This window comes from Catharus ustulatus, chromosome W (genome assembly GCF_009819885.2).
Source record: "Catharus ustulatus isolate bCatUst1 chromosome W, bCatUst1.pri.v2, whole genome shotgun sequence".
Classification (NCBI taxonomy): domain Eukaryota; kingdom Metazoa; phylum Chordata; class Aves; order Passeriformes; family Turdidae; genus Catharus; species Catharus ustulatus.
This window is the reverse complement of record NC_046261.2, coordinates 11305024-11377112: the sequence shown is the minus strand read 5'-3', so window position 1 is coordinate 11377112 and position 72089 is coordinate 11305024. Positions and strand designations below refer to the sequence as shown.

The following is a 72089-nucleotide window of genomic DNA, read 5'->3' as shown; positions in this document are numbered from 1 at the left end:
ACCTTATATATGAAAAAAGTTTGGAAATTTGCAGACACCCAGAAGTGCGCCTTATAATCTGGTGCGCCTTATAGTCATGAAATTACTGTACTTTGAATTCCTCCGCACAACCAGGCACACAAGTTGTGCAACAGAAATGGAGAGAGCGGAATATGCCAGCTGCCTTAACAAATACAGGACAGACAAAGAACTATTTTGCCATTGCAAATGCTAACCCTTTGATCCCAACACAAAAGAATTCTGAAAAAAAAGAACTAACTCTATGCCCAAACAACTCCATAGCCCCCCTCGTGTTTGGGACTGATTTCTCAACCCCAAATGAGACACTAAACCCTGGAAATTCGCTAGCATTAATCACAAAATTAGAAAACACCCAAAACTGTTTTGATAATTTTCAGTTAACAGATTGGCATGAAGTCAGATGCCAGATTTGTAAAGAGGAAAGTCTAAATCCTTTAACTATGCTGGTGCTGTTCAACCAGCAAGCTGGTGGTCCTAGAACATGGACTCCTATCCCATTTCATGAAATTAAAGAATTAAGAAAAGCAATAAAGGACAGAGGTATCAGCTCCCTGTATTTTAAGCACCTGCTGAAAAGTACCCTAGAAGAACATTCACTCACACCCAATGACTGTAAAAATCTTGCTAGTATAACTCTTACAGATTCACAGTATATGCTATGGGAACTCAAATGGAAAAGAATGCTCACAGAAATATTAGCAACTTACAGACAAATTACTGATGCAGATCTTCGTACCCTTACTATATCCAAACTAACGCGTGAGCATCCTGATGACAGAAACGAAGATCAATTGACCTTACCCAGAATAGCATTGGATGATATTAAGAAAATGGTTCGTAGAGCTTTTTTGCAAGTTCAGCCTTCAGGGAACTTTGAAAAAGTCTATAATCTGATTAGCCAAGAGTTGTCTGAACTATTTACCACATTTGTAAACCGGGTAATCCAAGCAGCAGAAAGGCAATGTAGCAATGATATAGCTCACCCAATAATGATATGGGACATTATTGAAAATAATGCCAATGCAGAATGTAAAAGTGTTATCAAAGCCCTGGAAAAAGAAAAACCCACAGTGCCTGAAATGATTGATGCCTGTAACAAAATTGGGAGTCCACAGCAGGTGGCAACTATCCAAGCAAATGAACTTGGAAAAACTCTAGGAGAAAAAATTGAGAGGGCTCTTACAGCTCAAACAGCGCAAGTGGCTGCACAGGCAGCACAGGCAGAAGCACGAGACAAAAAATTTACTGAAATCCTATCTGCCTTGCATTTAAACTCCCAGCAACAAAGCAACACTATGGTTGTTATGCAAACTGCTGTAACTTTGGGACCTTGCTACTTCTGTAAAAAACCCGGTCATATCATGAGGAATTGCCCAGAAATCAAAAGGGGTGCACAAGCACCATATCGCTCCTCTACCTGCAAAAAAGGAAATCATTTTACTTGGCAGTGTAGATCTAGATATGATACGAGCAGAAAACACAATCCAAAAAACTCCACGGCGAATGCGCAGCGCCATCGTGTGACGAAAGAAATAGTGGGGCCCCAGACACCCAAAGTGGAATTTGTGAATACCCCGACTCAAAAACACTTCGCTCCATCGCCAACAGAATCCCAAGCAATGACCCAGGTCTACTACTCCCAGGGTTCTGGTGTACTTTGGTAACCTCCAAGCTAACAACCTTTTTAAAAGACAGTGGATATGACTGTATTTCAACAGGGATTACTGGAACTTCGCAAAATAGACAAGACTTTTTAGTTATTGGTAAAGAGAGGAATGGTATCCTGGGACTACTTGTTTTGCCTTGTGTAATATCTGTTAATTGCAATGAAGAATTACGAGTGTTAGCCAATGCCTGCTATCCCCCATTGCATATATCACCTAGAACTCCTATAGCTATCGCTATAGCAATGTCTGTGGGGACTGTGGATCATATGCCACTGCACTTCTTCTCAGTTGCACATGAAAATCCTGAAGTTCTATGGGTTCAACACATAAATTCACAACGACCAATGATAACTTGTGAATTGTCAATTGGTGGGGTTCAAGTTAAGATCAAGGGGATGATTGACACAGGAGAAGATGTCACTGTGATCTCTTATTATCATTGGTGAACAGACTGGAAATTAATAACTCCCCCAGGCTCTATCACAGGCATTGGAGGTGTTACTCCGTGTTTGCAAAGCGAATCTGTAATCAGTATTACAGGACCACACGGGAAAAAGGCTTTGGTCCGTCCCATTCCATCACATATCAAGGGTAGGCCATGCAGCTTGGGAAGGCTTACCATGCTAACACCCAACCTCACAATAATCCGTAACAGAAAGATTAGGCAAAAAAAAGATTCATTCACCAATTTGAAGCAGATTGCAAAAATGAAAATAATTTTTGGAATTTCAGACAAAGAGTAGCAGCATCTGCATTGGTTCCTTGGGGTCCTGTGGCAAAAGCTTTAAAAATGTTAGACAGTCTTGCATGTTGGCTAAGTAGGCAAACCAATGCTACATCTAAAGCACTGAGTGAGCTACTAACAGACATTGACAGCATCAGACACGCCACCCTACAGAATAGAACTGCTATAGACTTCTTTTGCTAGCTAAGGGACATGGTTGTGAAGACTTTGAGGGCATGCTCTGCATGAACCTCTCAGACCACAGTGAATCCATTCATCATAGTATTCAAGTTCTTAAAGAAGGGGTCAAGAAACTCCAAAAACAAGATGAGAAGAATTGGACTTTTTGACTATTTGGAGACTGGGTTCTACGAGGGTGGGTGGTTTTGCTATACAAGACAGGTTTATTAATTGTTATAATCATTGTTGTAGTGTTAATATTGTTTCCATGTTTGATAGAAGATATGTTTAAGGTTTTTAAGGGATATTTACAGAGGGTGTTTTTGGTACAAAAGGAAGGGAGAGATGTGGAAATTGAAGTGGACAGGGAGCTGGCTTTACCTGCAGATGCAGAGAGCTTCAGCTTCAAGCCCTGGGAGACACCTAACTAGGAGGAAGGACATCCTTTACATCGTGGTGAGACAATAGAAAGAAGAGTTGTCTCACGGGAGCTAATGTTAACCAATTTGTTACAAATAAGGTGTTGTTCTTGGTTTCGATATATGGATGGCTGGCGGCCAGTTACATACATGGTTTTGTTCCTTCTCCTCATTATTGATTGGATCCTATGCCCTCCACCCCATCTATATACCTCTGTGCTTTCTGGGTTTTAAGGTCTTTGGAGGTTGCCCTTGGACTACGTTAGTTATTTTTACATTAAAAGTTCTTTGTTTTTCGGCAACTCCATTGTTCCTGTTTCTCTCTATATTTATGCCACAGACTTCCCAGCTGGCCTGGTCCTGCCCGCAGCGGCCATACCTACCTATTAATAATTTAATGCAGAATGATAGCTACAAGTTCAAGACAGCAGAGGGATTGACACTTGTAGCTAACTGAGCTAATGTTATAGAACTCACTACTCACACACTACCTCCCAATGCCTTTGCTGTCAAAACTTCTGTTAAAAGCCAGGTTCCTACAAAGTCTTGACCGGCCACTGAAAATATCTCTTCTTTCTCTTTTTCCTTCCCCTCTCTGCAAAGGATCACTACATAAAAGGGAAAAAGGTAAAATGATTGAGAAAGGCAACACTGGAATTACGTGCCCTGCAGTCACTTCTTGGAAGACAATCAAAATAACAAGTGCTCCTTCAAATGTCTCTGGGGTCCCACCTTCCCTCCCCAGTACCAAGCACCCATCTTTCCCCTTGACATAAATTTCTTCTTATTAACACAGCTAAAAACCAAGAGATGAAAAGTAAGGCCTGAATATTAAATTATTCCTAAGCATGCAGTAAATAAATTGCAGTTCTCAATGTGTATTATACAATTGCTTGAGATAACATTTCTATAGCTGACAACAGTATAAAATGCTAGGCTTCAAGTACAAAGGGGTATCTGTAAAATAAAAAATATTAATAGCTCATATAGATTTAGAAAAAGCTTTAACACTGGGCAGCTTCTAGACAAAAGCATCTTGTCACTGAATGAGTAACTTGAATTTATGTCCAAACTAAATAAGTCACTCCATTCAACAGTTTCAGATTTAACTTCTGAGTGTAGACTATTAATCATCATGTTAAAAGAGAAACAGAGTTGTCATTCTGCCCATAATATTAAGCAACTAGAGACCTGGCTGAAGCATTTCACTGTTTCTGAAGTTAAAGTGTACACTAGGTTAAAATATTTCCATTATTTATGTATTTATTAATGGAAATTATGAGAAGTTTAGAGACAGTCAAGAAAACTAATAAAAAACTATGCCTTATTTTCTCCTGTTACAGTAGAGCAAGCAATTTCCCTTTAACAGCAAAAGTCAATCTAGCACTTGGGCAAAATGCCTATTAGGAAAACATGAGGTTGGTTCATTTTGTATTCTTGTAGTTTCTACTGACTTGTCTTGGAAATACACCTGATGCAGCTTTCTGGTGGCAATAAACCTATTCATATAGCATGTTGTAAACTGCCTGCCATCCTTGTTCCATCAAAGACCGTGAGCATACTGCAGTGCAAAGCACTCAAGAGATGCATTAATTCAATGAATGAAGATGCACTCCTGTTGGAGGTTAGGATTTTTCCCTTTTTTTATTTCTGTCATGAAATATTTCTCCCATTTGTTGCCTACGAGATGGGGAAAATGGACTGTCTTAGGTTGCAATACAGGATGTGACCAAAAGTATTTATTCTATTACCATCTCTTAAAAATAGGTGGGGCACTCATCTTTATATTTTCCATAACTCATCCTTCCTCCAGGAAGATATACAGTAATTTCATGACTATAAGGCACACCCTTTTGGCTAAAATTTTCCCCCGATCCCAGAAGTGTGCCTTATAGTCTGGTGCGCCTTATATGATGTACAAAGTTGCGACATTTGCCACCCCGGAAGTGCGAGCTGCGAGCCGAGCCAGGACCCGCAGGAGCCGCGGCTGCCACGCGGGGAGAGAGCCGGGATGTGTCTGGAGGGAGCCGCGAGACACAGTCGGAAGAGAGCCGGGACGCAGTCGGGACAAAGCCGGAAGATGCAGCCGCGGGGAGGGACCCGGACTGCCCGTGGTTCGGGATTGCCATGGTTCAGGGTTGCTCGCCTGAGACTGGGATCCTGTGTGGTCACCCTTCTCAGCATGTCCTCTGGTATTGTTCTGTCTCTGTAGTCTCCTGGGAACTGCTCTTTGTTTACTCAACAGGAGGACGTGCTAACGAGTATTGCACTCAGCGTCTGTAAGCACCTAATTACCAGGATTACATAACAAAGGGCATTTCATTACACGAAGGGACCCGGTTGTCCCCTCAGGCGTTGCAGCCACTGGAGCAGTGAAGCGAGATGGCACCACCAGGGCTGTCGTCCCAGGTTTGAGAAGAGTGAAGGGAAAAAAACTCCCCAAAAAAACTCCCTAACTGCATCTCTATTTCCATGTTGTTTTGCATGGTTGATTGCTTTTAATTTAAAATGTGCCTCATAAGCTAGTCTCCTTTGTGGAGCCATGCCGAACTCACGCTCGTTGTTAACACTCACCCTCAGTAACGCCTTCACCCCCCGTGTAGGCAAGAAGCTTTTCTCTGATTGGTTTATCGTGGTCAGAAATGCAGGATTTGTCTAAATCTCCATGCCCAAACAATCCCAGGGGGAAGCCGAGACCCGCGTTTCTGACCGCAATAAACCAATCAGAGAAAAGCTTTTTGCCTACCCATGGGTGAAGGCGTTACTGAGGGTGGTTGTTAACGGCGATAGTGAGTTCGACATGGACCACACCAGACGCCAGTCGCCGGCGAACAGTCCCTCCCCACGGGCAGTCCCTCTCCACGGGCAGTCCGGCTCCCTCCCCGTGGTTGCAGCTCCCGGTTGGTCCCGGCTGTGTCCCCGCTGTCTGCCGGCTGTCTGCCTCTGCTTTCTGCCCGCTCTGTCGGGGCTGTGTCCCCGCTGTCTGCCGGTTGTCTACCTCTGCTTTCTGCCCGCTCTGTCAGGGCTGTATCCCCGCTGCCTGCCAGTTGTCTGCCTCTGCTTTCTGCCCCCTCTGTCGGGGCTGTATCCCCGCTGTCTGCCGGCTGTCTGCCTCTGCTTTCTGCCTGCTCTGTCCCAGCTGTGTCCCCGCTGTCTGCCGGTTGCCTGTCTCCGCTCTCTCCCCGCTCTGTCCCGGCTGTGTCCCCGCTCTCTGTCGGCTCTCTTCCGGCTCTCTCCCGGCTCCCGCCCGGCAGCTGTGGGCAGTCCCCAGCCACCCTAAACAGCAGGCAGTCCCGAGCCGAGCCAGCCAGCGTCAGATGCATGCAGGAGTGCCGAGGCCTGCCCGCGCACGGGGAGGGAGCCTGGGGCTGCATTTAAAGGCTACACCAATCTGTTAAAATGTTTCCAATTTGAGCACATGCCAGTAAACCCGCGATAGTGCGATTCTATTACTAATTTGTTACTTTGTTGCTAGCCGTGCGGCTCCTCACTGCAAAAAAAAAGTGCACCTTATAGTCCGGTGTGCCTTATGTGATCTACAAAGTTGCGAAATTTGCCGCCTCCCGGGGGGTGCGCCTTATAATCCGGTGCGCCTTATGGTCGTGAAATTACTGTAGTCTGCTAATGGGCCATTGAGTCCCACTGTATGACTGATAAAATTACATCATCCCATTGGGAGATGTTCCAGCCAGAGGGAGAAGTCAAGCATTTCCTACCTAGATAAAAACTGAGATATGGAACATCAGGGCAGCCTTTTTCCACTGGATTCCAGAGGAAAACTGGACCTTTCCACATCATCACTGGACCTTCGGAGGAAAACAGTACCCTTCTACAGGACCACTGCTTCAAGTGAACCACATCTGTCACTCCAGGAGGACTGCAGCCACCATTTAATCGGACTGCTACCAACACTCTGACTGACGGGGTGTCAGGTTGTATTCTGACTCTGTCAGCGTTTTGTGTTTGTTCTTTGCCATACTGTATTTCTATTTTAATTTTCCTAGTAAATAAGTGTTATTCCTAATTCCTATATCTTTGCCTGAGAGCCCCTTAATTTCAAACTTATTATAATTTGGAGGGAGGGGGTTTACATTCTCCATTTCAAAGAGATGCTTCTGCCTTTCTTAGCAGAGACCTGTCCTCCAAACCAGGACATGGACACTCAAGAGAGACAAAAGATGTGGCCAGGGAATGGGTGCAGTTTGTTACCATCTCTTAGCTGAGGGGTTTTCTCTCAGGAAAGCCCAAGATACCACGAGATTTCGGCTGGAGGGTGAGGGACTGGGCTCAGCTCCTTGCTCTGTCTCTCAGGATCAGAATGGAGACAGGTGGGGTTTTGGTGCTGGACTGTTGCTGCCCAGAGGATTCGCTGCCACTGCAGACTTTTTTGTCCATCCACTGTTTCTCCTTATTGTGGGTGAGCCTTTGCTCATAAGAGCACCTTTTGAACTGGGAACTTTTAAATAAATAACCTCACTGAGAAGGGGACCCCAAGCCCCAAGCCCATCTGGAGGGCACATCTTCCAACTGCTTGCAGAAGCCCAGCTGCCACTGTCGAGCCCTGCTGTTCTCTACCACTGCTTCTGGCTTTTTTGCTGCATTTTAACCTGACACCCCATGTCCACCCCAGCCTTCCTGCGGTTCCTGCTATGGCTTCAGAGTTTTTGCTACACTTTGTTTGCTACCCCAGGTGTGCTCATCTCTGCTGTTCCAACCTGCGGCTCCAAGGTCCCTGCTACAGTCCATTTCGCCATTTGGATTGGCACCGAGACCAGCTGTACCTGTGGATTTGCAAATGAAGCCCCTTTTCTATCTCTTCCACTGGTTGAGCCGCCATTGACTGTGTGGAGAAGGCAGCTGAACTCACCCCACAGCATCCCCTGCAGCCTTGGGGGAACCATTGCACCTGCCCTGTCTGGTTGGGAGCCAACAGTGCCCCTGCTGGCTGGGACCATAACTACACCAAAGGGGAAAGTGCTTGACAGCCCAGAGTGGCTGTTATTTGGTCTCTGTTTTTTCCTGTTTCTTGTTGCTGTTGTTGTTGTTTTTTTGTTTTACATATATATATACATATATATGTATATGCATAATAGTAAAGAAGTGTTATTCCTTCTACCATATCTTTACCTGAAAACCCCGTAATTTCAAGTTGTTAGTAATTTGGAGGGAAGGGGGTCATATTTTCCATTCCAAGGGAGGTTTCTGCATTCCTTGGCAGGCACCTATCAAACCAAGACAACTCTCCAGAAAAAAAAAGACTCAACTGTATCAATCCTACTCAGCTCAGGAACCCCTGCTGTAGTTTTAAAGTTGCTTCATCCTCCAAGAGGATAAACTATTTTTGTATTTTTTTATTGCCTAAAATAAAGCAAAAAGCTATACACACAGCCAGAAACACTGGAGGGGAGGTGTTGGAGTCAGTGAGTCAGGGGTCTTTCTGAATTCTTCAGAGAGAAATCAGAGTTCAGGGATTGAATTAAAGTCTTTGGATGGATTGAAGTATGTTAAGCCACTCACACATAAAGTAGAGGTGTAAGTTTAAGTTTTGGGATGAGTAAGTGAGTCAGTAAGTTTTAGAATGAGCTTCAGTGCTTTTAGTAAGTGAAAGGTTCAGATGCCAGAGTAGAAGTGGGAGTTCTAGTGAAGGTTAAAAAACATACTGATGTTTTCAGTGGAGGCTCCAGGAACATGGTTTTAGACATGTGCTTAGACATAATAGAGCTCTAGTAAGAATATTGCTTACATTTTTCAGATAGAACAAGATAGATGGTATGCATAGTTTATACATATTCTAGCGTGTTAAGAAACTAGAATTCTAATAGGTTAAGAAGTGGTGGTCCGAGATTGCGTCCTAGCTTGTTGGAAAAATCCTATATAAGAGTATGTATTGGGGAGAGCTGGTGCTCTTGCTCTTGCTTTTGCCACTGCTTTTTTGCCATTTGTTTTTGCCATTGATTTTCTATTTTGCTTTGCTTTGCTTGCCGTCATCAACACCCAAGAAGATAGAAGCTGCCACAGCAACATCAGCTTCCCTGGGACCTTGACAGGAGCAGCTTCTACTTTTATTTGGGACGTTATACCAAAACTTAGCATGGACTTAAATGTCTGTGACTTAGCTTTTGAGACTGATGTGCTTTTGTAATAAACAGCCTTTTAGCAACAATTAGCTGCATTGCTCATTTAGAAGATAATCCGACAGAAGTTTGGTGCCTAAGAGCACCGGAGGTATAACCTGACAGGGAGGAGCATAAAAGCCTCCTGAAATTTATTTGTTCAAAGTACAGTAATTTCACGACCATAAGGCGCACCGGACTATAAGGCGCACCCCCCGGGAGCCGGCACATTTTGCAACTTTGTAGATCAGATAAGGCGCACCGGTCTATAAGGCGCACCGGGTTTTTTTTTGCAGCGAGGCTCCGCCCCCAGCTCCTCCCGCGCGCTTGCTGACCGAGGCCCCGCCTCAATCCGGCAGCCATTGGCTCCCGGGCCTGCCTGTACCCGGCAGGGCCAGGCTATACCCACCGCCGCTCCGTGCAGCATCCCCAGGACCCCGCTGTTCTGGGAGTTCCCTGGCGCTCCGGGTGACCCAATGCCGGCAGGCTTGCCCCGTGCCGCCGCTGCCCCGATTCCAGCTGCTTGCCCCCTCCCCGTGCGGCAGCCGCTCCGATTCCGGTGGCTTTCGGCCCCCCCGCGCGGCGGCCGCCGTGCTTCCGGCGGTTTTCGCCCCCCACCGCGCGGCGGCCGCCGTGCTTCCGGGGGCTTTCGCCCCCCACCGCGCGGCGGCCGCCGTGATTCCGGGGGCTTTCGCCCCCCCCGCGCGGCGGCCGCCGTGCTTCCGGGGGCTTTCGCCCCCCCCGCGCGGCGGCCGCCGTGCTTCCGGGGGCTTTCGCCCCCCCCGCGCGGCGGCCGCCGTGATTCCGGGGGCTTTCGCCCCCCCCGCGCGGCGGCCGCCGTGATTCCGGGGGCTTTCGCCCCCCCCGCGCGGCGGCCGCCGTGATTCCGGGGGCTTTCGCCCCCACCGCGCGGCGGCCGCCGTGATTCCGGGGGCTTTCGCCCCCACCGCGCGGCGGCCGCCGTGATTCCGGGGGCTTTCGCCCCCACCGCGCGGCGGTCGCCGTGATTCCGGGGGCTTTCGCCCCCACCGCGCGGCGGCCGCCGTGATTCCGGGGGTTTTCGCCCCCCCCCCCCCGCGGCGGCCGCCGTGATTCCGGGGGCTTTCGCCCCCCCCCCGCGCGGCGGCCGATCCGATTCCTGCGGCTTTCACACCCCCCGCAAGGGAGCCGTCCCAATGTCGGCGGGCCGACCCCGCGCGGGGGCGGCCCCGATGCCGGCGGGGAGGCCCCGATGCCGGCGGGTCCGCCCCGCGCGGGGGCGGCCCCGATGCCGGCGGGGAGGCCCCGATGCCGGCGGGTCCGCCCCGCGCGGGGGAGGCCCCGATGCCGGCGGGGACGGCCCGCCCCGCCCCGCGCGAGGGAGGCCCCGATGCTGGCGGGGACGGCCCGCCCCGCCCCGCGCGAGGGAGGCCCCGATGCCGGCGGGGACGGCCCGCCCCGCCCCGCGCGAGGGAGGCCCCGATGCCGGCGGGGACGGCCCGCCCCGCCCCGCGCGGGGGAAGCCCCGATGCCGGCGGGGACAGCCCGCCCCGCCCCGCGCGAGGGTGGCCCCGATGCCGACGGGGACGGCCCGCCCCGCGCGAGGGAGGCCCCGATGCCGGCGGGGACGGCCCGCCTCGCCCCGCGCGAGTGAGGCCTCGATGCCGGCGGGGACGGCCCGCCCCGCCCCGCGCGAGGGAGGCCCCGATGCCGGCGGGGACGGCCCGCCCCGCCCCGCGCGAGGGAGGCCCCGATGCCGGCGGGGACGGCCCGCCCCGCCCCGCGCGAGGGAGGCCCCGATGCCGGCGGGGACGGCCCGCCCCGCCCCACGCGGGGGAGGCCCTGATGCCGGCGGGCCCGTCCCGCGCGGGGGCGGCCCCGATGCCGGTGGGTCCGCCCCGCGCGGGGGCGGCCCCGATGCCGGCGGGGACGCCCCGATGCCGGCGGGCCCGCCCCGCGCGGGGGAGGCCCCGATGCCGGCGGGTCTGCCCCGCGCGGGCTCTCACTTCCGGGGTGGCAAATGTCGCAACTTTGTAGATCAGATAAGGCGCACCGGACTATAAGGCGCACTTCCGGTTTTGGGGGGAGATTTTAGTCAAAAGGGTGCGCCTTATAGTCGTGAAATTACTGTAATTTCAAAGCACCCATTTTCAAGTAAAATAATTTTAGTTATAACTAATGTAAATTTGACTATTTTATTTTCCTGTTAGGTCTTTATTAACTCAGTTCATATTTTGAGATGTCTTTTATAATCTCTTCTGTTACAACATGGCTAACAATAAAATCCCAGATTCCACATGTGAATCTGCCATCTTCCTTCAACACATTTTACAAATGAATATTACAACAGGAGGAAATAAGTAAATATAGTTTGCTGTTTTAACTTCAATTTTTGCTGTAATGAGTGCATCACCTGACATTTCATAGATAGAATAAGAAAAAACATAAAAGGTCTTTACTGTAGACTTACATTACTGTGCACCATCTTTACTAATATTTTCTGAGGAAAACTCGAAGGGATAGGAATAAACAAAAGGACAATTTCATATTAAAGTAAGCCCCTTTGACACTTCTACAAAGTACAGTAATTTCACTAATACAAGCCTCAGCAATTTGACAAAAATTTTGGTGGAAACCCGGAAGTGCGGCTAATACTCGGGGGCGGCTAATATGTGAATAATTTTCTGACATTTACAACCCCAGACGTGCCAACCAGGGCGCCGAGCCAAGCACCTGTCAGTAAAAGTTGGCATTTCGCGATTGTTACAAATTGTTACTCTGTTGCCCTGGCTCCCTGCAGGCAGCACGGGGGGTGGGGAGAGAGGCAGGAGAGCTCTCTTCTTCCCTCCTCTGCCGCAGCCCAGGTGAGAGATGGGGGGACTCCGCGCCGCCATTGCCGCGGCTCGGGGAGCCGGCGGGGGCCCCGCGCCACCATTGCCGCGGCTCGGGGAGGAGGGGGGGGCCCGCACCGCCATTGCCGCGGCCCGGGGAGGGGGGGGGCCTGCGCCGCCATTGCCGCGGCTCGGGGAGGAGGGGGGGGCTCTGCTCCCGCCCTCCGCTGCCGTGGCGGGAGCAGGGGGTGCTCCGTGCCCGACTGGCGCCGCGGCGTGAGCGGGGCGCGCTCTCCGTGCCCGGTCGGGGCCGGGGCGAGGGAATCCAGAGGCGGTGGCCAGCCCCGAGCGGCCCCACCGAGTTGGACCACCTGACCCCGTCAGCAACCCCTAGCGGGCCGAGCCTGCACAGCCTTAGTTGAGCCAGTAAACCCCCCACCATGCCACGGTTCTGTTAGTATTTGGTAACTCTTTTGCACGCGGGTCCTCGCAGCGAACGACAGAGCGGCTTATATTCAGGTGCGGCTTATTTATGGACAAAAAACAAAATATTTGCCAACACCCAGAGATGCGGCTTATACTCAGTGCGGCTTGTATTCGTGAATTTACTGTATATTAAATTAATTATTAGACTTGCTTACACTTCTAGCTGACTGATGAAGGGATTCAAGGAAACTGTGAAGTACTCTCTTCGTTTCTAATACATGTGAAAGATACGGCAAGTAGCACAAACTATGAAATACTAGTCTTGAATCAGACAATAAGACTCACTTGAGAGGGTATACTTGTTAACTCCATCTTTTCTTGGGATTTTTCCTTTGCTAGTCGTGCAGCATCTTTGAATTCCTGAAATTTTTCTGCAAACTGAAGGTAGAAGTTTAAAAAAAAGGGAAAAAGAGTAGGTGTGAAGTAGTTATACTACATGCAGAACAGAATGTTGTATTTAATGTTTTGCAAAGTCAAATTCTGTCAGTAGAATTTTAAAATTTTTTCTCCTTATTAGATACTTATTTAAGATAGCTACAGAGTGACATACCTTTCAGACATAATATACTCTGTTTATATGACAGGAAATTTATGATGCAACAAAGTTTAATTTGTTGCTGATAGTGTTTAAAAAACACCTCATATATGGCATATAATCATGATAAGATGGCTTGCGCAGCTACTTTCAGATTCAGATTTTACTGTTTTCTTGACAACAAATTATCTGGTTCTGAAATCCACTATGGTCACTATTAGCCTAGAGCCCATAATGGGTTTCATTCTTTCATGACTGAAACAATAGCAATTTCTTCCCAAATTTTAACAGCATTTATAATTTTAGTAGCTAATTTAGAAAGCAGCAGTAGGAATACTGAGTCAAGTTCATTTCTTGATCGTTCATTGACATGAATCAAGTTAACAAATTCATTGAATTAAACACTCAAATATACCAAACACTAAATTCAATAACTTCACACTGAACTGCCATATGAAGTTTGATTTCTCTGCTACATGTACAGTAATTTCATGACTATAAGGCGCACCCTTTTGACTAAAATTTTCCCCTGAACCTGGAAGTGCGTCTTATAGTCCTGTGCACCTTATCTGATGTACAAATTTGCAAAATTTGCAAACCCAGAAGTGTGAGCTGCAATGGGGGGGCGGTGCCGCGGGAGCGCGGAGTCGCGAAGGGGGGTGGGAGCGGGCGACCACGGCCCACAGGAGCTGCGCAGGGAGGGAGGGAGCTGCCCCCGGCCCCGGCTGCGGCACAGGGAGGGCACCTGAGGTTGCATTTAAAGGCTACGCCAGTCTGTGAAAAATGTTTGCAAACTGCCAGTAATTCATTACTTTGTTAGACGCAGTTCAGCTCCTCGCTGCAAAAAAAAAAGGGCGAGTCATGAACCCAGTCATGAGCGGGGAGTAGGAGCGGCCAGCCCCCAGACAGCGACGGTCGTGCGGGTTGAGCGGGACTGCCCAGCCCCCGCTCCCAGCCCCTGCCGGCCGTGCGGGCTGAGAGGTACCACCCAGCCCCCGGTCCCAGTCCCCAGCAGCCGCGCGGGCTGAGAGGTACCACCCAGCCCCCGGCCAGCGGCAGCCGTACAGGAAGAGAGGGAGCAGGCAGCCTCTGGCCAGCGGCAGCCGCACAGGGAGAGAGGGGGCGGGTAGTGCTGCGCCACCCCGAGCCGCGGACGGTCCCAAGTCGCCCTGAACTGCAGCAACCCCGAGGTGTGAGCCGTGGTCGCCCTGAACAGTGGTAGTTGCGAGCCCTGCCTCGTCAGCCGGGGGCGGGCGGGAGTGCCGGGCCCCGCCCATGGGGAGGGTGCTTGGGGCTGCGTTTAAAGGCTACATCAATCTGTTAAAATGTTTCCAATTTGAGCACATGCCAGTTAGCTCCACGATGGGGGATTCCGTTACTAATTCGCTACTTTGTTGCGCGCAGCACGGATCTTCACGGAAAAAAAAAAAAGGTGCGCCTTATAGTCCAGTGCGCCTTATGGTCGTGAAATTACTGTACATCTTACAGAAAATAGTTGTCCTGGTTTAGTTTAGGTTTGCCAATTCTAATATACTCGATTTCCGTTGTGGGATAGGATTAGGAGTAAAAACAAGGTAGGCATAAAACTTAAAAGGATAAAAAGAAGAACTTTATTAACAACACAGAGAAAAAGAAATTCAGAATAAGACTTTCAGACCACCTCCTCCCACATCTCTTAATGATCACATCCAGACACTTTAGTCAGTCCTGCATTTGAATAATCATTTCGGTTCATTTCAAGGAGAGGAGTTTCTTCTTGTTTTAGCTATAGGGATTTTTTCCAAGAGAAAAATAAAGTTCTTTTGTGTCTTCATTTCCACGATCCACATCCGCCCCGGAAAAATCTGCAAATCGTGAAACTCTTCCCATCTTCACAGTTTTCCAGAGCTGTGTTTGTGGACCATGTCAAACTCATGGGGTATTACTTTAAGGGCAAGTTGTTCAATAGCAAAAGTTCTCTTCAACTCTTTTTTCCATCAAATGTCTCTGTTCATCTTTCCATTCTCCAGAACAGAGATCCCCCTCTCCCTCGGGGCAAAGGATCTTTTTCTCAAACACTTCAACCCCCCCATGTTTTTCTCCATGATTTATAGGAATCTCCAATGAAGTACAGTCCACCCCATAGCTTACAAAAAGACTTTTTTTTAATCCAACTTTCAATCTCTTCCCATCTGGAAACTTGGTTCCTACTTCACTGACTTTAGTGTATTTCTTTCTGCTCTATTACTTCTTACTCGAAGGAGGATAGGAGTCTGGAAGTCTCATCCAAACATTGGAAGGGTTAAAATCTCACACAGAAGGTGCACGAGGCTGGATGAAACTGCAAAGTCCAGCAAGCAGATGTGTGGGGAGAGTCTGTTAAAACGGAGCCCAGTTGCATTCCCCAAAGCCGAGTAGGTGGCTGCGGGGCTTCACCTCCCCACGGCTGCTCTGAGATGGCAGCAGGGCCCCCGTGGAGCTGCGACCACGCTGGAGGGGAAAGCTAGGATCTTAGCAAAGACTTCTCTTTCTCCTGGCCATCAGGGCCCCTGGTTGGAAACGGGAGGGGTAGGGGCCCGGTGGGTCCTGAGTCCACCCCTGCCCGGTCAAGCCGCATGGGGGGGGGCGGGGCAGGGTGGGCCGGGCCAGAGCCAAGCCGGGCTGGCTTTACCTGCTCCACAGCTGGAAGAGAAAAGAGAGCTTCTTACTTTTACCAATGTGATAAATGGAGCCGAAGTTGTTTCTCTAATTGGTTTCCCAGGCTGTCAATTATTAAATCAGCCTCTAACTGGTTTCACCAACTCACAGAGGAAGTTGTCATAGAGAAAAACCCTTGTGTGTGTGTGTGTGTGTTTGTGCCCTCCTCCAAGGTGACTTCCATGCAAAACCAGCACAATAGCTAAAGCAGCAATTTAGAAATACATGCACTCTTAAACTCATAAATTAAATCAATTTATTAGGAACAGGGCCTAGATTCTCTGGCTAGAGAAAAATTTGGCTTCATAGATCTCAGCTTGACACTACACTAACTGCTATAGTAACTAAATATTCATTTTGGCTTCTAGTTCTTTTATACATAACATGATGCTATTATGATAAGCTCAAGACTGAAATTATTCTGCAAAAACATTGGAAATGTCACCAACACCTTCTAAATCTCTCGAGCAGTAGCATACAAAGAAATTGTTTTGCACTGCATATATTCAAAAGGGATGAAGGCTACTCAATCTCCTCAACTATTTTCAATCAGAACTTCACCTGCTATTCAAAATATTAAAAACCTTATTGTCTTTAAACTACTTCTCCTGGTAGGTGTTGGGGGTTGGGGTTTGTTCCCCTACTTTTTTCTCGCTGTGGAATTTTCCCCATTATTATGCTAAGAGAGCTTGTCAGCCTGCACCCTAGCTCGTGATTTCTAGGGACAACGAGTTGGGCAGGGTTGGGTTTTCTCTCACTTGCCGGTGGGGTCAGAAGAAGACATCCGGGGGGGAGCTGTTCACTTCCACCTCGCGCCATCTCAACTCCGGGAGCCAGGGGTCCTCTGCTGTGAGACACTGTATTACCGTCTCTCTGCTCCAGACTGCTACCTCCGAGCATGCAGCCAAGCGCTGAGAACCATACTGTGAGCGAGGAGTCCCTCCTCCATCCCTTCTGCCACCTGGGATGCTGCCGACATCATCCCAGCCCTCCACAGCTGCGTGGGACCAGCCCTGCCCCCACCATCACTGGTACTGAGCACAGGGAGGGAGTGTCTGGGGCCGAAAAGGACTGGAACTGAGTTACTGTTCTGTTTGTTGTCAATTTTCATAGCTGTTGTTGTTTCTGTTTATCTGGTTAAATATATTAGTAAAGAGCTGTTATTCCTTCCCCCCATATCTCAGACTGAGAGCCCCTGATTCCAAATTTATAATACAGTAATTTCATGACTATAAGGCGCACCCTTTTGACTAAAATTTTTGACCGAACTCGGAAGTGCGCCTTATAGTCCGGCGTGCCTTATATATGGGTAAAAGTTCGGAAATTTGCCAACCTGGAAGTGTGAGCCACGAGCCGCAGGGTCGCAGCTGCTGAGTGGAGGCGGGGCTGTGGGGCCGCAGCTGCTGGGTGGAGGAGGGGCCGTGGGGCCGCAGCTGCCAGGTGCAGGGAGGCCCGGGGGCCCATGGCGCCCCTCTTGCCGGGTACAGGCGGGCCCGGGGCCCCGTGGCTGCCGGGTACACACAGGCCTGGGGGCCCGCAGCGCCCCAGCAGGCATGCCCCGGCCCCGGGGAGGCGGCGCCGAGCAGTGGCAGGCATAGCCCGGCCACGAGGAGGCAGCACGGAGCGGCGGCAGGCATAGCCCAGCCCCGGGGAGGCGGCACGGAGCAGCGGCGGGCATGCCCCGGCCCCGGGGAGACAGCACCGAGCAGCGGCAGGCATAGCCCAGCCCTGGGGAGGCGGTGCTGAGCAGCAGCAGGCATGCCCCAGCCCCGCCGGGTACAGGCGGGCCCAGGGGCCCATGGCTGCTGGGTTGAGGCGGGGCCTCGGCCAGCAACCGTTCTGGGGGAGCTGGGGGCGGATCCTCGCTGCAAAGAAAAAGTGCGCCTTATAGTCTGGTGCGCCTTATGGTCGTGAAATTACTGCAATCAGGAGGGAGGGGGTTTACATTCTCCATCTCAGGAGGAGCTCCTGCCTTTTTTTGACGAGTACCTGTCCTCCAAACCAGAACAGTAGGCTATTAGTTTTTGAGGAAGTATCATTTCTAGCCACTGGTATCCTATACTTTATCTGTCAGGTTATTTAAAAGCATATATTTCCTAAATATAGAAGGAGACAAAATATACCATCCAGAAACTCTAAGTATCAAAAAAGGTCTCAAAACAGATAATAAAATTAGCAACAGATGACCAGAACTGGATGATACTTATTTAAGAGTTGTAGATAGACCACAAAATTTAACAAATAACCCATTATTTAAATCAGCTTTAGGACCAGATGATTGGTGGGTGAGCGAACATGATGCTAAGATTTAGAACACCTGAAGACATAGAAGGCAGTAAATAGAATCTTCTGTATCACAGTAGTAGAAACTGTTAAAAAAAATAATTAGTGTATTGGGTTTTCATGGCCAGGTTTTTAAAGCCAGTGCCTGATGATGGCTCCAGGACAGACCCAGAGCTGGCCAGAGCCAAGCCAATCAGAAATGGTGGTAATGCCTCTGTGATAACATATTTAAGAAGGTTAAAACGTAATTGTGTGGAGATAATTGCACTCAAGGAAGAGGGGACTGAGAGTATGTGAGATGAACATCTCTGCAGACACCAAGGTCAGTGGAGGAGGGGGAGGAGATGCTCTAGGTGCTAGAGCTGAGCTTCCCCTGCAGCCTGTGGTGAAGACCATGATGAAGCAGCTGTGCTGCTGCAGCCCATGGAAGACCATAGGGATGAAGAGATCCACCTGCAGCCTGTGGAAGAGACCCATCCTGGAGCAGGTGGATGCCTGAAAGAAGGCTGTGAACCAATGGGAAGCCTGCACTGGAGCAGGCTCCTGGACAGGGACCTGCAGACCCATAGAGAGAGGAGTCCACACTGGAGCAGGTTTCCTGGTAGGACTTGTGATGCAGTGGGGGACCCATGCTGGAGCAGCCTGTCCTTGAAGGACTGCACCTCATGGAAGAGGAGCCCACGTTGGAGCAGTTTGTGAAGAACTGAAGCCCATGAGAAAGACTCATGCTAGAGCAGTGGGATGGACTCACATTGGAGAAGTTCACAGAGAACTGTCTCCTATGGGATGGGCCCCCATGGTGCAGCAGGGGAAGGACTCCTCTCCCTGAGCAGTGGGAGAAACCACAGGTGATGAACTGACCATAACACCCATTCCCTGTCTCCCTGTGCTGCAGGCATAGGAGGTAGAGCTGGGAAGGGGGGAGGGGTAGGAGGAAGGTGTTTTCAAGGGTCTTTTTCTACTTTTCATTATCCTGCTCTTATTTTGTTAGTAATAAATTCAAGTAATATCTCTAAGTTTTGCCCGTGATGGTGTTTGATGAGTGATCTCTCCTGGTCCTTATTTCACTCAACTCATGAACCCTTGGTTATATTTTCTCTCCTCTAAATTACAAAGATGATATCTCATTATATGAAAAGAAGGGTTCTCTGGAGAATTAAAAATTTAAGGAAAAGATGGAAAAATTGTGGAGGGAGACTACAGGAGGATCTCACTAGTACCTGTGCTAGTCCTTTTGGCACTTAGCATACTCTAGTTATTTGGAATAAATCATGCCAATTAATTCAGAGGTATAAAACAGATAGCAGTCCTGACAAGGAATATTTATTTCCATACAGCGGGATACTATCCAAAGCACAGATTTATATTCTGTTTCAGAAATTAGCCTCGGATTTCTCCAAATATCATGGGGCATTCTGTTTCTCCTGCTACAGCAGCAAGAGGAACTCTGCTTGGAAATCCTGATGTTGTGAAAAGAATATCCTTCAACATAGGAATCATCTTTTAGGTATCACTGACTTCTGCCTGACCCCTGACAGAACAATCTTGAGGTGAATTTGTGGTCTGACATTGAGAAAAGGTCTAATGATGCTAAACAAATGTTTAATTAATTTTCTTCTATACTGTTTGCATATGAAGTTGATTAGAGTGACTATTTTTATACAGGATAGTCTTGATCCACTAATTCTCACAGTCCCAATACTCATCCAGAAAAAAGTTACCACTGTTTCACTCTACCCTAGTAATCAGTTTCGGGGGACAAAGGCTCATGAGCAAAAGAGGAATAGTCCAAAATTCAAACACTTGATATAGGCTTTGGAAATCATCTGCTTGTTTAGAGTGGCAGAGCTAAGCAGACAATGATCTGAGAATAACCAGCTGATGCCTTGGGTTTTAGCTTTTATATTTTCCAGATTCTCTGCTGCTTGGTGTATAACTCTGAAACTTCATATTAGGTGTTAGTAAGTTCTCTTCACAGGGTAGCTAGACAAAACAATCCCATCCTGGCTAGAGAATCAAGGACACCTCTAACCCAAAAAGCATAAACAGCATCAAAGGGAAGGGGGCAAGCCAGGGGGTTGAGACTTCATAACCTAGAGTTGTGATTGGACAATTGACCCCAATATGTAGATTAATCAAAACTTATAAAAGTGTAAAGACTCGTGACTGGGATCCATGTTGAATTTGACTTGGGTGTAGCCCCGGCCAGGCTTTTGCACTGCACAAGGTGTATCCTTTCACTAAATACCTATTTTATTCCTTTTGCTCTGTCTAGACTCTGTTCCAGGTCAGCCTTTCCAGGCATAAGCTTATTAGAAGACATGCCTTCTTATCTCTGCTCTGATTGTTTGCTTCATTAACCTGTTGATTTCAGACACAGACTAGACTACATTTTTTGTGGTTGCATGCTGTCTTTTGTTCCCTGGAACTTGAAATATTTAATTGGGGCCTAGAGACACTGCTGCAAAAGAAATTACATACAACACAGCTGTTTACTTAGGGACTTTGATAAACCAAGTACAGAAAAAAGTTCCAGAATCAACTTTTAAGGCAACTTCTAGAAGCAACCTGTTCCTGAACAAAACCAATAATATAGTTTTTTTGCTAGTACTATTCTAATATCCAGTAGTACCTTATTCGATTTCATGTCCTGCAATGCTAGGTGTACTAAGGAGCACTCTGGTAAACCTGACTGTAGTGCCAGTGCACATAAATGAGACTTAGTAATATGAGCAGAGACACAAGAGAATAAAGAGAAATAAGAGAAGACAGATGTGATTTCTCAGAAGCTACACAGCAGATCCAAGATTTCTAATTCAATTTTTCTGATTTGAAGATGAATATATCTACCAACTCCAGCAATTGAATAGATTGTTTATTTTCCCTCCATCAAATATGCTTGTTCATTTCATAATAACACAAAAAGTTATGCTTTATCAATTTTAGTAGCATTTATAATCAATTTTAATTCACATGAAAATCACAATTTTATAATTAAGATAAAATTCATATCCTATTAAATAATGTGATGGTTTGTATTAATTTCCTGCAATAATTCCCTGTGGGGACCTTGGCAGCTTCCTTTATGTCCGACAAAAACCAATCAGTATCTGGTTTTTAATATTGACACACTATTACACCAATGAAAAAGTTGTAAAACATGTAAAGACAAAAAGCCCCGGAAGTTTCTCTTTCTTTCTTCTGCCTGAGTAAGAGGCAACAAGGCTGGCCGGGTGGGAGGACTGGCCCACACCCGTGCAAGGTGAAGTGGGGGCCCTGCCTCTGCTGCAGCGCAGTCCGGGCCAGGTTTCTTTCCCCCTCCCTGGCGCGGCCAGGGTGCCCGCGGCTCGGCTGAACATCTAGTCGACATTAAAACCCCGCCCTGCCGCCAGACCAAGCCAAGCCAGGGGATCCACGGGGCCCCAGGAGCGGCTCCAGACCGGGCCTGCCTGCTGCCACCCCTGCAGCCCAGGGGAGACGAGCCAGGTCCCCCCTGGAATGGAATGCAGCCAGAGTAACCATCAACATTTCTGCCTGGGCTGCTGCTATCCTGCCCCAGCCCCAGCCCCAGCGTGGCTGCCAAGAACGCTCCATCATAAACAACTCCAGCTGCCACCCAGAAGAGATCACATTACCATCTGCAGGCCTGGGCAAGATAGTAACTCTTTCATTGCCAGATGAGACTTGCAGACACTTTATTCTCTCTCAAGTGAAAGAAAAGGACAGACATGAAGACATGCACAGAAAACAGCATAGAGACACCGAAGTCAGATAAGACGGAGGAGTCAGGTCCTAGATGAGGGAATGAGGAGAGTCGTTGGACTGAAATTCTTTTTTTAAGCTATGGAGAAGATTATGATTGATAAATCAGCTACTCTTGTTTCCTTATAACTTATGAAATGCTTATGGGTTGGATGAAATGTTCCAACTGTAGACATGAGCAGAGGCATTCATTCTAAAGTAAGCAGATGTTGAAGTAGATGTGATCCCATGAGAAGCTTGAACAGAGAGATGAAGATCCCTGTTGCCCCCCAGGGAAGGAGAAGAAAGACCTCTGTTTTCAAAAATGAAGAGAGCCTTTGTTTGAACTGCTATAATCCTTAAAGTGTGCTCCATAAGTTGACATGGCCCATAAATTCAACTGTGGGAAGGCAGAAGAAATGGGAGGGATTTCACGATTGCAGATTTCCTAGGTGGCTGCTATTTGTGGAAATTGAAGCCACAAGAGAACTGTTTCTTGTGGAGAAGTCTCTCCCTAAGTAAAAATGGAGAAAGACTATTTTTAGAGATGGTAAACTGACAGATTTTTTTCTGTATGTTGTCAGTGTAAAAGAAGTAGTTTAGGAGAAGGAGAAGTGTTCTGAAAGTTTTATTCTGATTCTTATTATTTTTTCTTGTAGTTTCTAGTAATAAAGTTTTTTTCTTTATACCCTTCAAAGTCTGAGCCTGTCTTGCCTTCCTCCTAATCCTATCTCCCAGCAGGAAATGAGTACATAATTATAGTGGGTGTATGTGGGTGCTGTTAAAGGCTCAGAGAAAAATCCAAACAGGATTTTCCCAGGCTGAGAGCTTTCTCAGTCCCACCTCGGGTTTTTTTCCCAGCCTTGCAGCTTTCTCAAAGGTAAACATAAAAAGAAAAAGAATTATAACAAAAGATAAACACCTGCTGGATGCATGAGAGGCCTGACAAGGGGTGTTGCTTTTCTCTGGACCAATGAGCTATTGTTCTTTCCCTGGATGTCAGCTGGGAACCAAGAAAGTAGCCAGGATTTTTCTCAGGCTGCTCGAGCTTTGCTCCCAGGCTTCTCAAGGACAAGAACCCAAAACAAAGATTACACACCTGCAGCATACATGACTTTAGTCACGGAGTATGTTTCTAAAGGGGTGTCCACACCTCTGCCCAATGAACTGTCTGTAAATTGTTTTGCACGATGTATACTATTTAAACCTATGATTTCCTCTAATAAATGCTCTTTTTTGCTCCTTGTCCTAGTTTAGGGCAAATTTAAAAAAAAAAAAAAAAAACAACAAACCAACCCCCCAAGACTACTCCCCCACCACCGGGTTCAGGAAGAATTTCTTCAGAGGAATAAAAGTGGAAAAAAACTGTTTATTAATTAAACAAAACACTCCCAACACAAGAGAAGAAAATTAACAACCCCGGATGACAAAAAAAACTTTTTCACCGGTGTAGGAGGGTGACAAACTCAGGAAAATCTCTCCTGTGGGTAGTGTCAGTCCCGGCGCTGGGATGACTGCTGCAGTTCTCAGTTTGCAGGGTCCCGGTGTTCCTCGGTGATCCAAGTCCGGTCCAAACAGGTTCAGAAAGTATACAGAAAGGAAAAGGGGAAAAGAATAAAGAACAGTCCACAGAAAGAGATTGGACTGCCTAACTAGTAAGCAAAAACAAACTAAAGCTAGCAAAAGCAAGCAAAGCAAGCGAAAGCGGCTAGCAGCAGCAGCAGCAGTAGCAGCAGCAGCAGCAGCCCGAGCCAGCAGAGCAAGTCTCCCAAGCACAGACATGGGGGAGGGGAGCCAACTGATAAGTAGACTAAACAAACTTTCGCTTAAACAGGACACACGATTGGGGATACAAGCCACCATAACGTCACCCCAGGACACTCCTGTAAGAAAGTCACCATGTTACTGTGCTTTTTCACCGCCCGGAACCACATACAGTAACACCTGTCTCAGATCGTTTCTATAAAGGTAAGACTGGTTTGTAATAAAGTGCTTCTTCTGCTGCTTCTTCTTTGTGGAGAAAGTCTTATTGCTGTGTTCCTTCTGCCACTTCCACAGCTCCATAGAGCAACAGGTGCACTGGCAATTTAACCAACTCCAAACCTAACACATAAACTGGTGCATTAGCCGGGAAATCTCAAATTGGTGAACCAAAACCACTACACTAAATTGGCGTTTCTGCCTGGTTGAACCAAAACCAGGACAAAGAGAAACATTTTGCTGAAAATGTCCTGAAGATTCATCACCATAAGCTTCTGAAAAGGCCTGTGATTCAGAATTTTTCTCAACAAATCTATGTATTTTTCATAAATCACAGCAATCTAAGTAACTGCCAATCAAACATGTACTTAAGACAAAATACTGTAGCTTTTCAGATTATTTTTTCAACAACAATGTAAAGTTTTGAGCCTAGGACATACTGAAAACTCCTAGATGTCAGTTTGAGGGCAGCAAAAGACTGAGACTGAAACAACTGCAATTAAGAAGGAAGTAAGTATCTCCTGGAAAGAGCAAGGAGAGAGTAAAAAAAGGACAGATTAAAAAAATCAAAATATTTTCACTGACAAGGACAACCCAGTGTTGAAAGGCAGGCAAACACAGGCTACATCTTGATACTTTGACACCAAAGAAGCATTCAATGCCTAAGAAAAGTTAATATGAGAGATAAACTAAATTAGGATTAATACTAAATCCTTTGAAATATTAAAGAAGTTATTAGTATGTTGGCAAACAAGTGCATCTAAAATATTGTCATGATTTGACAGTGGTCCAATGCCAGATACCCATGAGAGGTGCTACAGCTGGGCAGAGGAGGGAAAAGGAAAAAAAAACAAAAAACACTTTATGAGTGAGGTAAGGACCGGGAGAAAACACTTCAAGGGAAAAACAGGCTCAATCTTAGTTGCAAAGTGAAATTATTACTAACAGAATCAGAGGAGGATAATGAGAAGTAAAATAAACCCTTAAAACACCATTTCCCCCCCAGCCTCTCCCTCTTTCCCACTGATGGCCTGGGGAGACAGGGCATGGGGATTTTGGTAAGTTCATCACTGAGATTTTCCTCCACTGCTCTGGGAGAGGAGTCCTTCCCCTGTGAGACCATGGCATCCCTCCCAGGGGAGACATTTCTCCATGAATTTCTGCAGCGTGGGTCCACTCTCAGGAGCAGCAGCCCTATTGCACCTGTTGCCCTGTGAGCCCCTCCCACAGGCAAACAGTCCTCCTAAAACTGTTGTGATGTTGGTCTCTCTTTCCACAGGGTGCAGTACTCCAAGGACAGGCTGCTCTATCCTGGAAGCACAGGCCCCCTCTCTCCACTGGGTCTCCCACTGGATCACAACCTCCACAAGGCATTCACCTGGTCTGGCATGGGCACCTCTCCCACGGGCTGTGGGTGGACCTCTGCATTCCCTGTGGATACCCCTGGGCTGCAGGGGGACAGCCTGCTTCACCATGGTCTTCACTACCACCTGCAGAGCCAATCTCTGCTCCAGTGCCTGGAGCATCTTCTCCCCCTCCTTCTCCACTGTCCTTGGTGTCTCCATGTTGTTTTCCCTCACATGTTCTCACCTCCACCTCTTCTCTGACTAGAAGCAAAACCTTGTGACTTTTTTTTTATTTCCTTCTTAAATATGTCATCACAGAGGTGTTACCAGCCTCTATCTAATTTGCCCAGTTTTGGCCAGCAGCATGTCCATCCTCAGAGCCATCAGCCATTGACTCTGCCAGACATGGTAGAAGCTTGCAACAGCTTCTCACAGGAGCCATCTTTGTGTCCCCCCACTACCAAAAACCAAGCTGTGCCAAACCAATACAGACATACACATCAATTTAAATAAATGACAAAGTTTCTGGGTTCACTAAAGCAATGGTGTGCACAAAAGCACATGCATATACCTAATATCACTCAGCATTTCCTGTATATCACTCAGAATTTCCTGTTTCTGTGATGCTTCTTAGAAGTGAAAGCAATTGGATTATGAAAGGAAGAAGTCTTACAATTATATCATGTTGTCCAAATAAGGCAGATTTCCTGATTATTTTTTAATGGTTTTCTGACGGGCCCATGCTCATTCATGGACAGAGACAATTACTTTCTCAAAAGGACCAGTATGATTTTTTTGTTTATTTAGGGTTTTTTAATAAAAAGCCAATCATTACTCAAGCATTTATTATACATTCATTTTCATTGCATTTGTGTTTCCAGATCTTTTGTATATTTCAAAGATGAAAATTCTCTGCTTAATGAAACATATTTTCAAACTGAAAATGGAATTCCTCGTGTGGAGAAAAACAACACTGATTTTTACAGGTTCCCGCACTTTTCTACCAAAGTGGTATCAATAACAGTAGGGATTGTAGAGAGAGGTGCTCACAAGAATGCTACCATGACTTTAAGTAAAAGGAGTTACTACTTTCCTTGGATTAAGGTGGACTTCCCTCCTGTACAAGCAGACCAGAAAAAAAACTCATAGGGAACTGAGTTTTTTTAGTAAAACTGTCAACTTTTGTATTCTAACAAGCAAATGTAGTTTTCTTTTACAATGAATATTTCTCCCACTAGCTTTACTTTAAGCTTGCACCTTGTAATATCTGTAATTTGATGCACTACACAGCAAAACTGAAAGTGAATGTGGCTTAAAATACAAAAATGCATTGGAAAACTATCAACAATTTTTTTCTAGGAGATCTAAACACAGAAGAAACACTACATAGTCTACTCCTTTAAATTCTATAATGAAAAACTGTAATGAAATAACAACTTTAGGGAAGAGAAAATTAACAAAACCTAACAAGTGAATACCTAGAAAGAATTAACAGCATAAACTCTGATAACTTCGCTCTCCATACTCTCCTCATTCAGTTAAAATTAATAGGCAACAGTGTTATAACAATTTTGTCTTGTCTTTTTACATTATGAGAATGGATACAGAACATTTATTGTAAACTATTTTCAAACAACAACAGTAGTGAACCGAGTCTAGTTACAACCAACAAAAGTATTTGATTCTTAAGTTGTTTGATTGCTCAAATAGTTGTCATTGGTCATACTTACTTTTGAAAGGTGATGTTCAGATGAAAATCCCAAACCATAGACTGTATTTGCTCTGCTGTCTTCCCATTGGCCAAACTTCTGGGATGTTTTTGTAAATGTCATGTTGGGGGTGATAGTGCTATTTATTATTGCCTGAAAAAAGAGCAATAGTGGTAAAAAAGGGGGTGCTGTGGTTTTGATTTTTTTTTTACAGTTTTCTTAATAATTGAAAATGCCAGTATTATAGACAAGTATCTGTATACACTGAGACAAACTTGCAACTAAAGTACAATTTCTAATTCAATCACAGCTAAAATTATAAAGCATATATTGGCATACATTCTTTAAAAGGAGCAAAAGGGGAGGGGCATCTGTTTGCAATTGCAAGTAGTCATTGAATAGACAGAAAATCTAAAAAAAAGTCCTTTAAAGCATCCACATGGCCTAGTAAGATCAGGATAGAAGAACTAGTGAGGTTGTCTTTTGTCTCACAAGTGTATTTCTTTGTTCCCTAAAGCAATGCCTCTCAAGATCCATTGTAAGTTCCACAGTTGCATTCCCCCTGTTGCATATGCAATACTCACTGGAAAACATGCAACAAAACAAGAAGCCATTTTTTTTAAGCTTTTGTATTTAAAGAATCTGTTTTTACATTTATGCATGCACAAACATTACCAATAGTGACAGGGTCATACGCTAACTACAGAAGAAGAGCTACTCTTAGAATAATTTTTCTTCTCTTGTTTTTGTTATGTACAAGCTGAAAGTGCGTCTTCCAGAATACAGTTTCTGCTAATGCAAATAAAAAATGACCTCTATTCTGTGGACACTGTTAGTGGTCTGGGAAATTTCCAGCCAGGATTTTCTCAGGCTGTGAAAAGTACACAGCTTCAGTTTCTCTTAGATAGCTAAAATCCTTCCCAGGCTGTTTTGGATACACAGCTTTGGGCTGCAGACTTCCAGCTGAGTTCCCAGGCAGATAGTTCTATCAGGCGATAGAGCAGGAAAAAACACAGATTAGACACCTGTTGTGTTTCACACAAGTGTACCGTAAGTACGTGACAGAGGTTGTTTTCCTATTCTGTCCAATAACTTTCTGTTCTGCCTGAGCTTTGCGCTTCATGCTATAAAATGTCCAGGTTTCGTTCATGTCCTAGTTTGGAGGACAGGTGTCTGCTAAGAAAGGCAGGAACCTCTCTTTGAAATGGAGAATGTAAACCCCCTCCCTCCAAATTATTATAATTTTGAAATCAAACGGCTCTCAGGCAAAGATATGGGAATTTGGAATAACAGTTCTTTACTAGAGAAATTAAAATAGAAATACAATACTACAAAGAAACAAACCCCAAGCCCTGACAAAGTCAGAGTACAACCTGACACCCCATCAGGCAGGGAGTTGGTAGCAGTCCGATTAAATGGTGGCTGTAGTCCTTTTATAGTGACAGATGTGATTCAGTTGAAGCAGTGGTCTTGTAGAAGGTGCAGTTTCCTTCTGGAGGTCCAGCGGTGATGTGGAGAAAATCCAGCTTCCCTCTGGAGTCCAGTGGAGAAAGGGCTACCTTAGTGTCCCAAAACCTGTGTTTTATCTTGGTAAGAAATGTTGGGCTCTTCCCCCTGGCTGGAGCATCTCCCAATGGGATGAAGTAATTTTTTATCAGTCACACAGTGGGACTCAATGGGCCATTAGCAGAAAATAACTGCCTGGAGGAAGGATGAGTTGTGAAAAGATAAAGAACAATGCCCCACCTGGTTTCAGTGGATGACTCATTAGCAGAATATCTCCCACAGAGATAAGGATCACTGCCCCCACCCTCAACAGATGGTGATAGAATAGATACCTTTTATCACATCCTGTATTGTAACCCAAGACAGTTCAATAAATTGCCTCTTCTCTGGAAGAAGCCCCATGTTGCTGTCGTTGCTTTTCCTTGTGTGATAGTGACACTATTCAATTTATATGCTGGTTCCACTAAAACCAACTAAAGTTTTACCATGCATTTAAACAATACTTGCATCCCATTAGTTTCTTCAACATATTCTAAATGTGTGATGGGGAACTGTCCAGTTCACTTAGAGTATGTCACAATAAAATCTTCTAAGGACACATATGGGTTATATTTAACAAAAAAATGTATTGTTACTACAGTTATGATCAACCAACATGAACAAGAAAGACTAGCCATAAAACCCAATATATGTATTGGAAGTGAAATGCAGGCATGCTTTCTCATGTGCCTGGTGCTACTAAGAGTTTCAGTCACATTTGTTAAATAATTCACAGCCCTTTTAATAAAACACTGGTTAATAGGTGCATTGTAAAACCCATGTGAAAGAGATTGTCCTTAAAACTTCCCAGAAAATAGCATACATTGTGAGCACAACAGTTCGGGAAGAACCTTTCTTACATGCTGTTGTGGTTAAACCCCAGCCTCATACGAAGTACCACAGTTGTTTGTTCATATCCCACCCACCCCCCCCTCCACCCCTGCCACCACCCTGGTGGGATGGAGAAGAGAATCAGAAAAAGGTAAAACCCATGGGTCAAAATAGGAGCAGTTTAATAATTGAAACAAAATATTTTAATATTGCTACTAATGATAATAATTGCAATTAAAATGAGAGTGTGAGAAAGGAATAAGACTCAAGAAAAACAAGTGATGCACAATACAGTTACTCAACACCCACTGATGCCCAACTAACCCCCAAGCAGCGATCAACTCATCCCGCCTACCTCCCCCAGTTTATATACTGAGCATGAAATTCTATTGTATGGAATATCCCTTTGGTCAGTTAGGGTCAATTGTTCCGGCTATGCTCCCTCTCATCTGTCAGAGATCAAAATATTATAATTCATTACTTAAACTGTGTCATAAAGATTTTTTCCCATTATGACAAAGCTGCACCACCAAAGCCCACCCCGAATGGAATGGGCCTCCTGACTGAAACCCTGAATGGAATTAAACTACTTAATGCTATTCGAGATAAGAAAAAGTGACACTACGGTTGAAAGAATCTCAGGTATGGGAAGTAATGGCTAAGGCTAGGACAGTATTCACAGGACACCCAAGCCCAACAACTTAGGAGTAGAGGTCATAGTCCCAGGCTTATCTATTGACAGGTTTGCACAGACTCTCCCCCAACCCAGGAGGGAGAAAGAGAGGGTTTGGGTGTGTGACATAACCTCTGGTCAGAGACAGTGAACCTCTATCCTCCTGTGCGCAAACCAGCTCAACTGCTGGGTCCCTGTTGGGGGCTTAGGATTTTTCCTTTTGTTTCTTTCTCTCATAGAATTTTGTCCCATCTGTTGCTAAGAAACAATAACTACTGATACTTAAAAGAACAAAAGATGCGGCTAGGAGGAGGAGGGGGAAGGGTGCAGTTGGCGACTCTTTACCTGAGGGTTTTCTCTTTGGAAGGGCAAACATACTGAGAGATTTTGGCCAGGTGTTGAGGGCTGGGATCGGGTCCTCTCTCTCTTGCTCTCTCTCGTGGTCGGCATCAGAGTAGGACAGGCTGTGGTCGCTGTGGGGAGAATTCACCACCACTGTGAGGCTCCATCTCCTGCTGTCCTCCTACTGTGAGTGAAGCTCTGCTCGCGGGAGTGACCATTGCACTGGGACCTTATTAACACCCTACCTCACTAGAAAGGACCCTCACAATCTATTTGGATGCCTCAGGTGAAACCCCGGGACCCCGAGCCCCTCCTCGCCTCTGAGGGAGCCTCTCCCGGCCGTGTTCAAGAGCCAGGCTGCCACTGCCCAGCCCCGCTGCTTCTCTGCTACCGCTCCGGGTTTTTCAGTACAGTAATTTCACGATTACAAGCTGCACCGTTTTGACTAAAATTTTGCTCCCACACCGGAAATGCGACTTACACTCAGGAGCGGCTAATATGTGAATAATTTTCTGACATTTCCAACCCTGGAAGTGCAAACTGAGGTGCCGAGTCGAGCAACCTGCCAGTAAAACCTGGCATTTTCAATTGTTACATATTGGTTACTCTGTTGTGCGGCGGGTGGAGCCAGGCTCCGTGCAGGCAATGTGGGGGGGGGAAGGAGGGGACTCCCTCCTTCAGGCAGCGCAGCCCGGGAGAGGCGGGGGGCTCCCTCCTGCTGGTCCCGCAGCCTGGGGGGGAGGCGGGGGCTCCCTCCTGCTGGCCCCGCGGCCCGCGGGGAGGCAGGGGGCTCCCTCCTGCTGACCTCGTGGCCCGGGGGGGAGATGGGGGCTCCCTCCTGCTGGCCCCACGGTTTGGGGGGAGGCGCGGGGCTCCCGTCCCCACCTGCTGCCGCCGTGGGTGCCAGCGGGCTCCATCCTCGCCTCCCACCACCGCCGCAGGTGCCGGCGGGCTCCGTGCCCCCCTGCCACCGCGGCGCAGCGCCGGGCCGGGGCGAGTGAGCCCAGCGGCGGTGGCGGCCGGTCCCGAGCAGCAGCGCCAAGCTGAGTCACCTGGCCCTGTCGGCAGCCCCGAGCCCTCATGACCCGAGTCGAACCAGTAAACCCCACCATCCCGCGATTCTGTTACTATTTGGCAACTTTGTTGCACACGGGTCCTCGCTGCGAACTACAGAGCGGCTTATAATTGGGTACGGCTTGTGTATGGACAAAGAACGAAATGCTTGCCAACACCCAGAGATGCGGTTTATATTCAGTGCGGCTTGTAATCGTGAAATTACTGTACACTGCAGTTAAACCACAACAGCAGCCTAAGCCAATAGCAGTCACCACTGGGCAGAGACCAAATCCATTCGCCCAGTGAATGACGATGGGGAGGCAGGACCCTCACAGCCAGCAGAGGAATCAGAACCAGAAATAAAGCACCAAATCTTTATCCTTAGAAAGTCTTCGCGGTCGGAGGAAAGACCTCACCCAACAAACAGATGACTCTATATTGAGCAAGTTGATCTGAGTCTGGGAATGTCTCAGTTTAGAGACAAGTTTAGGAGAAACCGCTCTGGAATGAGTGTTTCCTCTAAAAGAGGGTTCCAACAATCCCTTTCTGCCAATGAGAAATTAACACTAGTACGTGAAATGAAAGTGAAAGTGAAAAAACCCCAACTGTTTATTGACAAAGAGTACCAACACGGCACAGGAAAAAATGGTGAATAAATGCTAGATATTGAACTGTCAGACCTTGTTCCCCCCCCTCCCCCCCACACAGGCTGCTCTATCCTGGAAGCACAGGCCCCCTCTCTCCACTGGGTCTCCCACTGGATCACAGCCTCCTGTTCATCTTCCTTCTTCTTCATGAGTTTCAGGTAGTAATTTCTGGTTGGACAGTGTCACACTGAGGGTCATGGGAAGTTAGTTGGGTTAAAAGGATAAATAATACAGGTGTTAATTCTCTATTGGACTGTTTAGCTTTAAGAGAGCTTGTAGCAGCTAGATGTGTCTCCATTTTGCTCACTTCTAGCAGGTGGCTAGAAGTGCTACTAAACGCTCTGTACTTTTTGATATTAGTAAACAACCAATCCCAAACATGAGAAAATCTGTTTCCTTCGTGTATTTTTTAATCCTGACTGTGATTGAAGGCAAAAGAGACTGAGACAAACCACTAATTAAGTGGTGCAAAAACACCCACCACTGTTACAAGTGGTGCCCCGTGTGAAGAAGAGACACCTGTTAAGTCTCAGTCAGGACCTCTCTGAAGGAAAAAAAGATAGCGTAAGCTGCTGGAAGCTGGAAAAGACTCTGGGGTCAAAAGGAACAAGGTGAATATGTAGACGCTGGTGAAAGGTGAACCAGAAACCCATGGTGCTGGTCATTCATGGAAAAAGAGGGATCAGAGGAAGAAGCTGACTGCCATTCAGGTAGGAGTAACTTGCTGTCATCCGGGGAATCTATAAGATGGGCAACGTAATGTCCAGATCTGAAAAGGATGTTCTGGATGAAATAGAACTAATGGGAAAAGACCATCCTATCACTGTCCCCAGAGACCAATTAAAGGATCTTTTAAAATGGGCCCAGGAACAATTTCCGATTGAGTACTCAAAAAATCTGTTTAATCCATTTCTCTGGGATGCTTTAAATCTCAGATTGTATAACACAGCAACACTCAGAAGTCCAGCAGCTTCAAGGCTCCTTTCTGCTTGCAGAGTGGTATATGAAGTTATAGCACGCACATGCAAATTGCAAGCAGGAAGCAAAGAGATGATTCCCATGACTGAAATCCCCAAAATGCAAGCCACAGGGGAAACTATGGGAGTGGGTGGAGTGCAGAAAATGTCTCTCCCCGCTCCCGATGCAGAGAGAGTCGGAGCAAAACCTAAAAAATCACAGAAAAAACGTCAACCAAGGGACAGTGTGCTTTCGGATCCTGCAGAGCAATTCCTGACAGAGAAGGGACCTCAGAAATCCCTGGGACCCCTGGGAAACAGCCCTGAATCGGGGAAGGCCGAGCCCCACTCTGCACAAGCTGCGCAGCAGTCAACAGTTCAAACGTCCCCGCCATTGCAGGGAGCAGGTATTGCGGTCCTAGGGCCGCCACCGAGGGGGGCGGGTGGGGGAGATCTGGCAGCACATACATCGCTGCCACCGCCCACAGAGCAAGGGACGCAGCTTGAAGAGCAGAGAACGAAAAGCGAGGAGCGAAAACCAACCCCGATGCAAACTGGGGAGCTGAGATCGGTGCAGCCGCCTCCGTCCACAAGCGAAGCGGCGCAGGCAGCCCCGCCAGCAGCCACACTCAGAGCGGAGGCACTCAGAGCAGTGGGGGGGAGGCCACTGCTACCCAGACAGGAGGAAGCGGGCAAGACCCCAGCGGAGGGGCCAAGACTGCCACTGCTGCCGCGCGGAGCGGAGGGAGTGCTCGGAGCAGTTCCGATTCAGATTTTAAATATAACGAGCACGGCTTTGCCTTCAACCAGCCGACATAGTGCGGCAGGGGAGAGCCAAGCAGATAGACCCAGAGGGGGAGCGCAGCTCCCCCGAGACAAGCAAGGGAGAAGGAGAGAGCTCAGATTCTGAATGTTATAAATGAGAAACAAAGAGTCTCGATAGCAAAATTTAGATTGCTTTATTTTATATAGACGGAGCAAGCAGCACTGGGGAACGTGAGGAGTCACCGCCCACTCCATGCTTCATCGAACCTTGGTTTGCAACCTCTTCTTATAGTATGGTCTCTCGTTGTAATCAATAATTTTTGGTTTTTTACTGTCATTATTTTCCCAGGTAAGCAGTGGTGGTCGAATAAACATCCATAAAGTCTCTGGGCGATAGTCAGTCTCATAGATAACCATCTGGTCTTGGTAGATAAAAACCGGTAAAAATCGGGAAGTCTGGTCTTTGTAGATAGGTAGTATTGATCAAACAAAGGCAGGAAGTCTGATTTTGCAAACTGGTAGTAGATACAACTTATTTAGAAAACATAATATTCGTAACGGGGGAATTTAAACCAGAATGATTTAATCGTATACTTTCCTCTATCTAATGTCCATGCTTCACTTCAGACCTTAGTATTCTGGTTTATACAAACCCCAACACTTTTATGATTAACATGAATCTTTTGTCAATTATCACACTAACCAGAACGTACAAACCCAGATTCAGAAAATATGCACAGCAGTTTCCTAATACCTAAAACAACTGCACAAACATTTAACCCTTTGCCAGCCTTTTTGCAAGCTTTCTCCCAATACCAGACAGAACAATCAGGCACAGCACAGATTTTTGCCAATTCCTGGCACCCTTCAGACATCTCAGAAGCGTTGATCAACCCTCCATTTGGCGAGACAGTTGCATACCATAACGTAACCCCAAGGAATTTCTCAGAGATCTTTTATTCCAACTCCGGGACACTGCACAGGATTTGTACAGGTCACAAAATGGCGATGCCATGTGGACTCAGTCCATACAACAAAATGGTGGCACCATGCACACAACTTCCACACAACAAAATGTCAGCGCCCTGTACACTTCTGTAAACAATGCATACGTACTTCTGCCGACGTCATTTTGTGAGCAACAAGATGTTAAACCTCCTACTGCAGAGCCACCTTTGGCCGTTTCTATTACTGCACCCTCAAATACCTATACAGTAATTTCACGATTACAACCCGCACCTGATTATAAGCCGCACGTTCAGGTGTCAGCAACGTTTAGGTCTTTGTCCATGTATAAGCCTCACTGGATTATAAGCCGCACTGGATTATAAGCCGCATTTTCGTTCGCAGGGAGGACCTGCGTGCAACAAAGTATCGAATTAGTAACGGAATCTCAGGATCGCTAACCCCGGCCCGACGCTGCCCAGCGATGCTGGTGGGAGACCGCTCGCACCTGCGGTGGCGGCGGGAGGCAGGGACGGAGCCCGTCTTCACCCAGGGCAGGAGGGGGAGGCACGGAGCCCGCCTTCACCTGCAGTGGCAGCGGGAGGGAGGCATGGAGCCCCCTGCCTCCCCCTGCCGCTGCAAGGCTGTTGGCACGGAACCCCAGACCTCCCCCCCGGGCCGCGGGGTCAGCGGAAGGGAGCCCCCTGCCTTCCCTCCCCACACTGCTGGCAGCAGGGAGCCCTCCTCCACCTGCCGCACAACAGAGTAACCAATTTGTAACAATCGCGAAATCCCAGGTTTTACTGGCAGGTGCTCGGCTCGGCACCCTGGCTCGCACTTCCGGGTTGGGAAATTTCCGAAATTTTTTCATATATTGGCTGCTCCTGAATGTAAGCCGCATTTCCGGGTTGGGAGTAAAATTTTAGTCAAAATGGTGCGGCTTATAATCGTGAAATTACTGTAATTTAAAACAGCAAATGCAAATCCCAAGTTACTTCACAGAAGGGGGAGTGAATGAAAGCATGAATACAGCTTTGAATCTGGAAGAAGGAGCATCTTTCCAGGACCCAAACACACAGAATAAAGACAATTCACAGAATACAAGTAGAGAAGTAGTCCCACTTCCTTCGGGAACAGGGGCCATTCCAAAAAAGAAAACAAAAGAACCTTCAGGAGACATGCTCACAGACTGGGATGAGATCAGAAGGTAGGCATTAAAAGAAGGAGATTTCAACATGGCATCACCACAGCTAAGGCCCATGCCAATCAGTTATGGAAGAAGACATGTACATCCTAAATGGGCCCCCCGACACACGACGTAATTAAAGACTTGAGACAAGCATTGAAAGAGAGTATTTTAGGCTCTCAATATTTCAACTATTAAAAGGCACCTTCAGTAATTACGACTTGGTGCCTTTTGATTTCAGACATATTACCATGACAATTTTAACAGATGCACAGTTCATATTGTGGGAAGTCAAATGGAAGAGAGTTCTCACAAAATTAATAGTCTTATGCTAGAGGTCCACATAGAAACCTCACATTGGATCAATTGACAGGAGATCCTGCCAATGATAAACCAGTAGATCAAGCAGCAGCCCTGCCTCTAGACATGCTCAAAGATATCAAAGCAGCTCAAAAGACCGTCATACACATCCAACCTACTGGAGTTCCAGAAGGAATTTACACAGAGGTGAAACAAGGTGTATCTGAATCATTCACTTCTTTTATAGATCAGTTGCCTCAAACAGTAGAAAGGCAATGCAGTGAAGAAAATGCACATCCTCATCTGCTTCGAAACTTGACTTTTGCAAATGCCAATGATGAATGTAAACGTATAATTAGTACCTTGCCTGATCCACAGTCAACCCTGCCTCAAATGATAGAAGCATGCAGCAAGATAGATACTCCTCAACATATGGCAACAATTCAAGCAAATGCCTTGGGAGAACAATTCTGAAAACTTCTAGAAGCTGCAGATAAAAGGTTAGAGAAAACCCTTGCAGCTCTTCATATAACTCCTCAGCACAACACCTCCTCAGAAGTAATGGTAAAAGAACTTTCCAAAGGGCCATGCTTTAAATGTGGAAAATTCAGACACATAAAAACATATTGCCCAGAATCAGCAGAGAATGCAAAAGCACCAACTCGATGCCCAAGATGCAGAAATGGAAGGTCCTTTGCAAGTCAGTGTCATTCAAAGACAGATGTGGATGGAAAACATTTACACTTGCTGGGAAACTCCAAGAAGAGTGCCGTGACAGGACAGCATCCAGTGGACCATCAAAACATACAATATGTAAGGAAACCCAATCAGATGCCTTATGCAGGACAATCTACCATTTCCCCAATGACCCAGACCTGTTATCCCCGGGGAACAACGCGAATTGGCAGCTTCCAAATTAACATACTTCATGAATGAGATAAATGCAGTTATTTCCAAAGGAGTCATTGGAACGTCATGGAAAAGAAGAATTTTTAATTATAGGCAAAGACAGAAATAGTATTTTAGGGCTCATCGTCTATCCAACAGTCATCTCAGCCAATCATAATGAGGAATTAACAGTGTTATATCAGGCCTTGTGGACTCCATTGATCATTCCAGAAAATACTCCAATAGTCAAGGCCATTGCTCTGCCAACCAATGCAATTGGACCTCAAGTCATGCTAATCATGAATCAGCAGGCATCATCTGGTAGTGAAGATGTGGAAATGCATGTCTTCTGGGTCAAACAAATGGGCCGAGATCAACCACAAATAACCTGAGACTTGACACTTCACAACAAAACAATCACAGGCATGTTGGACACTGGTGCAGACATGACAGTTACAGTAATTTCACAATTATAAGCCACACCTGATTATAAGCCACACTTCCAGGTGTCAGCAACTTTTCGTTCTTTGTCCATATATATGCCGCACCTGTCTTGGGTTACAATACAGGATGTGATAAAAGGTATCTATTCTATCACCATCTGTTGAGGGTGGGGGCAGTGATCCTTATCTCCGTGGGAGATATTCTGCTAATGGGTCATCCATTGAAACCAGGTGGGGCATTGTTCTTTATCTTTTCACAACCCATCCTTCCTCCAGCCAGTCATTTTCTGCTAATGGCCCATTGAGTCCCACTGTGTGACTGATAAAATTACTTAATCCCATTGGAAGTTATTCAGCCAGGGGGAGGAGTCCAACATTTCTTACCAAGATAAAAAAAAAAGGTTTTGGGACACTAAGGGAGTCCCTTTCTCCACTGGACTCCAGAGGAAAACCGGATTTCTCCACATCACCACTGGACCTCCAGAGGGAAACTGCACCCTTCTACAGAACCACTACTTAAACTGAATCACATCTGTCACTACAAGAGGACTGCAACCATCATTTAATCAAACTGCTACCAACACCCTGCCTGACAAGGTGTCAGGTTGTACTCTGACTTTGGCAGGGCTTGGAGTTTGTTTCTTTGTAGTACTGTATTTCTATTTTAATTTCCCTAGTAAAGAACTGTTATTCCTAATTCCCATATCTTTGCCTGAGAGCTGCTTGATTTCAAAATTATAATAATTTGGAGGGAGGGGGTTTACATTCTCCATTTCAAAGAGAAGTTCCTGCCTTTCTCAGCAGACACCTGTCCTCCAAACTAAAACAGCAACTTTTCGTTCTTTGTCCATATATACAGTAATTTCATGACCATAAGGCACACCGGACTATAAGGCGCACCCTCCAGGAGTCGGCAAAATCTGCAACTTTGTAGATCATATAAGGCTCACCGGACTATAGGGCGCACCTTTTTTTTGCAGCAAGGCTCCGCCCCCAGCTCCCCCCGAGCGGTTACTGGCCGAGGCCCCTCCTCAACCTGGCAACCATGGGCCCTCGGGCCCGCCCAGATCTGGGAGGGGCGGCGCCGCGGGTCCCCGGGCCCGCCTCCACCCGGTTGCTGCAGCAGCACTGCCGGTTTCCCCCACAGCTCACAGTTCACACTTCCGGGGTGGCAAATGTCGCAACTTTGTACATCATATAAGGTACACTGGACTATAAGGTGCACTTCCAGGTTCAGGGGAAAATTTTAGTCAAAAGGGTACGCCTTATAGACGTGAAATTACTGTAAGTTGCACCTGATTATAAGCCGCACTTCTGGGTTTGGACCAAAATTTTAGTCAAAATGGTGCAGCTTATAATCGTGAAATTGCTGTATTTCATATATCTTTCGGCCCGGAGATCTCTCTCAGGAATTGAAGGATCCACAGCGTGTCTGCAGATTGAAAACTCAATCATCATCATAGGACCAAAAGAAAAGATGACAATCATCCATCCCTTTGTTGTACAGAAACCAATCACAGTATGGGGAAGAGATGTCCTGTCTCTCTGGGGAGCCAGAATAGAAGTAGATTATTTAATGGGGGTCACTGAGGCACCCACCACCCTGAAACTAACGTGGAAGACAGACAATCCTGTCTGGGTGGACCATGGCCCCTGGAAAAGGAAAAATGGAGTGCTCTCAAAAAACTAGCAGAAAAAAAATTGCAGAAAGGCCACGTCAAAGCAACAAAGAGCCCCTGGAATTCTCCAGTGTTCGTCATCTGAAACAGCACCCTCGGGCCTGGTCCCCAAATACCTTGCAGAGCTGGCCTGGGATGCTGTTTCATGTAGAACAGAAAGACATTAGAGGCTCTAATCTCCCAGGGTTGGTATTCTGCTTTATTCTTAGGCTTCCATGTGGTCAGAGCGAGAGATGGGGATAAAAAGAGAGAGCCCACACGTGGGCTCAGGGTTTTTCTCTGGGTCAGGAAAGGGGAGGGGTCAGCCTTGGCTTCAGGCCAATCCCATCGCAGGGGTCAGTCCATTGGTCTTGTAGGGGTTACAGGGTTAAAGGGACATATCATTCCTAAAGCATTAGGGTATTGGGTTACAACATCTCACCCTTTTTTTGTTTAAAAGAAGAGAGAAGGGTATTAGGTTGTTAAAAGGAAAACAAACATTTTAAAACGTGTTAAAAGTCTCTGAGTCTGCCGGAAGGTCATCTTCTGTGTCAGTTCTCTCTCCTCTCCGGCGGCGTCTTCTTTTCGAAGCAACTGCGACTTGCTTCTCTTCCTCTTCAGCTGGAGCTGGCTGTTTAGGGACATAAGGCTTCACCCATTTCTGGGGAATCCATCGAGGGCCTGAGGGCGTGGATACACACGCATAACCACGTCCCCAGGTAACAAGCTCATAGGGACCTTTGGTTTCCCATGTTTCTGGATCCCTAATCAAAATTGGTGGATGCTCAGACAGCTTGAACTGTTTGCCACTGTTAAAATGACGAACCACAGGAGGATTCATGTTTTCAAATGAACAGTTCAAGAAATTGATAGTGAACAGGGCTTTGCACAGCTTCTGCTGTGGAGACATCCACACAGTTGAATTGCTCTGTCTAGCCAGAACATGCTTGAGCATCTGATGTGCACGCTCAATCACAGCTTGGCCTGTGGTGGGGGAGTGGGGGATGCCTGTCTTATGTTCCACTCCCCACTGCTGGACAAATTCCAGGAACTCCTTGGACGCATACGCTGGGCCATTATCTGTTTTGATTTCCTTAGGGATCCCCAATACTGAAAAAGCTTGCACTAGGTGTTGTTTGGCATGCACAGCTCTTTCTCCTGCATGGGCAGAGGCATAAACCGCACCTGAATATGTGTCAATGCTTACATGAACATATTTGAGGCGACCAAAAGTGGGAATGTGTGTGATGTCTGTCTGCCACACCTCACAGCTGCCAAGGCCTCGGGGGTTAACCCCTGCACCTAGCGATGGCATGGCCTGGAGCTGGCAGCTGGGACAGGTGGCCACAATGGCTCGAGCCTGACTCCGTGTTAGCTTGAACTGTCGGATCAGACCTGGCACATTCTGATAGTATTGCTGGTGGCTCAGCTTTGCCTGTTGGAAGATGTCTGGGAGGCGTGCTTGTTCTGCTGGGGTGGCAAGGGAGTCTGCCTGACGATTCCCTTCTGCGATCTCACCTGGCAAATCGGTGTGTGACCTCACATGCATCACATAGAACGGATGTTCTCTATGAGAAATCAGATAGATTAGTTTTGACAGCAACCTGAAAAGCTGCTCATTGTCAACCTCTTTGAGCACTGCCTGCTCCACCCTGGACACTACTCCCGCTACGTAAGCTGAGTCTGTTACCAAGTTGATTGGCTCTGAGAACTTCTCAAAAGCTCTTACCACTGCAGCCAGTTCAGCCACCTGAGGCGAACCCTCCACAAACTCAACATCAGCTTCCCAATGCTTAGTCTGAGGATTTCTCCAAGTCATCACCGACTTGTGGGAAGCCCCAGATGCATCCGGGAACACTGTGAGAGCTTTGAGTGGTCTCCGACTCCTTTTCTCACGAGGAATGAGGTGGAATTCCTCATTGAACAGCTTGTGAGACGGGGCATGGACTGATATTTGTCCACTGTAGCTGTCCAGAGACAACTGGAGACTGGCATTGCTCTGGAGCAAGTGCTCGAACATCTCCTTTGTCAGCCTCTCAGGAGAGTTCCTTCCCTCCTCAGAGAGTTTGACTGGAAGGTGAATACATGTGAAGTCACAACCTGCCAGCTCATACAGTCTCATCCTTGCCTTACGAATCAGCTGAGCTATGAGTTCTTGTGGCTTAGTGATGGTTTTGGATCTTTGGTGGGAGAGGAAGACCCACTCTATGATTAAGAGCGAATCTCTCTGCCCCTCGATCCATTGGAATATCAAACCGTGTAAGTGTGGTAGTTTTCCCAGAATTATGAATTTGAAAGGCAGTTCAGGCTTGTAGCGATGAGCCTGCCTCTCTGCCAGAGCTTTCTGTACCTTTTCGATTGCAGCTTTTGCCTCTGGGGTCAGTTCCCTGGGAGAAATCAGCTCTCTCTCCCCCTTCAATAAATTGAAAAGGGGCTCTAGGTCCACATTAGTGAGGCCTAGCCAGGGCCTAACCCAATTTAAAGACCCACACAAGGAATCTGCTAAAGTTTTTGGGTTACAATTAATGTCCAATTTCTGAGGAACAATGGTCCTTGCAGTGATTTCCAGGCCCAGGTACTTCCAAGGTGGCATCCTTTGGACTTTATCCTCCTGCAATTGAAATCCAGCAGAGGTTAAAACCTTAACCACTAGGTCAAGCGTGTGTTGGAGTATAGAGTCATCGGGGGCACACACAAGCAAGTCATCTACATAATGTAGGATGATAGCTTCCTTTCTCTGAGCACGCACTGGAGACAGCAATGAGGCCACATACCACTGGCATATAAAAGGACTACACTTCATCCCTTGAGGGAGCACTTTCCAGTGGTAGCGTTTCATTGGGGCTTCTCTGTTGATAGTGGGAACAGAGAAGGCAAACCGTGGAGCATCTGCTGGGTGTAAAGGGATTTGAAAGAAACAGTCCTTAATATCTAAAACTGCCAATTTCCAATTTTGAGGGAGCATCGTTGGAGAGGGCATCCCTGGTTGAAGTGATCCCATGTCTCCTATAATTTTGTTTATTTCCCGGAGATCATGTAACAATCTCCATTTGTCTTTCCCTGGTTTCTTAATTACAAATACCGGGGAATTCCAAGGACTTGTAGTTTCTTCTATGTGTCCTTTTGCCAATTGTTCTGCTACAAGCTCCTCCAGCGCCTTAAGTTTTTCTTTACTCATCGACCACTGAGCTGTCCAGATTGGAGAATCATCTAACCATGTCAATTTGTGGGCAGGGCGCTCCTCAGTGGCCGCCTTTAAAAATCCTGAGAACTTTTGGGAATTACCATTTTCATTCCCCACTGAGACATGGTATCTCTTCCCCACAGGGGGCACTTATAGTCTGTAACAAACGGACGGACACTAGCTATTTTTCCATCCGGCCCCTCAATTTGCACGATGCTTTTTGATATTTTTGCCAATTTGATTCCCCCTATACCTTGGATTTTGCCTGCCACGGGTTGCAATTCCCATTGTGACGGCCACATCCTTTCGGGTATGATCGTCACATCTGCCCCTGTGTCCAGCACCCCCTCCACATGGAGATGGTCTGAACCATGGGTCAGATTGCATGCCACAGAGGGTTTTTCCTCACCCACCACCTCTGCCCAATAGACTTCAGGTGATTTTCCTTCTGCTGTGATTTCCTTTGGAACAGGGATGGCCTGGGCGAGGATTTGCCCCTCATTCAGGTAATAAGGTGGTTGTGAGCAGCGTGCTAAGAGAACGAAACCTGAGACATTTTCCTTCTTGGATAATGGAAGTAATTCCATCTCCAAGGGTGTGTGTGCTGTGTCCCCCATAACTAAATACTCACAGCGCAGTTCCAAATGCAACAGCGTCAGGTCCAGTGAAGTGCTAGACAGATCCACTGTAATTGCTGTCCACTCTGTTGACATAAAACAAACACCTTTAGTGGTCTTAAGATTGAGACGACCAAAAGGCGTCCAACCCTTGCCAATTGAATATTTAACATCAATGCTATCATTAACCCCCACACCATTTGTCCCGTCCTCCCCCTAAGTTTTAAAGAGAGAGGTTTTTTCCCGTGTGGAACCCGCAGTATTTATATCTTTGCGCGTTATGGTATTTATGGCGGGTACGCGCTGTACACCTAGTTTTTTTGTTTGTTGGTTTTCTTCTGTTTCTGGCTGTGTGGGCAATCCCTTGCATAGTGTCCAGTTTTCTTGCACTGGAAGCAGGTGATGTGCTGCAGCTGCTGTGGTGGTACCGGTTGCTTCCTTGGTCCTGGTGTCATAGCTGCTGCAGATCGTGAGTGTGCTGGTCCTGGATTCCTCTCTGGTGCACTGAACAGTTCTGCTTTTCTGGTGCAGGCTTCTATCATCTGTGCTAAGCTAGGTGGTGGGTCGAGGGGAAGACTAAGTATGACTCTGCGACATGATTCATTAGCGTTTTTCTGAGCCATCTCCTTCAATAGCTCTGCCTGCACCTTTGGGTCCGAGACTTGTCTCTCCACCTGTGCACGGAGGCGATCCAGAAACTGCAAGAAACTTTCTGAAGGAAACTGTTTAATATTAACATAACTACTTGTAACTTCAGCAGTAGGTAACTGATGGAAAGCTTTTTCTGCTGCTAGAGAGATCTTATCCAAAACAAATTTAGTTAATAAGCGTGCCTGTTTATCAGGGCTTTGGTACTCTCCTTCTCCTGTTAGGTGTTCCTGTGTAATATCATTATCATCCTCATCTTTTGCACTTTCTGGGCTTTGTTGTAGTTCCTGCAAAAGTACTCTTAAAGATCTTTTCCAAATACTTTCCCATAAATCAAATTCCGAAGCTGAAAGTAAACATCTGAATAAATCCTTAATATCATTAGGTACCATCTCATGAGAACTAAATGTTGCTCTTAAAAATCCTTTAAACATTTCACTGTGTCTGCCAAATTCTCTTTGAATCTTACAAATTTCCTTTTTATCTTGGTATGGTAGTGGCTGATATGTTCTCCTGCCATTTCTCTTACCCATATAAATGACAGGAGCCACAGATGGGATGGGCTGTATTCTGGGCTGTGTTATCTGTTGATAATGTGCCTCCACCGGGACAGTGTCCTGAGCGATGGGCGGTGCCGAGGCCTTTATCTCAGAAGGAGGTTGTGTAAAACCTGCAGAACCAGTTTTTCCACACCCACCCCCACCCCCATCTGTGCTAGCCTGATAGCTTGGGGGAGGGGATGGCAAAGCTCCGGTAGAGGGAGAACAGTCCTGAATACCCAGAGGCGAGGATGAGTTTGGAGAGAGGTCTGAGGGTGTTATCAAGGGAGAAGGAGTATTATGGGAAGAAGAAGAGTTTAATGCCATGTGGCTGGAGCCATTTTGGGGTCTGCTTTCAGCCTCAGTAGTAAAAGACACGTGGCTGTCAGCATGAGTTAGAGAGACAGAGGAGTCAGATTTCTGAGGTGAAGAGGGAATAACACATGCAGAGGGACAGATACAAGAACTGGTTGACTCTGAAGCAGTTTGCTGTGGCTGCCTGTTATTTCCTGTTTGAAGTAACAGTTTTCTAATTTGCAAAAATATTGGGATGAACATTAAGGCTTTTTTATCTCCATGTTCGACTTTTAAAGTTAATAAATCTCCAATTTCATTCCAAAAGAAAACCGAATTCATATCTGCCAAATTAAGATCAGATCTCTCTACAGACAGCCACCTAGCAAACCTATGTAGTTCTCTGTTAGTAATAATCACATTTGCAATTTTTAAAAGTTCTCTAATTTGTGAAGCCACGCTCTGTTGCAAAGTAGATTGCTGTGTACCCATATTTGTCACAGCAATTTACTCTAATATCTCACTACAAAGCACAGTTAAAACACAGTAAGAGAAGACTGCTAGTTGCCGGCTAACTGGCACCTCCCCCACAGAGAATCACAGGCTGCAGCAAAAGCGCGCCTCTCTTTGAAATCAGCTGTCTGGCGTGATACTGTACACACGGCAGAAACTGTTTCAAGGCGGCCTTGCTACCCCCACCAGTGTCTCCGGCTGTTCACAGCTCCAAACCCCCAGGGAGGACGCTGTGCAGCCCAGCCCCCCGCACCTCGATTTTACAGAGAAAGCACCTCAAAACCCCCTCCCCACGGAGGAAAATTTATACTTACCACTCTGTGCGAAGTACCGAGGAGCTGAAGAACTGTACTTTGTAACTGTTCCGGAAAACCGACCTCCCTTGGGTTGGAAGGTTTACCGGTTTCGTCCCCTTAAGCTAGACCTGCTAGAAAGCAAGTTTCGCCCGCAGGGTAGCTGACTTCCCGTCGGCTTCCTAACCCTTCTAAGGGTCACAGCCTCTCACGTGGGTTTTAATTTAAAAAGCCCCACGTTGGGCGCCAACTGAAACAGCACCCTCGGGCCTGGTCCCCAAATACCTTGCAGAACTGGCCTGGGATGCTGTTTCATGTAGAACAGAAAGACATTAGAGGCTCTAATCTCCCAGGGTTGGTATTCTGCTTTATTCTTAGGCTTCCATGTGGTCAGAGCGAGAGATGGGGATAAAAAGAGAGAGCCCACACGTGGGCTCAGGGTTTTTCTCTGGGTCAGGAAAGGGGAAGGGGTCAGCCTTGGCTTCAGGCCAATCCCATCGCAGGGGTCAGTCCATTGGTCTTGTAGGGGTTACAGGGTTAAAGGGACATACCATTCCTAAAGCATTAGGGTATTGTGTTACAACAGTCATCCATAAGAAAACTTCAAATTAATGGAGATTGCTCAAAAGGTCCTTGACAAAGTTGTTGAAGCCCTTCAACAAAGGCACATCATTGTTCAATGTCACAACCATTCTTTCTTGCAGGGTTGGAAGAAAGAATGCAATTATATGGTTTCATATTTCAATGGGACACCTCAAAAAAGGATCCTCTGCTAATCATCGAGTAGCTTTTCTTGTCCTACAGATCCCCAAAACCAATTTTTACAATGTTATAAATGACACACCATTTATAATCAGGACCAGAACAAGATTTTTAGCAATGACAGGCAAAGATTTTAAAACAATTTATCTGCCACTGATAAAAGAATATTTTGATTTGGCATTGCAAAAATCAGAGGAATAACAAATTGCATTGCTAGATTATTCAGGTGTTTGTTCAATTCATTTTCCAAGTCACAAATTGTTACAAGAAAAATTAAGTTTCAGGGAAAAACCCATGTTGAGTCAAGTTCTATTGGACACAATAACGTTATTTACCAGTCGTTCAGGAAAAACACATAAATCAGTTATAACATGGCTGTCGCCTTCTCAAGGTGTGGCGACCTGGTTCAGGCCCGGCACGGTGGCCCAACCACAGGGCCACTCGGTCCAAATGCTCCTGACACCAATGTGGTGGACAGCAAAATTACGTTTATTGAGGGGTCACAAGGGTTTTTATAGCTTGGGTAGTTAGTGTCACTTCCTCCTGCTTACGTCAGCTAGGTGCAACCAGGTACAGGGCAAAGGTCTGACTGCAGAGGGGTGTGTCCTAACTGACCGTACAGTACGATATCTTCCGCACGCATGTCCCTAACTCTCCACACATGGCAAAATCCAAAACAAAGACATAGGAGTTCAATATTCAAAAGGTAAAAGGTTGTCCTCAAATTGTGGAATTAGTAGCAGTGGGCAGAGCATTTCGATTGTTTCAGGAACCCCACAATTTAATTACAGATTCAGTTTACATACCAATGTAGTTAAAAGAATCCAAGGGTCACTTTTGAAGAACATTGATAATGATGATTTGTATCGTTATCTTTCATGTATGCAACTAATTTTACAACACAGAACAAATACTTCATATCTCACATCAGGGCACATTCTTCTCTCCCAGGATTTTTGATGGAAGGGAATGCAGAAGCAGACAAATTAACGATGCCAATTGCAGACAGCTTGCCAAACATTTTTGAGCAGGTAAAGTTGAGTCATGCATGTTTTCATCAAAATGCACAGGCACTTATGCTGGCATTTCGCATTTACAGAGATCAGGTGAGAGCAATCGTAAGTGCTCATCCAGATTGTCAACTTGTGAAACCTCCTCTATCCACTGGAGCAGTGAATCCAAGAGGATTGCAAAGTCTGCAGTTGTGGCAAAGAGACATCACAAAATACCCATCTTTTGGGAGATTAAAAAATATTTATGTTTCAGTGGACACCTTTTCAGGTGCAATCTTTGCACCTTTGATCCACTGATCATCAGACACTTTTCTAAAACAATACAGGCAAAATTAAAGGAAAATCTTTTGGTTTTGATAAAAAATCTGGAGACAGGAAAAACTGAAGGTCCATTTCAACTAATAACCTGGGGCAAAGGTTATGCTTGTGTCTCCACAGGTCTGGTCCGAAGTGGATTCCTTCAAAAAATGTGAAACCCTATCGGCCGCAGACACACGCAGATTGTGACAGGCGGCAACCTCTTTTATGGTCAGAGATCACTCATCTGCACATTAAAGGGTGGTCTGAGAGTTCTTGTTTTGCAGTCAGGGCGCAGCAGGGCACGAAAGAAGACTCAAAAGTTGATGTTCTGAGGTTTCCAAGGTTGTTTATTCTTTCTTATCTAAGGAATTTTCTGTCTACCTTACAGCGGTCCACTCTGCAACTCATCCAAGGCTGTTCTCCTGCCCTCTGGGGCAGGACTTATCTTTTATACCCTAATTTACGTCTACTTTATTTACAATTAATCACCAATACTTTATACCCACTTTACACCGTGCAGTTTTCCCTTCACCAATCCCGAGTTGGCATCCTAACCCAAAAGATGGATGCAATGAAGAAGAAGAAAGAATTTCTTACTATGCCACAAATCCTCCATCTTGTGTCCAAAACCCCCTAATATAAACAATCTTTAAAACCTTATTTTTCTACCTTTTAATACACCAATTTCCACTCTACTTATTTCTGTGACTCTGTAATTCTGTATATAAAGATGGTAATTTCTCCCAGGGACTCAGATCGAACTCACAGGGATTTTTGGTACCTTGTCAAGGCTTCTGAGTCCCCCGTACAGGCTCCAGGGAAGCCAGGGGAATATCCTGGGTTTCCACATCTCCCCCCTCTGTTTGCACTAAAAGAACCTCTTTGGCTGTCCTGTCTATAGCCCGCCATATGCATTGAATAACGCATGGCAAAACAAACAACAGAATTACGAGTCCTACCAAGATATAAAATCCTATCCTTAAAAGTTCCCTCCACAACGGTGAAAAGCTAAAAAAATCAAACACACCATCCAACAACGGTCCTGTAACTTTACCAAGTTTGGTCACACCTTCCTGTAAATGTTTTATATCTTCGTGAATTGATTTGGAATGATCGGACAGATTCATGCAGCACATTCCCTCGAATTCTTCACATCCATGTCCATGACTTAACAATAAATAATCAATTGCCATCCTGTTTTGAAGAGTGATTCTCCTTACACTGTCGACATCCGTTAAAAAGTCACTCAGTGCAAGTGAAACTGCTTTAGAATGTTTGCTGAGCCAACAACCTATATGATCCAATTGTGCCAAGGCCGCCCCTGAAACTATCTGGGGTGAGAATATCGCTGTTGCGATTCTCCGTACCTTGTTCCATGTGTAGACATTATCATCACAATCCTGATCATATTGTTGAATTACTCTCTTATTTCTATTTTTTAACTTTTTCAAAATTTTCAAAACTGGTGTTAACAGTGAGAGTCTCCCAATGCTGCATGGACCTCCCTTTATGTTTGCAGGGATACCTGGCCAAATTCTGTCCCCACATATGAAAAATGTTCATCTTGGCAATTGTGTTGGAACTCGGAAGGATGGTTTGTTTGATACCTTAGTGTAATTACACCAAAAAGAAGCATTTTTATATACATCGCGAATTGGAGTGACGTCTAACGTCTTATTTTCTGCTATTCCCGAAATGTTAAACTTTATGCAAAAGTCCATCATTGTTGACCCCAGAATTTCTAATTCTTGAGGTTCGAAAGGAGCTACTGGAAGAAATTGAACCCACACATTCCATCCGTCCACAGGTGTCGACACAGCCTGCAACACCTTTGGAGGAATGCCTTTTGGAATTGGCCATTCTTTCACTGGCAATCCCACCAAGCATGTTGTAAACGGCTTCTTTGGCTTGGAATGTGTTAAACATATGGTGTCTAAACCTGCCGCATGAGTCAAATTCTCCCAAACATTCTCCCTTGGTTGCATCATTGGTAAATCTGCCCCATTGCTTAATGCAATAGACAGCATCATTAGACATAAAACCATTGGAATGAACATTTTCAATTCCCAGTCCTTAAGTTCTTTATGTGTTGTCCGAAGAGGAGTTCATGATCTCTGCTTCTGGTTCTGTCCGTGAACTCTCCTCTCCGCCTCCAGGGACTGTATCTGCTTGCGTTTGAACACGATACAGTTTCACGTTTCTTGCTGGCACCCACTTCGGCCCTCTCTCTGTGGAGACACAAGCAAAACCCTTCCCCCAAGTAATTAGTTTAAAAGGTCCTTCAATCAGGCTTGTTTCCGGATTTCTAATTAACACTAAAGGATTTTCCTTTATCTTTGCCCTTGTATCGTTTGTAAAATGCCTTATGATCGGTGGAGTCGGTTCTGAGAACGAACCATTCAAGAAATTCAATATATATAAAGCCTTATTTAACCGCATGTGAGGCGTAACCTCTGCCTCCCCCCTTTTTTGTTTGTCTAGCAGTGTTTTCAGAGCGTGATGGGTCCTTTCTATAATTGCCTGACCTGTGGGAGAGTGTGGAATGCCAAATGTATGCCTGACACCCCACTTTTTCAGAAATTTGTCCAGTACCTTTCCAATATATGTTGGACCATCATGTCTTGACTTCTTGTGGAACTCCTAATGATGCAAATGCCTGTAAAAAATGCCTACATGCATGTTGTACTGTCTCCCCCGTATGTAATGATGCAAAAATCGCTCCTGAAAATGTATCTACTGACACATGAATATTTTTCAACTTTCCAAATGATGGATACTTTGTTACATCTGTCTGCCATAATTGAAGACTTTGCAATCCTCTCGGGTTGACTGCTCCCGTAGAGGTTGGTGGTTGCACAAGTTGACAATCCGGACATGACTGAATAATTTCTTTTGCCTGACTTTTTGAAATGTGAAAAGACTCCATCAATGCTCTCGCATTTTGATGAAAAAATGCATGGCTTAATGTTGCCTGCTCAAAGATGTCCGGCAATGTTTGCAAAACCGACATAGTTAGTCTATCTGCTTGAGCATTCCCTTCTGCTAAAAGACCTGGGAGTGATGAATGTGCCCTAATGTGTGTGATGAAGCATTTATGTGCTCTGTTTTCCAGCAGTGTCTTCATACATGATAAGTATGAATACAAAATTTCATTGCTTGTTTCTCGCAAAAGTGATCCTTCTAATCTTTTAACTACATTAGCTACATATGCTGAACCTGTGATCAAATTGAGAGGTTGTTGAAACAACTCAAAAACTCTGACTACTGCTGCTAACTCCACAATCTGTGGTGAGCCTTGTACTATTTTCACATCTGACTCCCATTCTCCTGTAGCAGAATTTTGCCATGTAATGACCGATTTGTGAGTCTTGCCTGAACCATCAGTGAATACTGTGATTCCCTCCAACAGTTCCTCACTTATTTTTGGTTTCTCCCTGAAACTTACTTTTGCCTTTAACATCCTGTGGCTTGGGTAGTGAATTGTACAAATACCTGTATAATCTAACAATGCAATCGCTAAATCTTGCAATTTTTGATTTGCCCAATCAAAATATTGCTTTTTTAATGGTAAATATATTACTGAAAAATCTTTGCCTGCCATTGTCAGCAACCTAGTTCTTGCCTTTATTATGATCTGAGTTGTCATTTCTAGACTTGTAAGAATTGTCTTTGGGGACCTGTAAGATAAAAAAATCCACTCTATAATTAGAAGTGGGTCTCTTTGAGACACGTCCCATTGAAAGATCAAGCCATATAGCTGTGTCTGCTCCCCCAACACCGCTAAACAAAAGGGTAGTGAGTCTACATAACGATGTGCCTGTCTTTGCTGTATAATTTCCACAACTCTCTCTAGAGCCTTTTGAGCTTCTGGTGTGAGAGTCCTAGGAGATTTAATATCACTATATCCTCTCAGAAGATTAAACAAGATTTTCATTTGTGATTCCTAAGATTGGTCTCATCCAGTTTATCTCTCCAAGATGTTTCTGTAGATCTTGTAAATTGTTGATCTTTGAGCTGATCTCTATTTTTTGAGGCTTTATTGTTTGCTCTGTGATTTTCCATCCGAGGTATTTCCAGGGTGCGATCTCTTGGATCTTGGAAGTGCTGATCTCCAATCCAACCTTCTGCACTTCTTCAATCACACAATCACGAACTTTCTGTAGCTCTTGTTGTGTCGATGCTGCAATGAGCAAATCATCCATGTAATGAATGATCCTTGCTTCTGGATATTTCTTCCTTGCCGGAGCTAAAGTTCGCTCCACATACCACTGACAAATTGTTGGTGAATTCTTGAGGCCTTGTGGTAAAACCACCCAATGATATCTTTCCAAAGACTCTTCCCTGTTTAGACTTGGAACAGAGAATGCCATTCTGTGAGCATCACTTGGATGAAGTGGTATGCTGAAGAAGCAATCCTTGAGATCAATGATCACAAGCGACCATTCTCTTGGAATCATTGTGAGTGAAGGAAGTCCTTGTTGAAGTGGTCCCATTTCTTCCATGATTTCATTCAACTTCCTGAGATCATGAAGCAACCTCCATTGTCCAGAAGTCATCTTCCGAATGACAAACACTGGAAAATTCCAGGGACTATTTGTCGGCTTAATGTGTCCTTTTTGTAACTGTTCTTTCACTAAACTTTTCAAAGCACTCAATTTCTTCCTCTCCAGGGGCCACTGATCCACCCAAATGGGCTTATCAGTTTTCCAAGTTAACTTTGGAGTGGTGAGTGCCACAGTGACCCCCACTAAAAATCCATTTCCAGTCTCATGCCCCATTGTGACAACAGGTCTCTTCCCCATACTGTGATTGGTCTTTGCACTACGAAAGGTCGAGTGACTGCTGGTTTTCCTCCTGGTCTCTGGCCAGCAGATCACAGGAGAGGAGTCCCGGGTTTCCTCCCTTCCGATTCTGGCTTGGAGCTGTCTTCCTCTCAGCGAAGGTCAAAATATCTTCCCTGCAGCCTTCTCTGGCGTGCCTGCCTCTGGGATGTCTTCAGTCGACAGTGCTCACCTTTGTGAAGCCACCTCGAGCTCACTGCGCGCTCGCCCTCTTCATGCTGGTCCTCTTCACGTTCACTTTTCACCGACTTCACGTCCACGCTGAGGCCACGCTGAAACCCACTTCACGCCCACCCAGGGACACCAAAATGTGACAGGTGGCAACCTCTTTTATGGTCAGAGATCACTCATCTGTACATTAAAGGGTGGTCTGAGAGTTCTTGTTTTGCAGTCAGGGCGCAGCAGGGCACGAAAGAAGACTCAAAAGCTGATGTTCTGAGGTTTCCAAGGTTGTTTATTCTTTCTTATCTAAGGAATTTTCTGTCTACCTTACAACGGTCCACTCTGCAACTCATCCAAGGCTGTTCTCCTGCCCTCTGGGGCAGGACTTATCTTTTATACCCTAATTTACGTCTACTTTATTTACAATTAATCACCAATACTTTATACCCACTTTACACCGTGCAGTTTTCCCTTCACCAATCCCGAGTTGGCATCCTAACCCAAAAGATGGATGCAATGAAGAAGAAGAAAGAATTTCTTACTATGCCACAAATCCTCCATCTTGTGTCCAAAACCCCCTAATATAAACAATCTTTAAAACCTTATTTTTCTACCTTTTAATACACCAATTTCCACTCTACTTATTTCTACCTTTTAATACACCAATTTCCACTCTACTTATTTCTGTGACTCTGTAATTCTGTATATAAAGATGGTAATTTCTTCCAGGGACTCAGATCAAACTCACAGGGATTTTTGGCACCTTACCAAGGCTTCTGAGTCCCCCGTACAGGCTCCAGGGAAACCAGGGGAATATCCTGGGTTCCCACAGCAGATGACCCCAGAAGCAAAGAAATCAGCGTGCAGACGTGAACTGCAGTCTCAGTGATAAACATCTTCTGTCCCACATGCAAAGGCTGTGAACTTTGGGTTTTATGTTGATGCAAAAAGTGTGGGAATCATTGATATTGTAGAGCACTGTTGCCAAGAACGCGGTATGGATCACGTTATGATTCAGAATTTTATATGAAGTATGAGGCCCTTGAAAAAGAAATACAGTAATTTCACGAATACAAGCCGCACCAATTTGACCAAAATTTTGGTGGAAACCCGGAAGTGCGGCTAATATTCCGGGGCGGCTAATCTATTAACAAAATTCTAAAAGCTGCCAACACGGAAGTGAGAGCCCGCGGCAGCCCCAAGCCAAGCTGGAGCCCGGCCGGCCCCGGCTGAGGTGGGAAAGCCTGGCAGAGGCGGGGCCAGCAGTGTGGGGGGCAGGCGGCAGAGCCTGAGCCAGCAGGGCGGGGCAGGGAGGGCGGCAGAGCCTGAGCCAGCAGGGCGGGGGAGCCCGGGAGAACTGGGGCTAGCAGTGCAGGGGAGCATGGCAGAAGCAGGAAGGCCGGCGGGTGGGGCTGCCTGGCAGCGGGGGAAGCCCAGCATAATCGGGGCCAGCAGCGTGGGGGAGCCCGGCGGTGCGGGGGCCTGCAGTGCCGGCCAGGGCGAGGAAACGCGGCAGCGGTGCAGACGGGAGGGGGCGGCCGGCGAGCCTGGTGGCGGCGGCGGCAGCCCTGCCGGCGGGGCGAGCGAAAGCGGCGCTCGCGAAAGCGGCACTCGGCGAGCGAAAGCGGCGCTCGCGAAAGCGCCGCTCGCGAAAGTGCCGCTCGCGAAAGCGCCGCTCGGCGAGCGAAAGCGCCGCCGCTCGCGAAAGCGCCGCCGCGCGGGGCGGGGCGGGCGCGGCGCGGGGCGGGCGCGGCGCTCGCGAGGCGGGGCGAGCGAAAGCGGCAGCGGGGCGAGCGAAAGCGGCAGCGGGGCGGGCGGCGAGCCCGGCAGCGGCAGCCCTGCCAGCCGGGCGAGCGAACGCGGCAGCGGGGCGGTGCTGACGGGAGAGGGGGGCCAGCGAGCCCGGCGGCGGCGGCAGCACCACCCGGCCAGCCCCGCCGAGCCGTGGCGCTGAGCTGGGCCACCCGGCCCCGTCGGCAACCATGAGCGGGCCGAGCCTTCCTGGCCCCGCCCCGAGCCAGTAAAGCCCGCTATGCCGCGATCCTGTTACTAATTGGCCAATTTGTGAAAGCTGCGCACGGATTCTCGCGACGAACGAAAGTGCGGCTAATATTCGGGGTGCGGCTTATCTATTGACAAAGACAGCAACATTGTCGAGGCACCGGGGGTGCGGCTTATAATCCGTGCGGCTTGTATTCGTGAAACTACTGTAATTCAGTATCTCACAAATTGGAAACAAAACCAAAAAGAAAAATTGTTGAAACTAACTTAAATATTATATTCATGCCTTATTACTTTGTTCTTTGCTTTTAGTAATGTAACCTTGCCCATGAGTCAACCTAAAGACAATGTTTGGGTGACCTTGGTAAATGCATCAGGCCTGGACACCATTTGTCTGACAAATTCAAGTCCAGAAAAGCCTTTCTCAACCTGTTTGGTTGGACAATTGGCCAATTCCAAGAAATGTCTCTCCAGATCTTTCTTGATTCATTGCAAATCCCACTGAGGAATGGAGTGTTTGGACAAAATTCCTTCCTCAGGCATCCTGTGAACCTCAAGAATTAGAAATTCTTGGCTCAGTGAAAATGGAATTTTGTAAGATATTTGATTTTCCTGGGTCAAAACAAAGACAAATTTACAGATGTCACTCCAAATCACATTGTGTACAAAAATGTGACATGTTTGTGTAATTTCACAACAGTTTTGCACACTGCACTCAATCGTATCCCTTTGCAGTTACCATGGGGGATCTTTCTCATTTGTGGAGATAGAGTTTGACCTGTCATTCCATCAAAGGTCAAAGGTAGTCCATGTAGCATTGAAAGACTTACAGTAATTTCACGATTACAAGCCATGTCTGATTATAAGCCGCACTTCTGGGGTGTCGGCAACGTTTCGTTCTTCCTCCATATATAAGCCACACCGGATTATAAACCGCCTTTTTGTTCGCAGCAAGGAACCGCGTGCAACTTTCGCAAAGTTGCCAATTAGTAACAGAATCGCGGGATTTACTGACTCGGCTCAGGGTCGTGCGGGCTCAGCCCGGCTCCCTCGCCGCTGTCAGGAAGCTCCCCTCCCCCACCGGGGAGCTGCTCCGACCCGGCTCAACTTCCCCCTCTCCGGCCCGGGAGCTGCCCTGGCCCGGCTCAGCTCCCCCGCGGCTGCTGGGGGCAGCCCTGGCCCCGCTCGGGGCGGGGCAAGCTTGGTTTGGCTCGGGGTTGCTGAAGGTTTGCACTTCTGGGTTGGCAAATTTCTGAACTTTTGTTCATATATTGGCCGCTCCGGATTACTAGCCGCACTTCCGGGTTGGGACCGAAACTTTAGTCAAAATGGTGTGACTAATAATTGTGAAATTAATGTACTTTGCTGACACCTCATGTAAAAATGATTGAAGAACACAAACGTAGAGAAAAGAGTTTCATTGATGAATATAAACCTAATTGTGATGAAAACTCCAGAGCATGGAATTTTGGGAGAAGGTTTATAGTAGCTCTTCTTGGGACCCAAGTTGCTTCAGGAGCAGCCTTGAAGCAATTGGATCAACTAGGTTATTGGTTAAGTAAGCGATCTCGTGCTATCTCACAGTAAGTGATTTTTTAGCTGATGTTCAGGTGACAGATGCGCAGTTCTGCAAAACTGAGCAGCGATTGATTTTCTTTTGTTACTGCATGGACATGGATGCAAAGATTTTGATGTCATGTATTGCATGAATCTTTCTGACCATTCAGTATCTATACATAAAAGTACCCAACAATTGCAGGAAGGTATCTCCAAACTCAGAGTTAAATAAGGATCATGGTTGGACAATCTAATTGGCTGAGTCTCACACCATTGTGGAAAAATTTTTTGAAAATGGGCATGTATGTGCTGATTGTTATCTAGTAGTCATAGTATTTGTGCCTTGTCTACTTCAGTGTATCCACCAGAGGATTGACAAAGCTGTCAACACAGTGTTCATGGTTCAAACAGAAGGGGGAGAGGTTGGATCCCAGAAGTCTGAGGTTTTTGAGCTTTCTCACACTGACCCACCTGGAGAACACTGCTTTTGACCTGAGGCCTTGGAGAAGGCTTCCAAATTTGAGTGATGGAGTTAAAGTCATGGGTGTGTAGTTAAAATAAAAATGTGTGCTTTCACATGGTGATGGGTTTTACATTTGAGCTTTTTATATAGTAATAGGTATGGGACAAGATGGAGGATTTTGGGTGGGTTCTCTTTCAGTGTTCATCTTCCTTCTTCTTCATGGGTTTCATGTAGTAGTTTCTGGTTGAACAGTTAGTGTCACACTGAGGGTCATGGGAAGTTAGTTATTGGGTTAAAAGGATAAATAATATAGGCATTAATTCTCTATTGGACTGTTTAACTTTAAAAGACCTTGTAGCAGCTAGATCTGTCACCATTTTACTCACTTCTAGTAGGTGGCTAGAAGTGTTGTGAAACGCTCTGTACTTTAATAAACAACCAAGCCCGAACACAAGAAAATCTGTTTCCTTCATGTATTTTTTAATCCTGGCTGTGATTGAAGGCAGAAAAGACCGAGACAAACCACTAATTAAGTGATGCAAAAACACCCACCACTGTTGCACTTCCTCTGTGATCATGGGGAATATATGAGAAGGTGGGATGGAAAGTCCACTTTTGTCCTAACAGCACAGGTGCATAAGCTAAAAGAAGAAACTACTAAGAGAGGGACCTCTGCAGGAATGAATGTAGCTTCAGTTTCCTGTGACCAAGCTCCCAGGCATAGGAGAGGATGATATGTCTGATCCCCTCGAAGGGACCTCCAGAATGTGTGTTCGGGGAGGGAACAATAGAACTAGAGGACCCCTGCCTCTAGCCAGGTAGAGCCCAGGGAAAATCAGGTCTATTGGACTCTGGATCCAACGTCCTGGCACACTGAAAGCACAAAAATACCAGGCTTTGTTTGACACTGGTGCTCAATGCATTCTGATACCATCAAGATATGTGGGGACAGAACCTGTTTCTATTGCTGGGATGACAGTGAGGTCTCAGCAGTTGACTCTATTGGAAGCTGAGGTGAGCTTGACTGGGTAGGAGGGGAAGAAACACCGCATTGTGATAGGTCCAGAAGCCCTGTGTATTCATGGCATAGGTCAACTCAAGAATGGGTGTTCCAAAGACCCAAAAGGACTTCACTGGGCTTTAGGTCTAGCTGCTGTGGAGACAGAAGGCATTACAGTTGAACACCTTGCCTAGTGTCTCAGAAGACCTTTCTGCAATAGGACTCATGAGGGTTGAATAACAACTGGTAACGATCACCACCACTACAGTGCATTGTTGTCAATACAGTGTGAACCAAGACTCCGTTATCTCCTTCCATAACATTTAACTGGAGAGCCAAGGAGTGGTCAGCAAGACTCGCTCACCCTTCAGTAGCCCCATATGGCCTGTGCATAAGTAGAATGGAGAGTAGGTACTGACAGTGGACTATTGTGACCTGAATGAAGTCACCATCACTGAGTGCTGCCCTGTTGGACATGCTGGCACTTCCATATGAACTGGAGTCCAAGGCAGCAAAGTGGTGCCACCACTGTCATTGTTATTGCATTTTTCTCCATTCCTTTAGCAGCAGAGTGCAGGCCACAGTTCGTGTTCACTTGCAGGGATGCGCAGTACATGTGGAACCAGATGCCCCAGGAGTGGAAGCACAGCCCCATCGTTTGCCATGGACTAATTCAGACTGCACTGGAAGAGGGTAAGGCTCCGGAACACTTGCAGTACATTGATGGCATCATCTTATGGGGGAACATGACAGAGGAAGTTTTGGAGAAAGGGGAGAAAATAATCCAGATTCTCCTGAAAGCAGGTTTTGCCATCAAACAAAGTCAAGGGACTTGTCCAGGAAATTCAGTTCCTAGGAGTGAAGTGGCAAGACGGAGGTTGACAGACTCCAACAAAGGTGATCAATAAGATAGCTATGACCCCACCAACCAGTAAGGAGGAAACACAGGCTTTCCTAGGTGCCCTGGATTTTTGAGGGATGCACATCCCAAAGTAGAACCAGATTGAAAATCCTTTCTAGTTTGTGACATAAAAGAAAAATGACTTCAAGTGAGGACCTGAAGAACAGCAAGCCAAAGATAACCCAGGCTGATAGGCCCAGCAAGGGGTCATCTCTGGTGCCAAAAAGACTCAGACCTCAGCTAAGAATCAACATCTGAGTCTGGAGACCACATATAGGAAGAGATAAAAAAAATATTCTTGAATAAGGGACACTCTTTTACAAACTATAAAAGACACACTAGTTATCACAGAGGCAGAAGTCTTCTACACACACACACCCTGAAAGTGTGGAAGACTTCTCCCTGGAGTATGGACACAGGTTCTGTGGTTACTTCCTTGGGGATTGAGGGAAAGTATCTCAATGTGTGCTTCACCAAACATTGGATGGTAAGATATATTGAATCCTAAGTTATATTATTTCTTCGTTAGCTGTAGCATTAATAGGTACCTTTAACTTTGCTCAGTATATATTTACTAGTAGCTTCTCTTTTGTACAAAACCTTATTCCTGTGTAGTAGTAAAGTCTTATGTCTGTTAGTTTTCTGTCTATTAAATAAACAATTCATTCTTTAATAGACTGAATCAGCCATTATTAAAGAACTTGTGAACGAGAGTGAGTTTTGGGGTGCTGGCCACCTCAATAAAGCTACTGCCTGCTGCCAGAGGCCTGGGCAAAAGTCAAGGACTTATCTAAACCCCCATATCCTTTGATAACAACTTCTTGCAGTATCACAGGGACAAATCGAAAACAGAAAGCAGCCGTATGGAGCCCTACATGGAGAGTTGTGGAAGCTACCGAGGGACAAGGTGGATTAAGTCAGACTGCAGAGCTGAAACCTGTCTAGCTGGCTTTGGACATCACTGAGCAAGAGAAGTGACCAACACTCTAGCTCTGCACTTACTCATAGATGGTAGCAAATGGTCTCTGTGGGTGGCTGGAACCATAGAAAAAGACTGATTGGCAGTGCAGAGGAAAACACATATGGGTTGCCAAAGTGTGGCAAGACATTGCTGCCCAAGTAGAGAAGCTGACTGTGAAAGTCTGTCATAAGGATGCGCATGTGCTTAAGAGTTGGGCTAATGAGGAGCACCATAACAACTAACAGGTGTATCGGGCTGCCAAAATCAAAGTGTCACAGGTAGAGCTGGACTGGCCACATAAGGTGAGATATTTATAGCTAAGTAGGCCCATGATGCCCCAGGTCATCAGGGAAGAGATGCAATATACAGATGGACTTGTGAGTGAGGGGTGGACTTAAATATGGACACTATATCCCAGGCAATTCATGACTGTGAAACGTGTGCTGCGATCAAGCAAGCCAACCTTGTAATGCCCCTGTGGTATGGGGGACAGTTGTCAAAATATAAGTATAGGGAGACCTGGCAGGTCAATTACATCACACTCTTTCAAATCCACCAAGGCAAGTGCTATGTGCTTACAGTGGTAGAAGCAACCACTGGATGGCTGGAGATATAACCTGTGCCTCAGGCCACTGCCCAGAAGACTGCCTTGGGCCTTGAGAAACAAATTCTGTGGTGACACATCACCCTTGAAAGAACTGAGTCAGACGATGGGATTAATTTCAAAAATAACCTCATAAACACCTGGGCTAGAAAACATGGCATTTAGTGGCTGTATCATATTCCCTATCATGCACCAGCTCCTGGGAAATTTGAACAGTGCAATGGACTGGTAAAAGCCACACTGAAGGCAATGCGCAGTGGGACTTTGAAGTAGTGGGATCTGCACTTAGCAAAGGCTACCTGGTTAGTCAACTCCAGAGGTTCTACTAATTGAGCTGACCCTGCCCAATCTGAACTCCTGCATACAGCAAAGTCCCTGTGGTGCATATGAGAGGTATGTTAGGGAAGATGGTTTGGATTAATCCCACCTCAAGCAAAGGCAAACTCATCCATGGGATTGTTTTTGCTCGTGGACCTGGTTACATGTGGAAGAAGCAGAAACCCCAGCGAGACCTCCTTGGAGAGAAATTCCTTAGATAAGAATTGCTTAGTTAGAGTGACTAATCTAAGAAACATTCCTCACTTCTAAGCCCCCCGCTTTATCTCCTTGTAAAATCATTTGCCATATTTTCTAAAACCACAAGTTATTGGTCCTTTTCCCAAGCCACTCTGACCCTATAAGAATCCCCACTTGAGCCCAGTCCAGCAGACTGCAGCTGTTCCCGGACCCTTCGCAGTAAAATAAAGAACCCTGCGGAACACCACACAGTTTGTTTCGGTGTCCTAGTTTAGGACAAATTTAAAAAAAAACAAACAAACCAACCCCCCAAGACTCCTCCCCCACCACCGGGTTCGGGAAGAACTTCCTCAGAGGAATAAAAGTGGAAAAAACCTGTTTATTAATTAAACAAAACACTCCCAACACAAGAGAGGAAAATTAACAACCCCTGATGACAAAAAAAACTTTTTCACTGGTGTAGGAGGGTGACAAACTCAGGAAAATTTCTCCTGTAGGTAGTGTCAGTCTCCGGGCTAGATGACTGCTGCAGTTCTCAGCTTTGCAGGGTTCCCGGTGTCCCTCGGTGATCCAAGTCCGGTCCAAACAGGTTTAAAGAGTATATAGAAAAGAAAAGGGGAAAAAAAAAAAAAAGAACAGTCCACAGAAAGAGATTGGACTACTAACTAATAAGCAGAAACAAATTAAAGCTAGCAGAAGCAAGCGGAAGCAAGCAGAAGCGGCTGGCATGCAGTAGCAGCGGCAGCAGCGGCAGCAGCAGCAAGCCTCCCAAGCACAGACATGGGGGAGGGGAACCAACTGATAAGTAGACTAAACAAACTTTTGCTTAAACAGGACACACGATTGGGGATACAGGCCACCATAACGTCACCCCAGGATACTCGGTCTCTTCTCTCTGCGGTGGTGAAAGTATCTAGCAAGCTAAGCGGAATCACTCTAGAGCTGAAATCACTATAAGAGTTGATAGTCTGAATTTCAGGCATTGCTTGCCTATGGGTACCTTGTGGTTGAGCCTGCCCAAGACACCACGAGAAGTTGTTCTTTGCAGAACTCCCTATCCGGGTACATCGTGGCAACCAGGGGTCTGGCCCCCAGACCCCGACAGCCACAATTGCACTTGGTGGGTAATGCAGAGGGAGGGGAAACATGTTGTGTACCTCAGGGGGATTTGACTTTGGGTGAGAACAGCCTGTAATGGTGAATTACATATGTAACACTGATGAATGGCACTGTGTGAGAGACTGGAAGGATTACTGGTTTGAAACATTTCTAGTGCATGTGTGGGGGAAGAGGCAGGTTGTGTCTTGCTCTGATGAGGCAATGCACTGCTCTGCACACCCCAACCCCCAGACCTATATCCCAGCTCCTGCCCTGAATGCCAATCCCTGGCACACTGGAGGCAATGGTCCATCCCCCACCCCTGAAGCCCCAATCTAGCCCCAGAGTGGCCAAATGACCAGAAGTCCCACCTGAGGGAGGGGTCCAGGAAAGCCAAAAGGTACATAACCCAGAACATTAAAAGAGCACGTCTTGACCCAATCTTTCCTTGGATTATATATCAGCTGAGACCCTGCTGCAACCTAGCTATATTTGTTCTTTTCCATATCTTTTCCTTTCTTTCTTTCTTTCTCTTTTTCTTTCTTTCTTTTTCTTTCTTTCTTTCTTTCTTTCTTTCTTTCTTTCTTTCTTTCTTTCTTTCTTTCTTTCTCTTTCTTTCTGTCTTTCTTTCTCTCTTTCTTTCTCTCTTTCTCTCTCTTTCTTCTCCTTCTTCTAATTCCCTATTCTCAGAGTTTTGAGTAACTTTAGATTGGATGGGCTTGGAGTTTGCTAAGTTGAATCGACTAAGTTAATGCTCTGTGAAATGTTTTATGTTGATTGAATTCTGCTCTAAACTTTTACCAAAATGTTCTGATTTTCTGAAGTTGCCAGTAAAGGTTTTTTGTTGTTTTGACCTCTTGAAAATATCTTGGTATTTCTCCCATGCGTCTAACTCAGGGTGCATAAAAACCTGTAAGTCCTTTTAAGAGGGTCATTGAGCCAGTTTTCGGGACGTTACACACTGCATGTCGTAAATAGCACGGGCAATGAGAATGGACTGCTCCCATTATACCATTCATTAACCAAATTATCTTAATCCATATCCTGGGGAATGGTCAGTGGCTACTGAAATAATAATTGCATTTGTGTATAGCTATATGTATATATGTATATAGCTGAAAGGTAATAATTTGGGCATTAGGGAGATGATATAAAATAAGGGGGGGGAATAATGTCCTGTGTAACCCAAAATGTTTTTGTATTTCATATGTATCTGTGCCCGAAATTGTTACTGTCTTTTTAAGACCCAGTGGGCAGAAATAGAACTGCGGGGCCAGCAGTTGCTCAAGCATCGGGCTCTTGACTCTTACTATTTTCTTTTTGTTCTTGCAGAGAGAGAGAACTGAGACAGCACAGGCAGAGGCTCACCTTGGTTTTCTTTTGTTTTTTTCCCAAGGGGGTTGCTTCAGGTGAGTTTTCCAAGAGGAAAGATACCATCCTAGACTGTTCCAAGGTAAATGCCACAAACACTTGTCTACAGCCACAACATTCCACTAAGAATTGAACAGCCTTGCTCCATATGGTTGTTTCAACCCACCAGCAGTGCCAGGTCAAAGCAGGAAGGCATAGACTCTGAGTCGTCCCAGTCAACTGCCTGTTGCTTCTGCCAAGAAGAAGGCAAAGTCCCTCCATGAGTTCTGTTGACTGAGTTCCAGCTTCCAGAGTGTTTCTGCTGCCTTTCTCAGGGGAGCTGCTGCCACCAGAGAGATAATAACGATATTTCACTGTTTTTGGACTCCGGGTTTTCTTTTTGTTTTGTCCTTGTTCCCTGCTGGTTATTGCTTGGAAGAAGAGGGAGATTTTTGTATTTGCGGATGTTCAGTTTTTCTGCATTTGGTTTTCTTTTTTCTCTCTTTGTTCTCTTTCTCCACATGTAGCCGGAAGAAGGGGGAGGGCTGCCGCCATCTTTGTTTTTTTCTCTCCGCACACATTTTTCTGTGGAGGGTGCCATGTTGGGACCCTCTCCTCTCTCCAGCTGAAGTTGCCAAGGTTTGGTTTTTTTTCCTGATCCTTGAATATGTTCTCACAAAGGTGCATTGTCACTGATTGGCTCAGCCTTGGCCAGCAGTGGGTCTATCTTTGAGCCGGCTGGCATTGACTTTATTGAACACAGGGGAAGCATCTAGCAACTTTTCACAGAAGTCACCCCGTTATAAGTACATATTATATTGTTGGTTTTTCGCAAATATTAAAATGAATGCTATATGCATAATGTTGGAAAACTTTGCTGTATGAATAGTTTCTTTTAGTTCTGCTATTAACAAAACTTAGAAATAGTAATGTGATAAATATATACTTTTCTTGGACTATAACATGGTGATGTAAAAAGCTTTTGTTCATGTAACTAACTCAGAGAATGGTAAAAAAGATAATCAGGAAACACTTCACATTCTTGGATTATCGAACACCAGAACCCCAGGGAAGGAATTTATTGTTCTTCTGCTAACAAAATGTTGATTTACAGATTGGGTGGGATAATTTTGAATAATGCATGAAGATCTATGAATATGCAACATGTTGGTGAATTTAACGAAGTGTTTTCTGAGTTAGTGTGGACTCTTGTCTGAATGTCAAGCACTGGCTGTATAAGCTTTTGCTTTATTGTTTGTCTCTTATTGTCTTTTAATAAGCCTTTTAAAATTTACCAATATAGTGAACCTCATTTTTCACACCTCCCCATAGCCCCCCCACCCCCAAAACCTTGCCACACAAACCCAATACACTCTCAGGCTTTACTTACTGCACTCTGAGTGGACATATGCATGAGTTGCCACCACTTACTGTCTTTCTGCTCAGCATTTGAGCCACTGCAAGTGAGCACCCACATGCATGTCATTTAGCAAATTAATTGTTTTCAGTTCTCAATAAATAGCCAAGAAATCTCTATGAATACTGCTAAGGTCTAAGAAAGTATTTTAGTTCCAACCATTGTAAGCTGACACATCTCCATAAGTTAAAAATTAAAGTCTCTTGAAAAGATTATACCTTTTGATTACACTCTGTGTACATTAATGTCCTTACTGCAGAAATTTCTGACATGTCATTTGCAGTTACAGTAATTTCACGACTATAAGGCGCACCCTTTTGACTAAAATTTTGTCCCAAAGCCGGAAGTGCACCTTATAGTCCGGTGCGCCTTATATAATGTACAAAGTTTGGAAATTTGCCAACACAGAAGTGTGAGCTGCAAACCATGGGGGAAACCGGCAGGACTCCTCCTGCCGGGTGAAGGCAGGGCCACGGTTCCGTGGTAGCCGGGTGGAGGCGGGGCTGCAGGGGCATGGCAGCTGAGTGGAGGTGGGCCCAGGGGCCCACGGCGCCCCTCCTGCCGGGTGGAGGCAGTCCCAGGGTCCCATGGTTGCTGGGTGGAGGCGGGTCCAGGGGCCCGCGGTGCCCCTCCTGCCGGGTACAGGCGGACCCAGGGGGCCCGGGGAGGTGGGGTCGAGCAGCGGCAGGCATGCCCCGACCCCGTGGAGGTGGCACGGAGCGGAGGCGGGCATGCCCCGGCCCCGGGGAGGCTGCACAGAGCAGCGGTGGGCATAGCCCAGCCCCAGAGAGGTGGGGCCGAGCAGCGGCAGGCATAGCCTGGCCCCGTCGGGTACAGGCGGGTCCGGGGGCCCATGGCTGCTGGGTTGAGGCGGGGCCTCGGCCAACAACCACGCGGGGGGAGCTGGGGGCAGATCCTCGCTGCAAAAAAAAAGTGCGTCTTTATAGTCCGATGCGCCTTATATGATCTACAAAGCTGTGAATTTTGCTGACTCCCGGGGGGTGCACCTTATAGTCCGGTGCGCCTTATGGTCGTGAAATTACTGTATTTGAGTTAGAACCTAAGAAACAAACAAATATTTTCTCCCAGTCTTCTAAATTAATTTCTTAGATAAGGTTTCTTACAATAGGAACTCAACATGTTATCTTTCCTAATTAAAAAAAATAAAAACCAAAAAACAAGCCAACTACAAAAAACCCCAGCTCAACTGAGTTTTGATAAAAGTTTACCATGGAAAGTTTTATTAGGAGGAAATCACCACATTCTCTACAGCAAAAATTGGAAGATTATACAACAGAAGTCTGGTGGAAGATATCTCTGCCCATAGCAGTGGGGTTGGAACTAGATGACTTTAAGTTCCCTTTCAACCCAAACCATTCTATGATATGATTCTATGATTTACTAAGTGATTATGGGCTCTAAATGCATATTTCATAATCCTGAAGCCAATGATACTGATAAAAGCATTGAATGTGGAGATGAAAACAGGTTATTGTAACTATTTAGTGCATCTCACAGGGAATACTTTCTTAGACTGCTCAATATATTAATTAAGTAACCGGTCATTGCTTAAATTCAGCAACAGATATATCAAAGTAAATATGAATGCAAGGAAAATAGTATTCTCCAATAAACACCTAAAATTCATAATGAAGCAATACAACCATTTTAACATTTCAATAATCTGTTACTGAACAAAAACATCTCATAAAATACATGAAGCACATTAGATTGGAAAATAAAAAAGTCAATCAGCAAGCAAATTCTCCAAAATAAAGCTTACCTTTGAACCATCTAAATTGATTATCCTGTAGACATTTCTTGTGCTGTCATAGAAGTAGGACACAGTAACAGCATGCTTGCTGGTGGGAACCCAGTTCTTCTTAGTGTTTGGGTCAATCTGGAAGACGTGAGCTCGGGTGCTGAAGATGGGTTGTTCCCTGAAGGATAGAGAGTAAAAGTAATCAATCTGATTTCTATGTAATACTGTTGCACACAACTCATCTGTCAGTTGTTCCCACTGGAATGTACACATTTCACTTTACATGATAATTTTTTCTTAAGAACTTCTGTATGTGTTCCTGCATAGGGTAGGCAAGTGCATTAGTACAGTAATTTCACTACTATAAGGCACACCTTAAAGCCTAAAATTTTGATCGAAACCCAGAAGTGCGCCTTATAATCCGCTGAACCTTATATATAGACAAAGTTTGGAAATTTGCTGACAACCCGGAAGTGCGAGCCGAGCCGCGTGGGGTCACACAGCTTGGCGGGGCTCGCGCGGGGCCACATGGGGCCGCGCGGCTCGGTGTGGCCCAGCAGGGCTCGGCGGGGCTCGCACAATTCCGTTACTTATTGGTTACTTTGTTGAGCGCGGATCCTCGCTGCAAAAACAAAGTGCGCCTTATAATCCGGTGCGTCTTATATGTGGGGAAAGTTTGGAAATTTACCGTCACCCAGAAGTGCGTCTTATAGTCGTGAAATTACTGTATTTATATAAAAGCAAAATGCCAACTTCTAAAGCAAAAATCAGCACCCAGCTGTAGTCATATAAAGACAGCCACCTCTTAATATCGATTCAACCCTGTCCCAGGACCTACCCAGTCCTCGCCGTCCATCTATCCCTTTAAACTACTGAGCATCAATACATGTATAACTCCATCTTGTTGCACTGCATGTTGCAGGATGAGTACTACTTAAAACACCCATCTTCTCAAAAGTCTTTTAATAGCCTCATTATTCTAAATCAATGTGTCATGGTTTAACCCCAATTGGTAATTAAGTACCACAGAGCTGCTTGTTTTACTTTCCCCCCACAGACTGGTGGGATGGGGAAGAGAATCAGAAAAAAAGAAAGTAAAACGCATGGGTTGAGATAAGAACAATTTATTAGCTGAAAAAAAGTAAAATATAATAATAACAATAAAGAGAGAGAAAACCCAAGAAAAACAAGTGATGCACAATACAGTTGCTCACCACCCTCTGACTGATACCAAACCCACAAACCCATCCCCGATCTGTGATTGCCTTCTGGGTAACTCCCTCCATTTATATACTGGGCACGATGTTTTATGGTATGGAATATCTCTTTGACCAGTTTGGATCAGCTGTCCTGGTTATGGTCCCTCCCAGTTTCTTGTGCAGCTCCTCACTGACATAACATGAGACACTGAAAAGTCCTTGACTCAGGGTAAGCAGTGCTCAGGAACAACCAAAACATTGCTGCAGTATCAACATTATTCTCAAATCCAAACCACAGTACTGTACCAGCTACTAAGAAGAAAATAAGCTTTATCCCAGCTGAAACCAGGGCACAATCTTAATTCGTAATCTGAAATTGAACTGGTTGATCCAATCCAATTATTCTAAAACTAACATTAATTTGAGTTACGAACGTGTTGTGAAACCCTCACTCTTTGGAGCTTCACATCTAAACATTTTCCTAGCAACAGTAAATATGTATAACATGCATGATTCAAAATTAACTGCTTAGCAAATAAAATCATGTAAGGTAAAACAAAATACTGTACTTTGGAATTTAAAACTTATTTTCCACATGATCATTAGCACATGTATTGGTTTGGCATGGCCTGGTTTTTGGTAGCAGGAGGGTCACAAAGATGGCTCCTGTGGGAAGCTACTGGAAGCTTCTACCATGTCCGACAGAGTCAATGGCGAATGGTAGTGAAGATGGACATGATGCTGGCCAAAACTGGACCAATGAGAGAGGCTGGTAACTCTTCTGTGATAACATATTTAAGAAGGAAATCAAAACAAAGTCACAAGGTTTTGCTTCTAGTCAGAGAAGAGGTGGAGGTGAGAACATGTGAGGGAAAACAACATGGAGACAACAAAGTCAGTGGAGAAGGAGGGGGAGGAGGTGTTCCAGGTGCCGGAGCCGAGACTGGCTCTGCAGGTGGTAGTGAAGACCATGGTGAAGCAGGTTGTCCCCCTGCAGCCCAGGGGGTATCCACAGGGAATGCAGAGGTCCACTGACAACCCATGGGAGAGGTGCCCATGCCAGACCAGGTGAATGCCTTATGGAGGTTGTGATCCAGTGGGAGACCCAGTGGAGAGAGGGGGCCTGTGCTTCCAGGATAGAGCAACCTGTCCTTGGAGTACAGCACCCTGTGGAAAGAGAGACCAACGTCACAGCAGTTTTGGGAAGACTGTTTGCCTGTGGGGGAGTTCACGTTGCAGCCGGTGCAATAGGGCTGCTGCTCCTGAGAGTGGACCCACGCTGCAGAAGTTCATGGAGAAATGTCTCCCCTGGGAGGGATGCCATGGTCTCACAGGGGAAGGACCCCTCTCCCAGAGCAGCAGAAGAAAATCTCAGTGATGATCTGACCAAAACCCCCATGCCTTGCCTTCCTGTGCTGTCAGTGGGATGGGGGGGAGGGGATGTGGGGGGAAATGGTGTTTTAAGGGCTTATTTTACTTCTCATTATCCTCCTCTGATTCTGTTAGTAATAATTTCACTTTGCAACTTAAGGTTGAGCCTGTTTTTCCCTTGAAGTGTTTTCTCCCGGTCCTTATTTCACTCATGAAACATTTTTTCCATGAAATTTTTTTTCCCCTTTATCCCTTCTCTGCCCAGCTGTAGGGGGCGGGGGGGTGAGCAAGTGACTCTCCTGGGTGCCTGGGGTTGGGTCAGTGTCAAACCACGACACCAAGAGATACAGGATTGCATAGAAATCTAAAAATATTTGCATATCAATAAGATGGCTGTCAGTTTAAATTTAGCTACATTTTACTGACAAATAGATTGCTGTATTCTTCAGGGAATGCTGCCATCAGCAAATCCCAAAGATATTAAGTACCAGAATTTGAAGTTATGTTTAACATTGTAGGTTTTTGAACTCTTTTTTTCCCTCCCCTTTTCAGATGTGAAGAAACATCCTTTGTCCCTGCCTTCATCTCCCTTTAAGTAAGAGGTAAATTCTTAATACATTTTTCTGCCTAAAATAAAAGGAAAAAAATAGCATTTGAGGTACTCTCAGTCAAAGGGTTTCAATCTGGTCTCATTACAAAGGGGTACATGTGAACTCTCAGAAATATACTTGGCAGCGAGCAGTCATGGCCAGTTGATTTCAGCAGCAGAATTGTATTATTCAGCTAGCAGTTAAGGTTCCTTGAAGCCCGTATATCAGGAGATGTGATGTTCTCCTGCGTTGGATATTAGATGCAATACAGAACAGACTAATGAGAGTACTATTTCAGTGAAAGTTAAAGGTGGAGGAAAGTAGTCTAGGGGAATCAATGGACATGTTAATCCTCCATATGAATGTCACTGTATCCTCAGCATCAACTCATCTCCTAAATCACCAAGCTATAGGAGGTTGGGTAGCTGTTTTCCTGATTCAAATCCCTCACTCAAACACAAAGGTTATGCAAAGGTGACCTTTATAGCCCTTTTTTAAAATATAACATTTACACTAATTCTTACTACTCTTCTGAGTCTCTACAATCACTTCTTCATTCACACCTAAACTTTAGTTCTTGTCTTCAATATTAGATACATTTTCCATTTACCCACTAATTAAGTATACCCAAATGTAATTTGAGGCATATTACCACAGCAGAACCAGTTCATTATGTCTGGAAAGGTAAAGAGCCCATCAAAGCAAAAGTCATAGAAACCTGACTATTATTTGAAGGAAGATTGACATTGGAAGGAGAAAATAAAGGCTCTGAACACATTAACTAAAAAGACAAAAATTGAATCCAAATCACAGGTGTGTGGTCAATGAATACACATTTGACCAAAAATGCTAGTGAGTTCTATCACAGTACAGTATGTTACACAACTGAGGCTTTCAACATATCAGAGATGTGATGCCTTTTGTCTGGTATAGAGTTAATGTTCTTCATAGTAACTAGTATGGGACTATGTTTTGGATTTGTCCTGAAAGTAGTGCTGATGATGATGGCTAAAGATTTTTAGTTTTTTCATATACAGTAATTTCACGACTATAAGGCACACCCTTTTGACTAAAATTTTCCCTCGAACCTGGAAGTGTGCCTTATAGTCCGGTGCGCCTTATCTGATGTACAAAGTTGGGACATTTGCCAAACCGGAAGTGTGAGCTGTGAGCCGTGGGGGGAGCCGGAAGTGCCACGGCAGCTGGTTGGAGGCGGGCCCAGGGGTCCGCGGTACCGCCCCTGCCGGGTGGGGGGGGCCAGGGGGCCCATGGCTGCCAGGTGAAGGCGGGCCAGGGGGCCCGTGGCACCCCCCTTCTCGGGTCTAGGCAGTCCTGGGGGCCCATGGCTGCCGGGTGAAGGCAGGTCCAGGGGGGCCCGTGGCACCCCCCCTCCCGGGTCTAGGCAGTCCCGGGGGCCCATGGCTGCTGGGTGAAGGTGGGCCAGGGGGCCCGTGGCACCCCCCCTCCCGGGTCCAGGCAGTCCCGGGGGCCCATGGCTGCCAGGTCCAGGGGGGCCCGGTAGCTTGCGGCACCGCCCCTGCCGGGTGGAGGCAGGCCCAGGGGCCCAATGGTTGCCGGGTTGAGGCGGGGCCTCGGCCAGCAACCAAGCGGGGCGAGCTGGGTGCAGAGCCTCGCTGCAAAAAAAAAGTGCGCCTTATAGTCCGGTGCGCCTTATCTGATCTACAAAGTTGCGAATTTTACCGAATCCCGGGGGGTACGCCTTATAGTCCGGTGCACCTTATGGCCATGAAATTACTGTATTTGTAGCTTTGTAGATTTTTAATACATAGTTTTATGGCTTTTAGCACCTTCTTATCCTTTTTCACACTTTAGAACAGTAGCTATGTTGCATTCTTGAAATTCTATTTAGTCTTATTTTCAAGAAAATAATTTCAAACAAGGACACTGATTTGTACCATAACTTAGGAGACATAACAGGAAATAGGGCAAAGAAGCCCCTGGAGAATCTCCAAGGGGCAGACCCAGGGGTGGATTACCAGGACAAGTGTTCTCCTATTGGATGTACCTGCAAGATATACTAATTAAATTGTAAAAAAAAATTGTAGAAATCCTGTACCATGTGTGTGCATAGTTATATTTTGTGCACCTAAAAGCTTTCATTAAAGAACTGCTTTCTATATTACTACTTTAATATTGTTTAGAAAAGTTTTTCTTCTGATTCCAGGAAACAATGATACAAGAATATTTTCGTTATTGTTGAACAGTGCTCATACAGAGTCAAGGCCTTTTCTGCTTCTCACACCACCAGTGAGTAGGTTCGGGTGCACAAGAAGTTGGAAGGGGGCACATTCAGGACAGTTGACCCCAAAGGGATATTCCATACCATATGACATCATAATCAGCATATGAAGCTAGGGGAAGAAGGAGAACGGGGAGGACGTTCAGAGTAATGGTGTTTGTCTTCCCAAATAATTGTTAAAATATGATTGAACCCTGCTGAGCACATGATGGAGATGGCTGAACACTCACCTGTGAATGGGAAGTACTGAATGTATTCCTTGTTTTGCTTTGCTTGCATGTACTGCATTTGCTTTACCTCTTGAACTGTCTTTATCTCAACTCATGAGTTTTCTCACTTTAACTCTTTGGATTGTCTCCTCCATAGGACCCAAGGGGGAGAGAACAAGCAGTTGTGTGGTGCTTAGTTGACAGTTGGAGTTAAACCACAATAGGTTGATTTTCATATGTAAAAGGTAGACAAAAACTATACAACTAAAGCAAGCATGAGTGTCAATAGAAGTCCAATTGTTCAGTCTTGAATTGCTACTCTCCTTCACTGTCAATACAATAATCTTATATTGCCCGAGTTAAAATAGTCTCAATTTGTTTCATGAGATGGCCTGCATATTTCTGCTGATTGTTCAGCAGTATTTCACAAAGATTTCTGCAGGGTATATAAGTGTGTCTGGCATAAACATTACAGTTAGGCACAGAACAGCATTAATAAAGCTTACCTGCACATTTTTATAATTTCCGATAAACCAGTTAGTCTTTTCTGCCATGTTTTAACTGAAGCTACATTTTTGCTGAATAACAACTTGTCTATTGTCTGGCAAAAAAACCCAAAAAACAATATAGCCCCCTTCATTGAACTAGTTGGAGAAATCATTTTGCCTAATTGCTGGGATAATTAGGAGTTATTTTCCAATAACAGTTCTAAACTTCAGATGGCTATTGAATTAAACCA

At 46.0% G+C, this 72089-nt stretch overlaps 1 protein-coding gene across 1 annotated transcript; it reads right to left on the bottom strand.

Moving 5' to 3' along the window:
- Positions 1–12571: 12571 nt before the first annotated feature.
- On the bottom strand, positions 12572–71420 carry LOC117005054 (homer protein homolog 1-like). The gene is made up of 6 exons (XM_033076283.1): positions 71372–71420; positions 71226–71253; positions 65743–65899; positions 26712–26843; positions 12706–12798; positions 12572–12631 (listed from the first exon to the last, which is right to left on the bottom strand). The coding sequence occupies exons 1-6, from the start codon at positions 71418–71420 to the stop codon at positions 12572–12574; spliced, it is 519 nt and encodes a 172-aa protein (XP_032932174.1).
- Between the last annotated feature and the right edge of the window lie 669 nt (positions 71421–72089).

Coding starts and splice junctions, on each gene's coding strand:
- LOC117005054 (XM_033076283.1), bottom strand. CDS start 71,420: ATGCAAGCAAAGCAAAACAAGGAATACATTCAGTACTTCCCATTCACA. Junction 26,844..65,742: donor TCAATTTAGATGGTTCAAAG/GTAAGCTTTATT, acceptor CTCTTTTTTCAG/GCAATAATAAATAGCACTAT. Junction 12,632..12,705: donor TAACAAGTATACCCTCTCAA/GTGAGTCTTATT, acceptor CACATGTATTAG/AAACGAAGAGAGTACTTCAC.